This window comes from Entelurus aequoreus, linkage group LG25 (assembly GCF_033978785.1).
Source record: "Entelurus aequoreus isolate RoL-2023_Sb linkage group LG25, RoL_Eaeq_v1.1, whole genome shotgun sequence".
Taxonomy (NCBI): domain Eukaryota; kingdom Metazoa; phylum Chordata; class Actinopteri; order Syngnathiformes; family Syngnathidae; genus Entelurus; species Entelurus aequoreus.
In genome coordinates this window covers 30,152,829-30,221,388 of record NC_084755.1, presented here as the reverse complement: position 1 = coordinate 30,221,388, position 68,560 = coordinate 30,152,829, and the positions used below count along the sequence as shown (strand labels likewise).

The following is a 68,560-nucleotide window of genomic DNA, read 5'->3' as shown; positions in this document are numbered from 1 at the left end:
CCAAATTCATCGGAAGGAAATTGTAACATTGGTGACCCCAGAGACGCAGAGGCAGCAGTCGGTAAGTAAAACAGTATTTAATGAACAAAGGAAAAAAAGAGTGCAGCTAGGAAGTGCACTCAAGGAAGTGTTAAAAAAAAACAACATTTAATACGCCTTCTAATCCGGTGCGCTTTTTGTATGAAAATACTGTAGACCTGAGTAGATCCGCTCATCGGCAGTGCGCCTTATAATCCGGTGCACCCTATGGTCTGAAAAATACAGTGTGCTTTTGAACAGTAGACAATCCAAAGAGCAACCTTTTTTAAAAAATTAAATAGCCTGAGCTCAGTGGAAATGTGGTAAATTCCTGGGCAACCCAATGAAAGCACCCAGTGAAAACCTATTCATTTTTTTAATGTTTTTATTTTTTTTTATAAATGGCTTTGATGATAATGTAAATGAGGGATTTTTAATCACTGCTATGTTGGAATTATTATTAATATTGATACTGTAATTAATATTATTCATTTTTCTTTGACTACTTTTGGATTGTTTTGTGCCTCCTCACAATTTCTCTGTTGATGGATATTCTGAATGTTGCTATGGGTTTTGGAATTGTACATGTATTATTATCGTATTGTGTATTATTTTGTTGGACTGATTAATTAAAAAAAAAACTCACAATGTGCAAAAAGACACAGACTTACGTAACATACGTTACTACTGCAACATAATGCAACGTCCACCATTAATAATGTCAAGTAATGTTCACTTTCAGTCCAAGTTGCAACTTTATCCGTATGAAAATTGTCAGTATCGGCCACAGTAATAAAGGCAATAAAGGGACAGTCCATCTTTTTTTTTTTATATATATATTTGTTCCCTGGGTCAAATATTATAGACACAGCTGATTGTTGCTCAAAGTAAACTATATTGCCAAAAGTATTTGGCCACCTGACTTGACTTGACTCTCATATGAACTAGAAGTGCCATCCCATTCCTAACCCATAGGGTTCAATATGATGTGGGCTGTCCACAAGGTTGCGGAGTGTGTTTATAGGAATTTTCCACCATTCTTCCAAAAGCGCATTGGTGAGGTCACACACTGATGTTGGTGGAGAAGGCCTGGCTCTCAGTCTCCGTTCTAATTCATCCCAAAGGTGTTCTCTCGGGTTCAGGTCAGGACTCTGTGCAGGCCAGTCAAGTTCATCCACACCAGACTCTGTCATCCATGTCTTTATGGACCTTGCTTTGTGCACTGGTGCACAGTCATGTTGGAAGAGGAAGGGGCCCGCTCCAAACTGTTCCCACAAGGTTGGGAGCATGGAATTGTCCAAAATGTTTTGGTATCCTGAAGCATTCAAAGTTAATTTCACTGGAACTAAGGGGCCAAGCCCAACTCCTGAAAAACAACCCCACACCATAATTCCTCCTCCACCAAATGTCACACTCGGCACAATGCAGTCCGAAATGTAGCGTTCTCCTGGCAACCTCCAAACCCAGACTGGTCCATCAGATTGCCAGATGGAAAAGCGTGATTCATCAGTCCAGAGAAGGCGTTTCCACTGCTCTAGAGTCCAGTGGCAATGTGCTTTACACCACTGCATCCCACGCTTTGCATTGGACTTGGTGATGTATGGCTTAGATGCAGCTGCTCGGCCATGGAAAACCATTCCATGAAGCTCTCTGCGTACTGTACGTGGGCTAATTGGAAGCTCACATGAAGTTTGGAGCTCTGTAGCAACTGACTGTGCAGAAAGTATTTGCACTATGCGCTTCAGCATCCACTGACCCCTCTCTGTCAGTTTACGTGGCCTACCACTAGGTGGCTGAGTTGCTGTTGTTCCCAAACTCTTCCATTTTCTTTTAATAAAGCCGACAGTTGACTTTGGAATATTTAGGAGCGAGGAAATTTCCCGACTGGATTTGTTGCACAGGTGTGCATCCTATGACAGTTCCACGCTGGAAATCACTGAGAGCGGCCCATTCTTTCACAAAAGTTTGTAGAAACAGTCTCCATGCCTAAGTGCTTGATTTTATACACCTGTGGCCGGGCCAAGTGATTAGGACACCTGATTCTGATCATTTGGATGGGTGGCCAAATACTTTTGGCAATGTCTAGAGTATGTTCATCTGCTCTTTGTGGGTCGGCTCCCCTCAATCCGTTTGCCTTTTTAACCCCGTAGACTCACTAATACCCTCAATCCCCCACTCACCCTCCATGTTAGACCCCATCGTCCCTTTCCCCCTGAGATCCCCCCACCTTCTACACACACACACACACACACACACACACACACACACACACACACACACACACACACACAAACACACACACATTCTTGTAATTTTATAGACCTCCGAAAAATGCATACCTCTGTAGGACCACCCTTTGTAGATATATAAAGATTTGTATTTACAACATTAATAATATATACATACTATGCGAATATAAAAAAGGTAAGCTTTTAGGTCATTATTATTTTTTGGAATTTTTTGGGGGGTAATTTTTTTTTTAATCTTCATTATTTACTTCAAGTTATTACAGTATGTCTCTATATACATATGTATTTATTTTTAATTAATTTTCTTACACACATTTGTTATTACATATGTTGGCCAGAGGGGGAGCACTTAAAATTTTTACAAACACTTGTTATTTCATATGTTGACCGGGAGGGGGAGCACTTTTAAAACCGACACACGGTCAATTTGAAAAATCCCTTCTTTTTGGGACCACCCTAATTTTGATAGATTTCACCACCAGGGGTGCAAATGAGACATTCTCTATTAGATGCAATGGTTTTTCCGTATTGGGACCATGATTTATGTCCTAACTTGTTCACCGGTCCTCATATGGAAGGTACTTTTCCTTGGTGATGTCTCAAGAAGGGTAGAAATACAAGAACACACACACGCACACACACACACACACACACACACACACACACACCACCTGTCTCCACACTGTCTGCCTAGAGTTGGGTCTAATGCGCCGCTTAATGGTCCTCTAACCCCCCCGTTTTACTCTCAGATTACAGCCCTTGCATCGACAAACACACATACCAGTCTTGCGCGCTCAAAACGGGCGCTAATGGCCTCAAGCGCGAGCGTTTCGCCGTGGATTAAGATTAGCGATCCCATTGGCGCACACTCAGTCAGGCACGCACATCGGAAGCAATCGCTAATGCATTTTTGGCGGTGACGGTAAAAACTCTTTGAGCCTGCTCTCCTTCATAAATCACATAAATGTGTTTGCCCCGGTTTTCGTCTACCACCTTTGTTAACCTAGGGTCCAAAATTGCACCTAACAAATTCCTATCATTCCACGAAATCCCCAAAAAATCCCAAGCGTTGCTGATTCTTTTCAAAGGCGTACAACTGCAAAATAAGTCACCATGGGGCCAAAGAAAGTGTCATGATCCGTAGTCCGGATCATGTTTTGTGTTTTCTGTTTGTTTTGGACTCCTTTAGTTCCTGTTTGTGCACCTCCTGAGTTTGTTACCATGGCTACTTATTATTTGCACCTGCCTCTTGTATTCGGGACGCTCACCTGTTGCTCATCAAGAGACATTATTTAAAGGCCTACTGACATGAGATGTTCTTATTCAAACGGGGATAGCAGGTCCATTCTATGTGTCATACTTGATCATTTCGCGATATTGCCGTATTTTTGCTGAAAGGATTTAGTAGAGAACAACGACGATAAAGTTTGCAACTTTTGGTCGCTGATAAAAAAGCCTTGCCTGTACCGGAAGTAGCGTGACGTCACAGGTTGTGGAGCTCCTCACATCTGCACATTGTTTACAATCATGGCCACCAGCAGCGAGAGTGATTCGGACCGAGAAAGCGACGATTACCCCATTAATTTGAGCGAGGATGAAAGATTCGTGGATGAGGAAAGTGAGAGTGAAGGACTAGAGGGCAGTGGAAGCGATTCAGATAGGGAAGATGCTGTGAGAGGCGGGTGGGACCTGATATTCAGCTGGGAATGACTAAAACAGTAAATAAACACAAGACATATATATACTCTACTAGCCACAACACAACCAGGCTTATATTTAATATGCCACAAATTAATCCGCATAACAAACACCTCCCCCCTCCCGTCCATATAACCCGCCAATACAAATCAAACACCCGCACAACACACTCAATCCCACAGCCCAAAGTACCGTTCACTTCCGCAAAGTTTATACAGCACATATATTTCCCCAAAGTTACGTACGTGACATGCACATAGCGGCACGCACGGACGGGCAAGCGATCAAATGTTTGGAAGCCACAGCTGCGTACTCACGGTACCGCGTCTGCGTATCCAACTCAAAGTCCTCCTGGTAAGAGTCTCTGTTGTCCCAGTTCTCCACAGGCCAATGGTAAAGCTTGACTGTCATCGTTCGGAATGTAAACAATGAAACACCGGCTACGATGTAGCCGCTACGTGTTTGTGTTGCTGCAGCCGGCCGCTAATACACCACTTCCCACCTACAGCTTTCTTCTTTGCAGCCTCCATTGTTCATTAAACAAATTGCAAAAGATTCACCAACACAGATGTCCAGAATACTGTGGAATTTTGCGATGAAAACAGACGACTTAATAGCTGGCCACAATGCTGTCCTAAAATATCCGCTACAATCCGTGACGTCACGCGCAAACGTCATCATACCGAGACATTTTTAGCAGGATATTTCACGGGAAATTTAAAATTGCACTTTACTAATCTAACCCGGCCGTATTGGCATTTGTTGCAATGTTAAGATTTCATCATTGATATATAAACTATTAGACTGCGTGGTCGGTAGTAGTGGGTTTCAGTAGGCCTTTAAGCCTGCCTTTGCCAGTCAGTCGGTCTGGCTTCTTTGTTTGCTTCATGCTCGCGTCACGCAAGTTTTGCTTGTCACCTAGCCTATGCTAAGTTTAGTTTCTAGTGCGATTGGCACCTTGTTCCGTTGGTTGGTTTTCTGTTTTTGTACCTCTTTGAGTGTTTTTTGAGAATGAAATGATGTTCCTACCTGCAAGTCCTGTCCGGAGTCGTCCGTTTGCATCCCGGGAAAACGAACCGCGCAGTAAGCCGCAACCAAACCGTGACAGAAAGTTGCAAGTGACAGCACTTTGGTCAAGAAGATGAGGCGTGATGACACTTTTGGACTTTTTTTTCCAGCCCTTTGAGGCATTTGTTATAAAGGGCTGTATAAATGAATGTTGATTGATTGATTGACAGTTGACTTTGGAATATTATATTTAGGAGCGAAGAAATTTCCAGACTGGATTTGTTGCACAGGTGGCATCCTATGACAGTTCCACGCTGGAAATCACTGAGAGTGGCCTATTCTTTCACAAAAGTTTGTAGAAACAGTCTCCATGCCTAAGTGTTTGATTTTATACAGCTGTGGCCGGGCCAAGTGATTAGGACACCTGATTCTCATCATTTGGATGGGTGGCCAAATACTTTTGGCAATATAGAGTATGTTCATCTCCTCAATCCCTTTGCCTTTTTAACCCCGTAGACTCACTAATGCCCTCAATCCCCCACTCGCCCTCCATGTTAGACCCCATCGTCCCTTTCCCCCTGAGATACAGATTTACTTTACAAAAGAGAAGTGTGCGATACTTCTCTTGTTGCCTTATTTGTATTTTACTGGAGGACAGCAAAGACTTATGAGACATCTCACAGGAAAAGCGTCCACAAGGTGAACAAGGTCTCCCTCCCCTCCTCAAAAAAACAACAACAATCAGCCAGGGCTCAACTTAAATAGTCGTGATTACAAATGAAAACATGTGCGCTGGCCCACAATGTAAAGCTGCATGCAGGGACAAGAAAACAGGAAGTGGAGACTACAAAATAAGAGCGCAAGACAGAACTTAAACACTAAACATGGAAAACGCCAGCAAACTCATACAAGTCATGACATTTTCTTTCTAAATAAAACAAACAAACAGTAAAAACACATTATTTAGGGGATTTATATAGCTATGCTAACACATGTTAATTGTATGCTTGAAATGTCCAAAAATGTATTTGACTTTATTAAATGGATTTATATTATTATTTGGTGCAGCCGGGCTGGAGCAGGAGGGGATAGAAAGCGAAAAAAAGGAAGACAGAGGGGGAAATTGCGGGGACAAGAAGGGGATAAGACAAAGAGACAACAACAACAAACACAACCACAACAATAACAACAACAACAGAACAGCATCAGCGAATAGGATATGTACAAATATGATAGTAAAAGTGATAGCAAAGAAGCAGTTAGTGAAATAAATATTAATAACACAGAAATGTCAATGAGCGTTATTACACTACAAATGGAGCAATACAAATACCGATAGAAATAGCACTATAGTCTGTGGAACGCCATCCCTGACCACCTGAGGGCACCACAGACTGTGGATGCTTTTAAAAAAGGCTTAAAAGCCCTTCTTTTTTTAAAAAAAAAAAAGCCTTTTTTTAGATATATGCATACTAGTTATAGCTATTTGGCTATTCTAGTTTTTATTTGTATTTATTTATTTATTATCTTTTTATTTTATTTTTTTAATACAGTGTAGCACTCTGAGATTGTTTACTCAATATAAAGTGCTTTTTACAAATAAAATCTGTTATTATTATTATTATTATTATTATTGATAATGAATAATAACAATAATTACCTCTATTATCAACAACACAATTGTTTCAAATGCAACACTGCATATATGTAATGATAACTGGAAATACAAAAGAGAGCAGATAAATGGAGGGGAAGACAGAGAAGCGAACTGTATTAACCTTGTAGATTGTTATGAAATAATTTGATTTCAATTTGATTTTAAAAGTATTCTACCTCCCCACTGCTCGAACTCTCCTGACCCAAAATGTCTTCCTAACAATGTGGCATGAAACGTACGCTGACTCCTGGAGATTAGCAGGTTGATCCACACGGTGTCATGAAAGGGTTAATCCTCCACAGCGACTGCTCATTTCCTCCAGTGCCACTCGGCTGTGCCCAGATGGAGCTGTCAGGGAACTCAAATGTTTTTAACAGGTCTGTGCCAGCTTCAGATGGCCTTCAGAGCTTTCTGCGGCGACGCAAATTTGAGTTATTGGCCGATATATATATATATATTTTTATTTTTTTTCTTCTTCTTCCCCCGTCCTTGAAAAGCATGAGCCTTTTTGCCCTCATCTCGGCTGTCTTGAAGCGACAGAGTCGTAAAACACAATTTAGTACTCGGCTTATCTCACCCAAAGGCAATTTACAAAGTGGGATTAGGCAAGGTTAATAATTAAATATATTGAATAAATACAATTAAACATTAAAAAAAAAAAAGTACATATATTAAATGTGTCATGTCTGTGATCAGGTTTTTGTTTGGCTATGTTCTGTTTGGGTTTTGGACTCTTTTTAGTTCCTGTTTGTGCACTCTTGTTTGTTTTGTTTCCATGACAACTTATTAGTTTCACTTGTTTCACGTCTTGGACTCGCGCACCTGTGTTAATCATGTCAATACTATTTAAGCCTGTCATTTTCAGTTGGTCGTCCTGGCGACATTATGTCACGACGTGGACTGTGGGGGGTTTGTTTTCCCGAGATGCAAGAGAAATTGGAGTGGACATGGCGTGAGGGTAAGGACATGATTTATTCTATTACTCAAAAAGGAATAAACAAAAAGCGCGCACAAGGCGGAGATACAACTTGACTAATGAAAACAAAAAAACTAGCACTTGGGCAAAAACTATGGACATGAAACAAAACACTTACTTTGACATGGCATGAAGAGAGCAGAGGTAATGTTAGAGCAGAGCATGAATAATGTCAATGTCGCCAGGACGACCAACTGAAAATGACAGGCTTGAATAGTATTGACATGATTAACACAGGTGTGCGAGTCCAAGACGTGAAACAGGTGAAACTAATAAGTTGTCATGGAAACAAAACATACAAGAGTGCACAAACAGGAACTAAAAAGAGTCCAAAACCCAAACAGAACATAGCCAAATAAAAACATGATCACAGACATGACAAAATGACTAAAAATTGTGCTTTTACATGATAAAATATATTCTAAAAATAGATACAATAATAATAATAATAATAATAATAATTATTCTTAGTTTAGCCAACAATATTAATTATTGCAATTGACTGGTCTAACATAACCAGAAATCATGATCATAATTAAAGATAAAAGTATTTTTTAAAATTTACTTTCCCTAAATATCTAAAAGTATTCATATTCTCTTCATGTCATATCATGTTCCTTCCAGTGCTGTTGTTTTTAGTTTAAAGAGTTTTTATCCAATCAGAATTCAGCTATCTTATGTTGCCATGCTGTACCAAATCTGCCAGGGGCCTTCAGAATCAACAATGCGGGCATCTGTGCACTGTAAGTGAATGGGCACATACAATTGATAGATAATTTCTGTCAGGTTCAAACACTGATGACATCTATTAAACAAGACAAGAAGCAAAGAATCAAACAGAGACAGAATTACATTTGGCTCAATTTGAGGAGAAACGTGTGGTCTGTACTCTTGGACAGTCTCCAGCACGCTCTGGCGAAAGATTGTACGCCTCCTCCTTTATTTGGACTTTCCCTGACCACATGGCAACAGCTGCTTCCAAAGGGACGTGGGTCGTAAACAGCGTTGCCTGTGGTTACAGAACAGTTCACAGAAAAGGATGTAAAACAGTTCAAAGAAAGGTTCGTAAAAGACTTCAAAAAAGAGGTTCGTAAAAGAGTTCAAAAAAGTGGTGTCTGGAACTTGGGCAGATTCTGCCTTCTCTCCGCTTTGTAGTCCTTGGGTTGGAACAATATCTTTTTGTTGATTAAATGAAAGAAAACAGAACACCTTCATGTTGCTTCCCCCCCCCTACACAGTGGAGTTTTACAAGCCTTCTTCTTTGTAGGTTCAAAGACATGTTTTTGCTTCTCACTGGGAACTCATTGAAACACCAAATTTTTGTGATAACTTAGATAAAATTATTCTAACAATTGCCATAGCCAATCAGATCACGAGTTGTTGTCAGTAAGGCCTTCGAGCTGGCCTTACGCTGTGATTGGATACTCACTTGGGAGTCCCAAGTGAGTATCCAATCACAAGTTGCGAAAACAGGAAGTGGCACCGGAGCCATACGAGCCATAGAAAGCCACAGAAAACTCACCGCTACTCACAAAGAAAGGAGAGCAAAATGTTGATTAGGTGGCAGATTAATATTTGCAAAGCCATTTTCAAGAAGGAGATTTAAGAGAAACTACATCTTGTGAGACGAGGTCGGCCGACACCGGAAGTTGTCCCGGCGGTGAAATGGTTTGCCCGCGACTTTCACACGAATCAACCGACTACGACCAACTACCGACTACGATGGTACCACTGGCTTATACGATATATCCAATATATGTATATTAGGGCTGTGAATCTTTGGGTGTCCCACGATTCGATTCAATATCGATTCTTGGGGTCACGTTTCGATTCAAAATCTTTTTTTTTTTTTTCAATTCAACACGATTCTCGATTCAAAAACGATTTTTTTCCCGATTCAAAACGATTTTCTATTCATTCAATACGTAGGATTTCAGCAGGATCTACCCCAGTCTGCTGACATGCAAGCAGAGTAGTAGATTTTTGTAAAAAGCTTTTATAATTGTAAAGGACAATGTTTTATCAACTGATTGCAATAATGTACATTTGTTTTAACTATTAAATGAACCAAAAATATGACTTATTTTATCTTTGTGAAAATATTGGACACAGTGTGTTGTCATGCTTATGAGATGCGATGCAAGTGTAAGCCACTGTGACACTATTGTTCTTTTTTTTTAAATTTTTTATAAATGTCTAATGATAATGTCAATGAGGGATTTTTAATCACTGCTATGTTGAAATTGTAACTAATATTGATACTGTTGTTGATAATATTCATTTTTGTTTCACTACTTTTGGTTTGTTCTGTGTCGTGTTTGTGTCTCCTCTCAATTGCTCTGTGTATTGCAGTTCTGGGTGTTTTGGAATTGGATTGCATTGTTATGGTATTGCTGTGTATTGTTTTGTTGGATTGATTAATTAAAAATAAATACAATTTTAAAAAATTAAAAATAAAAATAGATTTTTTTTAAATGAGAATCGATTCTGAATCGCACAACGTGAGGATCGCGATTCAAATTCTAATCGATTTTTTCCCACACCCCTAATGTATATATTAGGGTTGTACACTATACCGGTGTTAGTATAGTGCCGCAATACTAATGAATCATATACCATACCGCCTCTAAAAATTTCCAGTCTGAATGTAAACAAACGCCATGGGTGGATCTACGCCTAACTGTAAATGGCAGAAAATTTTGTTCATGAGAAAAATGCAGTTCTGTCGTGTTACGTTATTTTTGTGCCTTTATTTTGAAGAGCCCACTCTTATTCTGTTACTTCCTTTATTGCTGATGTTTGACTTCCTGCTGCCGTTCCATCTGACTTCAACAGCATACTCACGTTACTCCAGGACTGGTAAAACATGCTGACTAAGATATATTTGTCATATTCTGTGTGAACATTTGTGAGAGGTTATTTTATTGTGCCTCCTGTTTGTGTTTTTTGTATGTCACATTTAAGGAGAGTCACTACGAGCTGTGTGTGGAAGCTAAGCTAACTAGCTGAGCAAACTTAGCGCCCTTGGAAGCGGAAGGAGGTAGGAGGAGACTAATGGTTTTATTTATTGTAAAACAAGTGGTTCATTTCATTTAAAACAAACGGGAAAATGTCATTTTTTATATTTACTAAAAAAGATTTGTTTATAGGTTTAAAAATGTAAATATGATTTATGCATTGTTTGTGGAAATATGGTACGATGGCATTTGTATTTTCTGTCCATCTTCATAGTTTACAGTGTAAACTATAAAGATGGACAGAAAATACAAATCACAAATTATCTCCTCAAAATTGTGAGGAGATAATTAGACTTGCACCAGTTGAAGCTCTCTGCGTCTTGTGTCATTAATCCAAGTGGGCCGCTACATCCACTATAATGATACCAAATACAAGAGCGTATCAAGTCGATACTACTATGATTACATTAATATTTTTTAGAATCACCAAATATTTTTTTGTGTTTTTCAAATGTATATTATGTTTATAAACTCAGGAAATATGTCCCTGGACACATGAGAACTTTGAATATGACCAATGTGTGATCCTGTAACTACTTGGTATCGGATTGATACCCAAATTTGTGGTATCATCCAAAACTAATGTAAAGTATCCAAACAACAGAAGAATAACTGATAATTACATTTTAACAGAAGCGTAGATAGAAAATGTTGAAAGAGAAAGTAAGCAGATATTAACAGTAAATGAACAAGAGGATTAATAATCCATTTTTACAGCTTGTCCTTTGTAATGTTGACAAAATAATAGAATGACAAATGGCACAATATGTTACTGCATACGTCAGCAGACTAATTAGGAGCCTTTGTTTGTTTACTTCCTACTAAAAGACAAGTTGTCTCGTATGTTCACTATTTTATTTAAGGACAAACTTGCAATAAGAAGCATATGTTTAATGTACCCTAAGATTTTTTGTTGAAATGAAGCCAATAATGCAATTTTTTATGGTCCCCTTTATTTAGAAAAGTATCGAAAAGTACCTAAACGTATCGAAATATGTTTTGGTACCGGTACCAAAATATTGGTATCGGGGCAACACTAATATATAAATATATATATATATATATATATATATATATATATATATATATATATATATATATATATATATATATATATATATATATATATATATATATATATATATATATATATATATATACATCGAATAGGTGCTAATTGTGAGTTCAAATATTTTATTTCTTAATTTTTTCATGTTTCATTTGTATTATACAATCCTTTTAATTTTGACAGTGCCACGTAAGATATGTTTTAATTGCTGCAGCAGATTTATTGAATGTTAAATGCGCCGAAAAATAGACCGTTTTGTACACTGTTGAGGTGTTTGAATGCTCAGTAGTGTGCAAGTGGGTTTCTGTACAGTATCTCCTGCTGTGTCCGTGTGCTGACATGAATTACGGTATTTTGAGAGGTGAAGTGGGACTAAGTAGGACATCACTGAAGGCCTAGGTGAGAAACGCACAGCCCGCCACTGCTGCCTACAATGACCATATTTGGAATTGATGTATTTCTCACAGTGTCAACTAAAATGAAGAAATTCATTTTGGACGCAGCTCTTGATGAAATGCCTTTGTGTCCCTCGGAAATAATACATGAATGGACAATACAATTATCTGGAAAATACTTGTTTTTATTAAGCAGAGTGTGCAGGATATGGATATGTAAATAAAAACAGAATACAATGATTTGCAAATCCTTTTCAACTCATATTCAATTGAATAACTGCAAAGACAAGATATTTAATGTTCCAACTGAGAAACGTAAAAAATTTTTGCAAATCATTAACTTAAAATTGAACGGCAGCAACACATTGCAAAAAAGTTGGCACAGGGGCATTTTTACCACTGTGTTACATGGCCTTTCCTTTTAACAACACTCTGTAAACGTTTGGGAACTGGGGAGGACAATTTTTGAAGCTTTTCAGGTGGAATTCTTTCCCATTCTTGCTTGATGTACAGCTTAAGTTGTTCAACAGTCCGGGGGTCTCCGTTGTGGTATTTTAGGCTTCATAATGCGCCACACATTTTCAATGGGAGACAGGTCTGGACTACAGGCAGGCCAGTCTAGTACCCACACTCTTTTACTATGAAGCCACGCTGTTGTATCACGTGGCTTGGCATTGTCTTGCTGAAATAAGCAGGGGCGTCCATGATAACGTTGCTTGGATGGCAACATATGTTGCTCCAAAACCTGTATGTACCTTTCAGCATTAATGATGCCTTCACAAATGTGTAAGTTACCCATGTCTTGGGCACTAATACACCCCCATACCATCACAGATGCTAGCTTTTCAACGTTGCGCCTATAACATGGTTCTTTTCCTCTTTGTTCCGGTGGACACGACGTCCACAGTTTCCAAAAACAATTTGAAATGTGGACTCGTCAGACCACAGAACACTTTTCCACTTTGTATCAGTCCATCTTAGATCAGCTCGGGCCCAGCGAAGCCGGCGGTGTTTCTGGGTGTTGTTGATAAATGACTTTCGCTTTGCATTGTAGAGTTTTAACTTGCCCTTACAGATGTAGCGACAAACTGTAGTTACTCACAGTGGTTTTCTGAAGTGTTCCTGAGCCCATGTGGTGATATCCTTCACACACCGATGTCGCTTTTTGATGCAGTACCACCTGAGGGATCGAAGGTCACGGGCATTGCTGCTTACGTGCAGTGATTTCTCCAGATTCTCTGAACCTTTTGATGATATTATGGACCGTAGATGGTGAAATCACTAAATTCCTTGCAATAGCTCGTTGAGAAATGTTGTTCTTAAACTGTTGGACATTTTGCTCACGCATTTGTTCACAAAGTGGTGACCCTCGCCCCATCCTTGTTTATGAATGACTGAACATTTCATGGAAGCTGCTTTTATACCCAATCATGGCATCCACCTGTTCCCAATTTGCCTGTTCACCTGTGGGATGTTCCAAATAAGTGTTTGATGAGCATTCCTCAACTTTCTCAGTCTTTTTTGCCACTTGTGCCAGCTTTTTTTGAAACATGTTGCATGCATCAAATCCCAAATGAGCTAATATTTGCAAAAAATAACAAAGTTTACCAGTTCGAACATTAAATATCTTGTCTTTGCAGTCTATTCTATTAAATATAGGTTGAAAAGGATTTGCAATTCATCGTATTCTGTTTTTATTTACCATTTACACAACGTGCCAACTTCACTGGTTTTGGGGTTTGTATATCGTGATACATATCTTTATCGCAGGAGACTGCGATATATATTGCAATTTAGAGTTTTAGCCGTATCACCTATCCTTAGTGCAGAAATAAAATGCACATATGATTTTTCAGTGAGTTTTAGCAGTAGAGGAATGTTGGCTTTCAAACTGTGATCAATTTTGTTTTATGGAGTTATTTATGTCATATGCTGGTCTTGGACCGCTCGCTTGAGTCACATTTAAGTGCAGGCGGTTTGAAGAGGCTTCTATTTTTAGCATGACGTTCTATCGGCGATGTGGATGTAAGACAAGTGTGGATCAAGCGTGGCGTAGCGGTTACCATAGCAACAGCAAATGCAAACACGCTGCTCCCTGTACTGCGGTCCGGCGGTTTCCAAACGCTAACCAATCGCATGCTTTCCAGGTCCAAGTGTGGATAATATACACTGACATCACTCTTGTCATAACCCCTTATTAATAAGTATTTTTGCTTGGTCGGTTCCCCAGTGGCCACGTTTAGCTTGGTGATTGTTCAAATGGTTCCAAACTACATCACCGCTGGTCCCAGCATTAACGCGAGATCAATCAACTTCAATCCTGTAACTACTTGGTATCGGATCGATACCCAAATTTGTGGTATCATCCAAAACTAATGTAAAGTATCAAACAATAGAAGAACAAGTGATTATTACATTTTAACAGAAGTGTAGATAAAACATGTTAAAAGAGAAAGTAAGCCGATATTAACAAATAGATTAATAATTAATTTTCTACCACTTGTCCTTCATAATGTTGACAAAATAATAGAATGACAAATGACACAATATGTTACTGCATACGTCTGTAGACTAATTAGGAGCCTTTGTTTGTTTACTTACTACTAAAAGACAAGTTGTCTAGTATGTTCACTATTTTATTTAAGGACTTAACTGCAATAATAAACATATGTTTAATGTACCTTAAGATTTTTTGTTAAAATAAAGCCAATAATGCAATTTTTTTGTGGTCCCCTTTGTTTAGAAAAGTACCGGAAAGTGTCGAAATAATTTTAGTACCGGTACCGGTACCAAATTATTGGTATCGTTACAACACTAATTTGGACTGTAAGAAATAAAAACCAACCGATCTCACTCATGGATGATCGATATCGGAATCGGCAGCAGAATACCCTGAGCGGAACATCCCCAGTTTTTGACATTTCAAGCATACAATTAACACATTTTAACATAGCTATATAAACCCTCTAAATCAGGGGTCCCCAAACTACAACCCGCGGGCCGGATCCGCTATTTCACGTCTTTATTTGTAACTGTGTGAAAGGACGTGTTTGTGCTACAAAGCATCCAGAATCCGTCCCAAGTTTAAAAAAAAAAGTATTATATTTTTTCTAATCCATTTTCTACCGTTTGTTATTCTCAGTGTCTCCTCGCCGCTTAGGCAAATAATATTTTCTAAAAATGCATTTTCCCATCGATACGCAACATCATCACGCTCTGAATATGTATATATACACACAGCGCGGCCCCCAGCCAAATTTTTTTAACCCAATGTGGCCCCCGAGTCAAAAAGTTTGGGGACCCCTGCCCTAAATAATATGTTCTTTTTTTTTATTTACAAAGAAAATGTCATGACTCGTTTGAGTTTGTTGGCATTTTCCATGTTTAGTGTTTGGGTTCTGTCCTGCGTTCTTATTTTCTAGTCTCCACTTCCTGTTTTCTTGTCCCCGCAGCAGTTTTACACTGTGGCCCAGCACACATGTTTTCATTTGTAATCACAAACAGAATCAGAAATACTTTATTAATCCCCGAGGGGAAATTAAGATTTTTCAGCACAATCCCATTCAAGAGCAGACAAACATTATAGGGGGACAGAACAGGATCGCTGACGGGTCTGCCAACTTCCGGCGCTCCTTACAAAAAAGGAGGGGGGGAGAGAAAAAAAAAATCAGTCTAAGCCTGGGCCCTGGAGAGGGGGTCCAGACTGAACCCAAGGGAAAAAAACTCATAGCCATAGTACACATAAGCATGTGTGTAAGAGGGAAACATCAAGCATCAAAAAACACAAAGGACATTAAATACATTAAAAGAGAAGAGCTGATGCAACAAGCCATTTCTACATACCAGTGGCGTGCAGTCACTAGAGGCAGGGGAGGCGGGGCCTCACCTGCCATCATGGAAAGAAAAAAAATGTAAAAAGAAAAAAAATTAATTAAATTGTTATATGTATCCAGTGATTATACTAAAGTTATTTTCCATTTAACTTCACCAGTTTTAGATTATTTTTATTTTTATTTTCACATTTGCCGTTCAAATACTGAGAAGAGACGGTGCGGTGATCAGCAGCCAGTTGAGGCACGTCACCGCGTTGTGCCTCAACATGGATTGTGCACAATGACTCGGCTAACTGCTGAGCTGCTGTGCAGTGAGACTGTATTGCTATATGAATTATATCAGCTAACTAAACTATGGCATTGTTTAGTTAGCTGAGGTATATAATGTACAGTGTATTTTGTCAAAAACTGTATGTGTGTAACGTATTTCTTGTGCTGAGCATTCATAAAACTGCTGCAAAAAACGTACTGTCTGAGGCTCGCTGTAATCCGGCCTCCTAGTGGTAGAGGGCGGTAGTGATCCCAGACATCATTCCTCGCCGCAGAAGATAAAAATAAAAAAAAATAAAAAGTTTGCAAGTCAGCGATATTTTATTTCCTCTCGCCTGGACTTTTATTAAAAACATGGAGGATTACATATGTAAAATAAAACAGTTTTCTAAACTGGACTTTCAATCGAAGCAGGAGGTAATAATTAAAGGTATACCAACGCCGGAGCTAAAAGGTTTGCTTTTGACTTCGGGACAGAAGACCCGTTCTTTTCAAACGTCGTGGTACACACGCAAAGGCTGGCTGTGTGGATGTCCGACTCCAGCAAGAAAGGTAAGACCATAATAATGTTTTTTTTATTAAATGTGCTTTTTTGTGTGCTACAGTTGTGTAAAGAATGCTGGTATGAGCTTTTAAACATAACCCGTTAACTGCTGCCAATCACATTTAGGGTTCATATGTTTGTAAATCTGACTGTGATGATGCAGTGCCTCACCAGACATTAACCTCACCGCACGCCACTGCTACATACAGCTACAAAAATAAAACAACAACAACAACAACAAAAAACATCTAATCACGTCTATTTAAGTTTAGCCCTGGCTGCTAGTTTTTTCGGGAGGGGACCTTGTTCACTTTGTGGACGCGTTTCCTGCAAGATGTCTCGTAAGTCTTTGCGGTCCTCCAGCATTCTGTTTTGGTTACTTTTGTAGCCTGTTTAGCTTTTGTGTGTGCGCATAGCTTCCCTTCTGCTGGAGCACTTCCTTGTGGCTCTTGTCTCTACCTGCAAGCTGTCTCCTGGCCGTCATGCGACGTTATCGTCCATTCAGCAATATCATTTTATAATTTAATAACTGCTCGATGACCTACGGGACTGATTAAAACCAATGAAATTGACACAGTCATGTAGGAAATCTATTATTGTAATATATCTCCTATATGAAAAAACTTAATTCAATAAGCATTTTCGTTTGTTTTGATCAATTCCGGACGTGCAAAAAATAGTTGTCTATAGATTGCGGTTTTACTAGGGTTGTCTTGGTACCGGTACTAAAATGTATTTCGATACTTTTCCAAATAACGGGGACCACAAAAAAATGGCATGATTGGCTTTATTTTAACAAAAAATCTTTGTGTACATTAAACATATGTTTGTTATTGCAATCGAAGAAAAACAATTTTCTTAATTAAAACATACTAGACAACTTGTCTTTTAGTAGTAAATAAACAAACAAAGACTCCTAATTAGTCTGCTGACGTATGCAGTAACATATTGTGTCATTTATCATTCTATTATTTTGTCAAAATTATAAAGGACAAGCTGTACAAATTGATTCTTATTCTACTTGTTCATTTACTGTTAATATCTGCTTATTTTCTGTTTTAACATGTTCTATCTACACTTCTGTTAAAATGTAATAATCACCTATTCTTCTGTTGTTTGATACTTTACATTAAGTTTTGGATGATACCACAAATGTAGGTATCGATCCGATACCAAGTAGTTACAGGATCATACATTGGTCATATTCAAAGTCCTCATGTGTCCATTCTCCCTTTTCTGTCTACACACTGTGTCTGCTTGTGAGTACTCTGTGATTGTGCGCTGCCGAACATGCTCCTCTGCTCGTAAAACCAGCAATGTCACGACCTGACGACGACGCGCCGTCATACCTTCCATCCTTTCATCCATTTACTACCACTTGTCCCGTTCGGGGTCGCGGGGGGTGCTGGAGCCTATCTCAGCTGCATTTGGGCGGAAGGCAGGGTACACCCTGGACAAGTCGCCACCTCATCACAGGGCCAACACAGATAGACAGACAACATTCACACTCACATTCACACACTAGGGCCAATTTAGTGTTGCCAATCAACCTATCCCCAGGTGCATGTCTTTGGAGGTGGGAGGAAGCCGGAGTACCCGGAGGGAACCCACGCAGTCACAGGGAGAACATGCAAACACCACACAGAAAGATCCCGAACCCAGGATTGAACCCAGAACCTTCGTATTGTGAGGCACACGCACTAACCCCTGTTCCACCATGCTGCCCCGCCGTCATACCTATAAAAAATATATATATATATATATATGGCAAATGGGTACTTTTCAAATGGAGTATAGTACAGTTTTTGATTTATTAGTACCGCGATACTATACTAATAGCGGTATACCGTACAACCCTAGGTTCTACTGTATATTGCAGAAAAGTTGGTACAAATTATAGACGTGTGCTGTTGGTTCAATGTCGCACACAATAATATAAATGTGGAGGGCTCATAATGGGCCCTGCGATGAGGTGGCGACTTGTCCAGGGTGTACCCCGCCTTCCGCCCGATTGTAGCTGAGATAGGCTCCAGCACCTCCCGCGACCCCGAAGGGAATAAGCGGTAGAAAATGGATGAATGGGAGGGCTCATAATGTTAGTACGCGCAAAAAACACATTTAAATAGTACACAATTGTAGTACACAGTCTTAGCAGAGGGGTTGCACATCATTTCTTAGTTTGGTATTTGGATCATAGTAGATTAGGCCCTCTATGTATTAGACAGTGCCTGTGCAAAATAACACATTAGCAATGCATGAACACAGCCAAAAGTGATAATTGTACTGACAACAAGGCATGCTGGGAAACGCTTTCTATTTTGATGCATGCACAGACTTGCCAACTCTACTGGATTGTGCGGGAGACTCCCAGAATTGACCCTTGTCTGCAATTACAAACCTCTCAGATTCTGCTGTTTTTGTGTGCATGCTGTATAAAATATCGTCGCTTTTATGTGGATGTCGAAAGGATGGTGAGGAGATGGTTCATCAGCAAACAATTAATTAAAAAATTGATTGCTGATGGCTCTTTCGCATAAAACGAAGTGGCTGGGGAGGGGAAAGTCTGGGCTTCCCTGCTTAGGCTGCTTCCCCCGCGACCCGACGTGGGAAAAGTGGAAGAAAATGGATGGATGGATGGACGAGCCACACAGCCGCCCCAGCGTGCACACAAAGCGGCACTCTTCCATTGAAGCTCGCCCTCTGTTTCCTCTCCCCGTCACAACGCATTTATGGACTCTCAGAGTGTCGGTAAGCAGAAACGAACAAACACAAATGCAGATATTTTTAAAGGTTGCTCGACTCAAATTAAGACCGTCTCGGACTATAACTATACATGCTGTCAGAAATACGAAAGGGCTTGTTCCACCTGGTTAGTGGCAAACATAGCTTCGAACACTTCACTCGACACAGACGTCATAATGTCATCAAAGCTCACTTTTAAGCATTTACATAGGCAATAGAAGAACAGTCCATCCATTTTCTACCGCTTATCCCCTTTGGGGTCGCGCGGGGCGCTGGAGCCTATCTCAGCTACAATCGGGCGGAAGGCGGGGTACACCCTGGACAAGTCATTAGTTGTAAAAGCTAGCTACGGTAAGAGATAAGCTAACTTCTACGTCAGCATGAATCGCGTTTGAGTTTGTAATACACAACACAACACAATGCCATAGGACACCAATCTGTACTGACTGAAAAACATGAACAATCAATTTACAGTATCTGTAAAGTATTATTTCATGTTTTGTTTGTAACATGTACACAGCTAGCCAGACAGAGTATGTACTGGAGTTGTAATAACACGCAGGACGTGCTGCGTTTATCATGAACAATATTAGAGTGACTTACTTGATGGACAGTTTAAACAGGAACGTTTTTCCCGGTTGATTTGGGTAAGCACTCCATTTATGTCCAAATAGCTTGGCTCCAAGTTCCACATTTATATGCCGACATCGCTCTCTCGGCTTCCGTCTGCGCCAACGTTTTACTCCTCTTCTTCTAGAAGCAGTAGTTCATCCTCAATATATTCAGATGAAAAAAGATAGGGTTGTGAATCCTCATTTGTACAAAAGTAGTTGTCTTCGTTGTTTGTTACTGAATCTGCCATGATTAGAAAACACTTGTTTGTTTCCGGAAGTAGGAACAAATATTTGTTGCCGAAAGTCGAAAGTGCGCTGCTATGGAAACGGAAATAAATGTGCTGAGGAAATCAGTCCAGAAAATGCTTAAAATGATCAAAATAAGGTAAATATTGTATATATTACATATTATTATGAAGGTGTCTGTTACTACATTATATATACTTGCAGTGTGTAGATTGTACATATTACATATTGTTATGAAGGTGTCTGTTACTACATTATATATATACTTGCAGTGTGTATATTGTACATATTACATATTGTTATGAAGGTATCTGTTACTACATTATATATATACTTGCAGTGTGTATATTGTACACCTTACATATTGTTATGAAGGTGTCTGTTACTACATCATATATATACTTGCAGTGTGTATATTGTACACCTTACATATTGTTATGAAGGTGTCTGTTGCTACATTACATATATACTTGCAGTGTGTATATTGTACATATTACATATTGTTATGAAGGTGTCTGTTACTACATTATATATATACTTGCAGTGTGTATATTGTACATATTACATATTGTTATGAAGGTGTCTGTTACTACATTATATATATACTTGCAGTGTGTATATTGTACATATTACATATTGTTATGAAGGTGTCTGTTACTATATTATATATATACTTGCAGTGTGTATATTGTACATATTACATGTTGTTATGAAGGTGTCTGTTACTACATTACATATATACTTGCAGTGTGTATATTGTACATATTGTTATGAAGGTGTATGTTACTACAACATATATATATACTGTACTTGCAGTGTGTACAGTATATAAAACGTTGATGGAGGGTTTTGAAGGCTACAACAGTGACGCCCATTAGCCACATTTTTCAAACGTTTTTAATCATCTTAAAAACCCTACAAAATAAAATAAATGTGTGTTATTGCCTCTAATAATGATTGTGAACGATAGGGAACATTCTGAAAAAAATAGCAGTTCCCCTTTAAATAAATGTCCAAGATGTCAAGACAATGTCAACTTAGTTTAAACCAGAATGCCAGCACTGCTGAAAGAGTCATCAGCAGCCAGAAACGTGGATGAAAAAGTACTTATCCCAAAATAGATTTTACAACCTAACATGGCTGCAGGTCAGGAGCACAGAGAAGAAGTTGTGTATATACGGCCCCCAGCTGTATATGGAGAGGGGATCAAAGGATGTGGTTCTATGAGCCTCATTGATGCGTCTCAGCCATGGACTGAGTTCAACGTGGCCTCGACACCTTTTGCCTTACAAGGAAATGCACCACTTCATTTATCGGATTCTGCTTATTTAATACACTTTTGTCATCCTAAGGAAACATGTGCCGTACCATGCTGAGAACTGGGGTCCACAGCAGTGGACCATGAACCAAAAACAACTGTTTACCAGGATAATATGCATATACACTGTATTGCCAAAAGTATTTGGCCACCCATCCAAATGATCAGAATCAGGTGTCCTAATCAATAAGTGTAAGTAAATAAATAAATCACTTGGTGTATAAAATCAAACACTTAGGCATGGAGACTGTTTCTGTGTTCCCCGCAGTGTTCCGAACACTGCGGGGAACACAGAGGACGTAAGTTTCCCGTGATTGAGCTGTGTGCCTCGACTTCCCACCGGGTTCTGGACTGCCACCCTCGATCCTCGACCCCTGCTTGGACACGGACCTCGTCGCCTCTCTCCAGCCCCTGACCTCTCGCTTGCCCACGGACTGTCTTTTTGCCTTGCCCCTCTGGCCTGACGAAGCATTCATCCAACACGCACAAACAACAAACTCTGGTAACATTTACATTGTTAATTCTACACATCGTCTTGCACCATTCACGTATAGTAGCATACACACCCCAACTCATCATCATCATCAGTTTCAATATGCCGTTTGAACTAATCCCTGCCGTTGTGTCGTCTCCTTCCCCCGCCGTAGGTAACAATTGAAGTGACAAAACATGCCATCCAAACAATACCCCGTTTGTTGACAAGAAGATATGACAGCCACGGAAGCACATTCAATCTCTTTATTAACCACAGGCAACACTATCGGGTGAAAGGATTCAAAAGAGCGGGCTAACGGCTAAAATCAACAAACGCAAAACCCTCGATGACGTCACTTAGCCACAGGCCACGCACACTGTGCTTTACACTGCAAATGCCAGACATTTGAAGGTTTTTTTAATTACTTTCCCCCTGTAATTAATTACATTTATTCAAGAGAAATTATTTTAGTAATTCAATTACTTTTTTGGTAAAGTAACGAGTAGAGATGTCCGATAATGGCTTTTTTGCCGATATCCGATATTCCGATATTGTCCAACTCTTAATTACCGATTCCGATATCAACCGATACCGATATATACAGTCGTGGAATTAACACATTATTATGCCTAATTTTGTTCTGATGCCCCACCGGATGCATTAAACAATGTAACTTTACCATGAATTGATTAACGTGGACCCCGACTTAAACAAGTTGAAAAACGTTTTCTGGTGTTACCATTTAGTGGTCAATTGTACGGAATATGTACTGTACTGTGCAATCTACTAATACAAGTTCCAATCAATCAATCAAAAACAAGGTTTTCCAAAATAAGAGAACAACTTCAACTCCAGTTATGGAAAAAAGTGCCAACATGGCACTGCCATATTTATTATTGAAGTCACAAAGTGCATTGTTTTTTTTAACATGCCTCAAAACAGCAGCTTGGAATTTGGGACATGCTCTCCCTGAGATAATCCTAATACCCACTACAACTATGGGAAATACTATACTTTGACTTTCACAAAGTGCATTATTTAAAAAAATGTTTAAACATGCCCCAAAACAACAGCTACAAAAACAATGAAGGCACACAGCTTCAGTCCAGAGTATACTAGAGCATACTTGCCAACATTGAGACCTCCGAATTCGGGAGATGGGTGGAGGGGGGGGGGGGGTGTATATTGTAGCGTCCCGGAAGAGTTAGTGCTGCAAGGGGTTCTGGGTATTTGTTCTGTTGTGTTTATGTTGTGTTACGGTGCGGATGTTCTCCCGAAATGTGTTTGTCATTCTTGTTTTGTGTGGGTTCACAGTGTGGCGTATATTTGTAACAGTGTTAAAGTTGTTTATACGACTACCCTCCATGTGACCTGTATGGCTGTTGATCAAGTATGCCTTGCATTCACTAGGCCGGCACGCTGTTTGTATGAAGGAAAAGCGGACTAGACGACAGGTTGTAGAGGACGCTTAAGGCAGTGCCTTTAAGGCACACCCCCAATAATGTGGAAATCGGGAAAATGGTTGCCCCGCAAGATTTTCGGGGGGGGCACTGAAATTCGGGAGTCTCCCGGGAAAATCGGGAGGTTGAAACCGATACCGATAATTTCCGATATTACATTCTAAAGCATTTATAGGCCGATAAGACATCTCTAGTAACGAGTAACTATAATTAATTACTTTTCAAAAGTAATTTTCAGTGAAAAGTGCCAGTGAGAGCAATACAGGACCCCACAGGCCATGACGGAGGTGTCATTCAACTACTTGTAAGTCCACGTAACGTCCCAAAACTTATGAAAATATTTGATGAAGGCTGAAAATTGACTCAGCTTCAAAGAAATGCTTCCTAAAATGACTCCTTTTCCGCGTCCTTCCCCTGCTCTCTTGACTTCCCACGTCGGGAGACTCGGGTCACTCGGGGGGCCAAACTTCATTTTCCACAAACGAGGACAGAAAAAAAGCTCCTGACGCGCTCGTTAGCTTGACGGGACACGCGGGCGTATAGCTCACCTTGACACGCACCTGTTTGGCGGCGCTAATTAGCGAGGACTCTCCCACGTGCATATATGTGCGTGGCCGCACGCATGGTTGAGTTATGGCGTGTGTGGCCCACTTAGGACGGGATAAGGGAGGAGACTGCAGGCCTGATGGGGAGGCAGGGGTCAGAGAGGACAGATATAGATAGAAGTGGGAAAAGCAGAGGGAGCGAGGGAGAGTCGACGACGCTCGGGTTGTTAACCACTGAAGCACCTCGGTCCCGCGTGAGTTTGGTGGGTTTTTTTCCCTCCGCCGCGTCATTACCGGCTGTCGTCCTCTCGCGGGACCTCCTGTTTATCCAGCGCGGCCTTTGAGCTGTCACCGCAGGAGTCGTGCCTTTGTCGTCACCGTGGCAACCAACAGACGCAACGAATCTGCCTCTTTGCACTTGATGTGTTCAGCAAATTGGAAAATCGCAACACCTGCACAACTTTATGAGGAACTCATTTCAACTTTTCAAAACAGGGGATTATTATTGTTATTTTTGAACATTTATCGATTGGATTTATGTACAGAGCAGGCGTGTCACACTGGTTTTCATTGAGGGTCACATCGCAGTTATGGTTGCCCTCAGAGGGAAGCTTTTAACAGTGAATAATATACAGTATGAATATAAATGTGTATATATAAAACATGTGTATAATTGTCTCTTTTTTTTGTACGTACACTGTATCAATTAATCATCAATCAATCAATGTTTACTTATATAGCCCTAAATCACAAGTGTCTCAAAGGACTGCACAAGTCACAACGACATCCTCGGCTCAAATCCCACATCAGGGCAAGCAAAAACTCAACCCAATGGGATGACAATGAGAAACCTCGGAGGGGACGTCGAGTGGATTTAGCATAATAGTGTGAGAGTCCAGTCCATAGTGGATCTAACATAATAGTGAGAGTCCAGTCCATAGTGGACCTAACATAATAGTGTGAGAGTCCAGTCCATAGTGGATCTACAAATGTAACATAATAGTGTGAGAGTCCAGTCCATAGTGGATCTAACATAATAGTGTGAGAGTCCAGTCCATAGTGGATCTAACATGATAGTGTGAGAGTCCAGTCCATAGTGGAACTAACATAATAGTGAGAGTCCAGTCCATAGTGGATCTAACATAGTAGTGTGAGAGTCCAGTCCATAGTGGATCTACAAATGTAACATAATAGTGTGAGAGTCCAGTCCATAGTGGATCTAACATAATAGTGAGAGTCCAGTCCATAGTGGATCTAACATAATAGTGTGAGAGTCCAGTCCATAGTGGATCTAACATGATAGTGTGAGAGTCCAGTCCATAGTGGATCTAACATAAAAGTGAGAGTCCAGTCCATAGTGGATCTAACATAATAGTGAGAGTCCAGTCCATAGTGGATCTAACATAGTAGTGTGAGAGTCCAGTCCATAGTGGATCTACAAATGTAACATAATAGTGTGAGAGTCCAGTCCATAGTGGATCTAACATAATAGTGAGAGTCCAGTCCATAGTGGATCTAACATAATAGTGTGAGAGTCCAGTCCATAGTGGATCTAACATAATAGTGAGAGTCCAGTCCATAGTGGATCTAACATAATAGTTTGATAGTCCAGTCCATAGTGGATCTAACATAATAGTGTGAGAGTCCAGTCCATAGTGGATCTACAAATGTAACATAATAGTGTGAGAGTCCAGTCCATAGTGGATCTAACATAATAGTGTGAGAGTCCAGTCCATAGTGGATCTAACATGATAGTGTGAGAGTCCAGTCCATAGTGGATCTAACATAATAGTGTGAGAGTCCAGTCCATAGTGGATCTAACATAATAGTGAGAGTCCAGTCCATAGTGGAACTAACATAATAGTGTGATAGTCCAGTCCATAGTGGGGCCAGCAGGAGATCATCTTGAGTGGAGACAGGTCAGCAGCGCAGAGATGTCCCTAACTGATGCACAGATGAGTGGTCCACCCTGGGTCCAGACTTTGGACAGCTAGCGCATCAGCTGTGGACACCGAATCTGTGCCCCCCTGTTAGAATAATCATGTATATATACAGTATTATCACACAACTTTAGTATGCTTAAAGTCTGTTGCTATAGTTATTAGCTATTGTGCTCAAGTTAGACTTTTGTATCTGTGCAAGGACAAAACTTCTTGTCTGAGGGGTGGCCTTGTTTTAGCCCGCTAACAGCCAAGGACTTCAAGGACCTCAACGAAGATAAGACGACAGCACGCAGACGAAGCAGAGACAACAAGGACCTCAACGCAGATAAGACGACTGCACGCGGACGAAGCAGAGACAAGGCGAAATCACAAGGCCCCAGCACATTCCGTCACGTATTGTGCGTACTGGACCTGCTTTGCATGATATATGTGACCACTCCTTGTAGAGGCGGCCTCAGTGATGTTGACTGTGGAACTCCTGAATAAATAGAGGGACGAGGGAGCTGTACCTTAGAGCGTAGGGCGAGACTGTGGCGAAGTGTGCAGCTCCATGCGTTCCCCTCATGAGCTAAATTGAACTCTGTTTCTGCATGGTTCCTTGCTTCTTGTCTGATTAATAGATGTCATCAGTGTTTGAACCTGACACCCCCCTCTCCACGAAGGAAGCAGAAAAGAGACGGCAGATCAACTGGTCTAAAAGGTGGGTCTATTTAAAGGCTATAGTATACAAATGAGTTTTAAGATGGGACTTAAATGCTTCTACTGTACAAAACCAAATATTTTGTACTGTATAAAACTGGCAGCTCAATCGCCACAATTTTACCGTAATATTTGCAGGGGTTTTTGTAAAAAAATAAATAAATATGCCAATATCTTAATTTCCCCTCGGGGATTAATAAAGTACTTCTGATTCTGATTCTGATATGATTCATTAGTACCGCGATACTATACTAGTACCGGTATACCGTACAACCCTAATTCGATGACCTTGACAAATTCCATGTCAAAAGTATCGGTGCCAGTATCAAAACTGCAATACAAGCCCTGTATTTATGTTATGTTATGTTATGTTATCCGGATCAATACCAAAAGTTGCGGTATCGCCCACACTGTCTGTACAGCGGTGTGAAACTGCACTGCGTCATTCTGAGAGTTGTTTTTAATGTTTACGATCCCTCATTAAGCTTGAACCTGCTGTCCAAAGCCTCACATCTGGCAGGAGGTTCAAATCTATAAAACCTCTAGTCGGCCTTATCAATAAGGCCCACGCCTCCCTTTTGCTCTATCCTTCCTTTTTATATGACTCCAGCACAAAACCAGTAGCAGTGATGGCAAAGCAGGGAACTACGATAACAACCATAGAACCACACGGATTCCATTCAGCCTTTGGTGACACAATTGTCCAATCAGCGGACAGCAGCTGCACCCTCGTGGGCGTAACACACCAAGAAGGTAACATTGCGCAATGTATTCTGTACTGGACCACTTGATTGATTGACACTTTTATTAGTAGATTGCACAGTTCAGTACATATTCCGTACAATTGACCACTAAATGGTAACACCCGAATAAGTTTTTCAACTTGTTCAAGTCGGGGTCCACGTAATCAATTCATGGCAAACAATAGTAAACATCATAATTCATTGTTTGAACTAGAGCAGGGGTCGGCAACCCAAAATGTTGAAAGAGCCATATTGGACCAAAAATTTAAAAATACAACTGTTTTGAGCCGCAAAAAAATAAAAGCCTTATATAAGTGTTATAATGAAGGCAACACATGATAATATATTAGGTATATTAGCCAACTATCAAAGGCTGATGCAAATTCTGCGTTGACAGAAATATTGTATTTAAATTTTTATTCTACACATTTTTGCAACATTGGAAATCATTAGTAAAATGGAGACTTCTCACAGGATGAGATAACTTATGGAAATTATTGACTTAGAACGGCCAAAAGGTATAGATGTGTGTGTCCAAGTTTAAAGAAACGGCAGGCTGTCTTCTTCTAATGGATTTATTACAATCTTTGCAAGCTGGGTAATGTTTGCTGTGGTCTGGAACAACATGGCACACAAACAGAAATGCAGCCAATATTACATACAGATCATGTGTCATGAGACATGCAAATATAAATTAAATACACAGAGGACATAAGTAAAGGAAAGTAAATGAGCGCAAATATACCTACAAATGAGGCATAATGATGCAATATATGCATACAGCTAGCCTAAATAGCATGTTAGCATCGATTAGCTTGCAGTCATGCACTGACCAGATATGCCTGATTAGCACTCCAGCAAATCAATAAAATCAACAAAGCACACCTTTGTGCATTCACGCACAGCATAAAACGTTTGGTGGACAAAATGAGAAAAAGAAGGAGTGGCATAAAACACGTTTTTCTGTGGCAGCATCGGAGAAAGTTGTACATGTAAACAAACTACGATGAGTTCAAGGAGCGCTGAAATTAGTAGGACAAAACGGTGCTTCAGTGAAGCATGTTTGATATAAACAGTGGGATTTCTAACAATTAAGGTTTGTGTCATGTTTGTCCTCCTACAGAAACCAGATTTAAACCAAAAATATATTTTTTTCTTCATCTTTTTCCATTTTCACACATCTCTGAAAGACGTCCAAGGAGCCACTAGGGCGGCGCTAAAGAGCCGCGGCTTGCTGACCCCGAACTAGAGCGTCGTTGTCTCAGTAAAGGTTATTTATCACTGCTCCCGTACTGGTTCTCATTAGATTAGCAAGAAATGGGTATGGTTTACTTAAGTAACTTTTTGGATAAAGTGTATTTGTCAGTAGTTTTAATGCAACATGCTTTTTTTTTAAAGAAAGGTCGCTACTTTTACTTGATTACCGTATTTTTCGGGCTATCAGGCGCACTTAAAATCCTTTCATTTTCTCAAAACTCGACAGTGCGCCTTATAACCCGGTGCACCTAATGTACGCAATCATTTTGATTGTGCTTACCGGCCTCGAAGCAAGTTTATTTGCTACTTGGTGAAATGATAAGTGTGACCAGTAGATGGCAGTCACACATAAGCGATACGTGCAGACTGCAATATGACTCAAGTAAACAACATTAAAATGTTATACTGTATGTTCCATTGAAAATATAGAACATTACACACGGTGGTCAAAAATCTATCAAAATGTTTTAGTACGACTTTGACTATGAAGCCGCACCGCTTGATAGATCAATCAATCAATCAATGTTTATTTATATAGCCCTAAATCACAAGTGTCTCAAAGGGCTGCACAAGCCACAACGACATCCTCGGTACAGAGCCCACATACGGGCAAGGAAAAACTCACCCCAGTGGGACGTCAATGTGAATGACTTTGAGAAACCTTGGAGAGGACCGCATATGTGGGTAACCCCGGATTGTACTGTGCTTCAACATACGAGTATTATTATGGTGTGTGTATAAGGTAAGACATATTATCTGGCGTTTTGTTTCGCAATATTATGCAAAAGCAACTTTTCTAGTTCACACTCCGTTTCCTTTGTTTATATTCTATTGTTTGATTATTATATATATATGGTGAATATATATAATAAATCTATAGAGCTACATGCTCCCTGGTGTCTGTTGCCGTCACCTCCCCTCCTAACCATAACATTTATATCATTATGTTTATTTATGATCCATTATTAGCTGCATCCATTTGGCTTGTTAGAGAGTCTTCTGTCACATGACTCTGTTTCACCAAACCAACGCAAGCCCTCGTAATGTTTGACTCCTGTCCACCAATCAAACGGAGCCGGGCAGTCACATGACAAGCGACATGACGTCAGGCGAGGCAATGTTTACTCGGATAAAACTAGGATAGAGAACATTTATATTATGCTCTGTCATCTCTGTTCGTAGAAATGTTCACAGTTCAGCCTACAAGACTTCCACTGACAACCGGAAAAAATATGTTGCGGTATTGTTTTAGCTAACGTTGTGCTATCATTAGCCCTGTTATAGCATCATAAGACAGTGTAAAATGTGCTTAACTTCTAGTACATTCCTAGTAGAGTGTCTTTGTTTCTAAAAACACCCATACAGGTCGAACTGAGATGCTAACGTTAGAATGCTAACAGTCAGAAAGCGTCAAGTACCAAGTTATATGACTTGAGGGGTACGGCTGCAAAGTACGCTAATGTATGCATGCTAGTGTTAGTGTCACTTGGTGGTTTTCGCAGCTTACTGCGGGGTCGTTCTCCCAGGAATGCAGACGGACTACTCCGGACAAGGCGTGCAGGTAAAAATATGATTTATTCCTCACAAAATCAAAGGAGTACAAAACAGAAAGCGAGCCGACAGAACAACGTGCCTGATCGCACTCGAAGCTAAACTAACACTTAGCATAAACCATGGATATGTAAATATGCCTCTGATTAGTGCTCGGGTAGCAGGTGAGCGGCCGAACACTAATCAGAGACAGGTGAACATAATGAGCAACCATGACAACCAAAACAAACTCAGGAGGTGCACAAAAAAGAACTAAAGGAGTCCAAAACTAACAGAAAACACATCCGGACCAAGGATCATGACAGTTAGCATGCTTCAGGTGCCAAATTATATGACTTAGGTGTTCGACTGCAAAATTGGCTAAAAAGGTTAGCATGATAATTTTAGCATGTGTCAAGAACCAAGTTATGACTCCGCTAAAAAGTGTAAAATTTTCTTTAAAAAGTTAACATTGACGAGCATTTTGACTTTGGAACCGTTCTAGTCGGTCGAGAGATGTGGGATATGTTGATGTTTGTATATTGCGCATTCATTTTAAATGGGGAACAATTCCTGGTAATTCCGTGAAAACACGGAGTTTTCGTAACCCGGGAATATGTCGGTTGGGAAATATGTTGACAGCATGTAGATGCTGAAGAGTGCAAGGCCAAGAACCGAACCCTGTGGAACTCCGCACGTTACCTTAACATACTCCGAGGTCACATTGTTATGGGAGACGCACTGCATCCTGTCAGTAAGATAGGAGTTAAACCAAGAAAAGGCTAAGTCTGACATACCAATACGTGATTTGATACGTTCTATTAAAATGTTATGATTGACGGTATCGAAAGCAGCGCTACGATCAAGAAGCAGCAACATGGATGACGCATCAGCATCCATGGTTAACAATAGGTCATTAGCCATTTTTGTGAGGGCTGTCTCCGTAGAGTGATTTTCCCTGAAACCGGACTGAAAGGGTTCACAGAGATTGTCAGACGCTCTAATTGTTCGTTTAGCTGCTGTGCAACAATTTTTTTCGAGGATTTTCGAGATAAAGGGAAGGTGGGACACCGGCAGGTAGTTTACCATGAGGTCAGGATCGAGGTTAGGTCTTTTGAGCAGAGGATAAATAACCGCTTTTTTGAATGCTAAGGGAACAGTGCCACAGGAAAGTGATAAGTTTATAATATTTAGCACTGATGGTCCTAATATTACAAACAGAAGAGACGCTACTTTTACTCAGTTACATTAAGCATTCACACAAAAGGAAATCAAATATCTCAAGGGGGTTAGATTGAATTTTACACTGATTTCCTTTGTTGCCTATAACACAAAGCTAAGTTGTAAATGTTTTGTTCAGATAGTTCAGCTGTATATCGATTGACCAACATTGTCTTGGTTTTAGTATTTTTAATGTACAATATGCATCCTTCATTTTCCCAGTATGAAAATGTGCACACCTGGGCAGCTGGGCACCAGCTGTCTTGTCAGGAGAGTTTTCTGATGAGATGTTTGGCAGATAGCTGGACCCTAAATACCAAGAGTAGTTATCCCGGTCTATTAGTCACGGAGCCCTTCTGGCGAGGAGACAGTTTATGGGTACTCGAGGCAAAAACAAAAAAACAGTTTGTCTGACGCCAACAATATTTATAACGTGGGCCACCCTTCTGGCTCAGATGCTAGAATTTGAGGATTCTAGCCTGAACACATGATCACTGCCTTCATTTAAACAGTTCTCAGCTCACTCACTGCACCTCGGGCACTTTGAACGTTAAATATAGTCTTGCACTTTGAAAAAGAGCAAGATTGTTCCGCTTCTACCAGGGGATCGGCCCAAACATCTGCACAGACAAAGTTTCTTTATTACTCTCTAGTAGGGCTGTACCGATTAACCGGCCACCAATCAGTATCGGCCAGTTTTTTTGAAAAAGTATGTGTTTGCCATTTTAACGCCGATAACAAACACCGTATTTCAGTGCATCTAAAAGCTAATTATGTGTCTCCGTAGTCCATACACAGCATTTCTGCATGTTTTAGTGTTTTAAGTATTACGGGTGTCAAAAAAAAAAAAATAGAATGAATTGGTATTCTTGATCGATTATAAAAAAAAATTAGATTTTTTATTTATTTATTTATTTATTTATTTTTTACCTGTCCTGTCGAGCCACTCGGGCAAATCATATAGTTGATATAGATCAGGGGTGTCAAACTCATTTCCATTGAGGGCCACATCGCAGTAATGGCTGCTTTCAGAGGGCCACTTTTTTAAAATTAATTTAAGATTAATAACCTGTGATTAATCATGATTATTCTAAAAGCATATGCATAACAATTAAAATATTTTGGTTTATGTATAACTTGCTTTAAAATCATAAATAAAGGTGACAAGCAGATATTTAACTATTTGTTTTTAGCTCACAAAAATAGTTTTGTTATACAGTATATAATAATATAATTGGCATGATCAGAAAATATTAAAGTTTAAATAATGCATTTTTTTTCTGTCAAAATTGAACAAACGAATGCATTTAGTAAAAAAAAATGTAAAAGAAGTATTTTATTTAAACCCATTTTTTCCAGGCTTTTGCGGGCCACATAAAATGATGTGGCGGGCCAGAACTGGCCCCCAGGCCTTGAGTTTGATATCTATGATGTAGATTATCATACTTACTTTACAAAAGAGAAGTGTTGGATACTTCTGCCCAATTTGTATTTGACTTTATTAAATGTTTTGGTGATTTTATTAAACAAAACATTTTTCACAGCTGTTTATGGAATGTAGTTAATCAAAGAACTGGCTCCCAATGTTTTCCAAAAGTATTGATTCTGAATCGAGAATCGTTTTGAATCGAGAATTGATTCTGAATCGAATCTTTACCCCCAAGAATCAAATCAAATCGTGTGGTTAAAGTTAAAAGTTAAAGTTAAAAAGTTAAAGTGCCAATGGTTGTCACACACACACTAGGTGTGGCGAAATTATTCTCTTCATTTGACCCATCACCCTTGATCACCCCCTGGGAGGTGAGGGGAGCAGTGAGCAGCAGCGGTGGCCGCGCCTGGGAATAATTTTTGGTGATTCAACCCCCAATTCCAGCCCTTGATGCTGAGTGCCAAGCAGGGAGGTAATGGGTGCCATTTTTATAGTCTTTGGTATGACGCCCAGAGATTCACAGCCCTATTACTGTTATGTTCGTGTTTGAAGGATGAGGCTGTTGATAGCAAGTAGCTTAACTTTTAATGCTTACGTTCTCAACAACATACATGTGTCTTTTATGCCGTCTTGTTCTACCACCTTATGTGGCACGGTAAGCAGCATACTAACCAGTACTGCCCCCCTAGTGGTCATACCTGTAATAACATCTGATCCTAACATCCCCCTTTTTCTAAGACAAAATGTATTGACCTAACTAATCACGTTAGCTGGGTCAGTTATTTTAACAAATTCTCATTTAGTCTACCTCTGACACATATGTGCGGTATGAACAATTTCAAATTGCATAGGCTATCTCAAATCTGAGCCAATACTATTAATAACACTTTCACAACAATCAATATACATTTTGTTCAACATATTTAACATGCATATTGACTTTTCTTTGTTTACAAGTTCAGTCTATCAGGCCTTTTGATTTCTCTTGTGGACCTTCTTAACTCAGGTTCATTTGGAGTAGGTGTGTTACAGTCCATAACAGGTGTGGGTATTACCTGAGATTCACCACAAGTTACACTGAGCTCACCAACAGTCCCTTGAGGAGTCTTTAACAGACTGCGACGATTGCGTCTGAGGATTTGTCCATCATCAGTTCTCACCGTGTACGATCTTGGAGCAACTTCTTGCAGGACTGTTGCTTTTGTACTCCATCCATCAGTATCCTCAATCCTGACTGTGTTGTTGGTAGTCAGTGGAGGAAGACGCTTGGTTGTTTTGTCATAAAATGACTTTTGCATCATCTTCTGTTGTCGTAGTTTATGTTCAATCTTTGAGGGATTATTTTGCTTTATTATATTGTTTGAATGACTCGGCAAGGTTGTTCGTAGCTTCCTCTTCATCAGCAGTTCAGCTGGTGATAGTCCGCACTGAAGAGGTGATGCTCTGTAGCTCAATAAAGCCAGATACGGATCCGAGTCACTGTCAGCTGCTTTCTTTAGGAGTTGCTTTAGAATGTGAACTCCTTTTTCCGCTTGCCCGTTTGATTGTGCATAATGTGGGCTTGACGTCACATGCTGGAAATCATATTGCACTGCAAACTTCTGCCATTCTTTGCTGCTGAAGCATGGGCCGTTGTCGCTTACTACAGTGTGTGGAATGCCATGCCTGGCGAATATAGATTTAGCATGTGTTATTACACAAGTTGACGTTAAGCCTGCTAGTAGCGCCATTTCAGGGAAGTTTGAGTAGTAATCTACTACCACTAAATAGTCTTTACCTCAGATGAAACAAGTCCATTCCTACTTTGTGCCATGGTGCGGTTGGCACCTCAGCAACCACCATAGGCTCTTTGCTCTGCTTGTTCCTGTGTTTCTGGCATGTTTCACATTTATTTGTGAGTGTTTCAATGTCTTTGTTCAGTCCGGGCCAGAAAACTGACTCTCTCGCCCTCCTTTTGCATTTTTCAATGCCGAGATGGCCTTCATGTATCCTGTGCAAAATGTCCATTCTCAAAGCCTGTGGAATCACAATCCTGCCCTTTTTCAACAGCAGTCCATCCACAGTACTGAGCTCACCTCTGACGTGATAAAATAGTGGACATGAGCCAGCCGGCCATCCCTCATCCATGTTCCTCATGACATGTTGTAGCTCAGCATCCGTTGCTGTAGCCTCAGCTATTTGTCTTGACTTTGTGTCTGACACAGGCAGTGTAGCAGACACCATGTTTACATGACACATGTATGTCCTCATCTGTTGCACTCACACTGTCGCCTGTAGTTGCTCTGGATAGGGCATCAGCAAGGATTAGGTGTTTACCTGGAGTATATATCAGTTCAAAATCATACCTTTGCATTTTCATCATCAACCGTTGAATCCGCGGTGACATTTCATTCAGATTCTTTTTGATGATGGCAACCAGCGGTCGGTGATCCGTTTCAACTGTGAAGGATGGCAGGCCGTACACATAGCTATGAAACCGCTCCAAACCATATGCCAGTCCCAAACATTCTTTTTCGATCTGAGCGTACCGACATTCCGATTTTGTCAGAGCCTGAGAAACAGCTACCACATCCAAGGAAGGCAGCAGGCGTGCAAATTAACCTTTCTTTGCATAGGCTACCGGTTTCCAGTGCTCACCCTCAGCCTGGAGTAGAACGGCACCAATACCATCTTTGGAAGTATCGGTTGACACTTTTATCCTCTTTGTGTGGTCATAAAATGACAACACAGGTGCTGTAGTCAGTGTGTTCTTGAGTTTTTGCCACTCAGGCTCATGTTTCACTGTCCATTTAAAATCACAGTCCCTGTGCAGAAGCTCTCGTATGCAAGATGTCTTTGCTGTCAAATTGGGAATGAATTTACCTATAAAATTGACCATCCCCATGATGCTTAGCACACCGGTTTTGTCTGTGGGCCTTGGCATGTTCTGTATTGCACGTATTTTTTCTTGATCTGGTTGGACACCACGTGCAGACAGCTTGTCTCCAAGGAAAAGGATCTCCTGAACACCAAACTCACATTTACTCTTGTTTAGTTTTAGTCCATACTTTTTTATGCGTTCCATAACTCTGTTTAGTCTCTCATTGTGCTCTTGGGCTGTGGATCCCCATATGATGATGTCATCAATGTAGACTCGAACTCCATCCAAGCCCTCGATGATCTGCTCCATCGCTCTGTGAAATATTTCAGGTGCTGACTTTATTCCAAAAGGCAGTCTGAGAAAGCAGTGTCTGCCAAAGGGCGTATTAAAGGTACAGTACATTGTGCTGCTTTCACTCAGTTTCAGCTGCCAGAAACCTTGTGAGGCGTCAAGCTTTGTGAAGTAGCTGGCACCTGACTTTTCACTGATGATCTCTTCACGTGTCGGTATTTGATAATGTTCACGCTTAATGCTCTCATTTAGATCTTTAGGGTCCATACATATTCTCAACTCACCATTCTTTTTCTTTGTGATGACCATTGAGTTGACCCAGTCTGTAGGCTCATTAACCTTTTTGATCACCCCAAGCATGATCATTCTGTCGAGTTCTTTCTTTAGGCTGTCTTTCAGTGGGGCTGGAACTCTGCGTGCTGCATGCACAACTGGTTGGGCATCTTCTTTCAATTGTATTTTATATGTGAAGGGCAAAACACCAATACCCTTGAAAACATCTGAAAAGTTCTAAACAATTGTTTCCATAGAGTCATTTGTTGGGATAATGCTATACACTCTTTTCACAAGTGCTAGTTCTTCACAGGCTCTGTCACCCAGAAGTGATTCACGTCCCTCATTCACAACAAAGAAGCATAGGTGGTGCACTTTTCCTTTAACTGTGACACTCAACCTGCATGTGCCCAAACATTTAATTGGTTGTCCATTGTAGTCTTTAAGTCCAGATTCTTTTCTTTTTATTTGTGGCTTGTTTTTCATTGCCTTTACATCACACATGCTTATGAGATTTGCTTTTGCACCCGTGTCCAATCTCATGGTGACTACAGTCCCATTTATCATTAGAGGAGCTATCCATGTATCTTCTTCATTGTCTGGTTTACTTATTTGTTCACTTTCCAAATTTACCATGCCAACAAAGAACGTGTCACTGAGATCAGGCTCATCTACTATGTTTACAGTTTTTCCTTTCTTCCCCTCTTTCCATTTGGAGAAGCACTGTTTAGCAAAATGATTCTTGCCTTGGCAACTTGAGCATTGCTTACCAAACGCTGGACATTGTCGGGGCTTGTGCTTTGTGCCGCAGCGCTTGCAGCTTATCATCACGTCCTCCGACTGCCGTGCAGGCCGGGTCTGTGTGCGCTGTCTCCGCTGGTACGACACTGCTCCTACCGCTGTCGCTCTGCGCCGAGGCGACTGCAGACATCTCGCTGAACGTCCTCACGTGCTTTTGGGACAGCTCACTCGCCTGGCAGATCTTAATGGCTCCCGCCAGCGTCCACTCCATCTCTCGTAGTAGCCTCTCTCTGACCTTTTTATCCTCCACGCCGAAGACTATCTGGTCCCGGATCATGGAGTCCTTCAGCGTCGCGAAGTTGCAGGACTGCGCCTTTAGCCGCGAGTCCGTCAGGAAGCTATCAAATGGCTCATGCTGCCGCTGCGTACGGGACCGAAACACGTACCTCTCGTACGTCTCGTTCTTCTTCGGAGAACAGTGAGCGTCAAATTTGCTAAGCACTACATCCAACTTTCCATTATCGTCAGGAGTGTCAAACACAAACGTGTTAAATACTTCTATGGCCTGTGGCCCTGCTATTGTTAGCAGCAGCGCTACCTTTCTCGCCTCCGGCTTTGTCTCGTGTCCCATAGCCGCAATGTACAGGTGAAACTGCTGTTTGAAGGTGCGCCAGTTCTCGTCGACATTCCCCGTTAGTTTCAAACTCTCCGGTGATTTTAAATCCATGTCGTCAAGTCGAGTTTACTCCTGGTACCATGTCATGTTCGTGTTTGGAGGATGAGGCTGTTGATAGCAAGTAGCTTAACTTTTAATGCTTACGTTCTCAACAACATACATGTGTCTTTTATGCCGTCTTGTTCTACCACCTTATGTGGCACGGTAAGCAGCATACTAACCAGTACTGGCCCCTAGTGGTCATACCTGTAATAACATCTGATCATAACAATTACGTATCATTATCACGTATTACTATCACTGAAGGATGAGGCTAAATACGTTACACACGGAGAGCAAGTCAGGAGCAGACATGCTAAAAGTGCATTTTCTGTTTTTGCTTTAAGCTTTCCGTCTTGGCGCTTCGATGTTTTCCTTGGTCTGCCGGTACTTTTCCATGTTGTTTTTACTTGCTCCGAATTTTTAACATCTTTTGCAAAATTTCACGATGATTTACCCTCTTGGAGGAGTTTCATAATCCTCCTGTTACTCTCCTTTGTTTCAATGGACGTCTCTCATTTCGGAGCCATGATTCATGACAATCCACCTGGTGCAACAGCTCTCCAAGGTGCGACCACTCATTTTCAAATGCAGACTAATCCTTTAATCACAAGTGTCTCAAAGGGCTGCACAAGCCACGACAACATCCTCGGCTCAGATCCCACATCAGGGCAAGAAAAAACCAGTGGATCAAGTTAATAATGTGAGAGTCCAGTCCATAGTGGGGCTAGGAGGGGATCATCTTGAATCTTGAATCTTCACACGCTAGGTGTTCATTTAGCTGCTGTGCAACAATTTTTTGAGGATTTTCGAGATAAAGGGAAGGTGAGACACTGGCCGTTAGTTTACCATGAAGTCAGGATCGAGGTTAGGTCTTTTGAGCAGAGGATGAATAACCGCTTTTTTGAATGCTCAGCAAGCAGTGCCACAGGAAATTGATAAGTTTATAATATTTAGCACTGATATTACAAACAGTTCCTTGATAGGTTTCCCAGGAAGTGGGTCAAGTAAACATGTTGTTTGTTTTGACCAAATTTACACGTCGCAGGAGTTCCTCCAATGTTATTTCATCAAAAAAAGAGACTATTTTGGAGGGCAATATCCGTCTTACATACATTTATATCTGCGTTATTAGAACCCAGTTGGAGCTGGGACGCGTTATCTTTAATCTCCTTTCAAAAAGTCCCCATAATTTACAGTCACGTCAAGTATGGTGAACAATTTTAGATTTTGGGGTTTCCAAAATGTTTTGGTGTTAGGGTCAGGGCATCGGAGAAGCATCATGCGTGCTGGCCGACTCCTATAGAACCCCGCGGTGCAAAAAGAGCGAGGGCTCGTTCAACGCTGCTCGTGACTTCAATTCATTTATTTTTTTTATGCAAAATAACAAAATGAACATAACAAACAGTGACATCTGCAAACCGTCCTGAACATGGACGGCGTGCGCCACGATGGCAATGTTCAGAGGAATATACCTTTACGTTTTTATCAGTGACAGAGCAGGAAGGGTCTAGGAATAAACGGAGGATCCAAAGCGCCCCGTACATTCATTAATGGACATATTTCATGCGCGTCTGCACACAAGACAGGGAGGAGAGGCCCTGCCAAGAAATATTCTAAAGAGGTGACTTTAACTCCTGTTGGTAAATGCCAGATTTGCTCTCTTTCGTATGCGGCAAAACAGATTTTTTGGCTGTGATGAAAGCGGCATCTACATGCTTTTCAGAGAGGACTACAGCGTGTGGACATGACAAAAGCCTGCAGGAAGCAGGACACGCATGCGCACATTCCAGCTTTTTACAGCAAGGAGGTCTGTTTGGAGCCATATGCCCATGAATGCAGCATGTCTCAATAAAACATGATGTCCCGCTTTTAAATCTTTAATACTTCTGTCCTCCAGAATCAACCCACATGGACACACATTTAGGTCACTATGAAGAATGTCTTTGTCTCCCTTTTAAGTCACGTTTCCCCCCCTCAGTCTTCTTTGATTGCATTTATCTATTTTTAATAAATGACTCAACACTCGTTGTGCCGACCACACCTTCATTTTTCTTCCCTTGTCTTCTTTTTTCCACATTTTCCTCAACTTGTGCGATGTGTTTGCCTCACACGCATTTGCAAACGGCTAAAATGATGCACAAAGCACCCAAGAATGTGCAAAAAATCTTCTCAAGAAAAGAGGAAAAATACAAAACCCAAAACCAGTGAAGTTGGCACGTTGTGTCATTCGTAAATAAAAACAACACAATGATTTGGAAATATTTTTCAACTTATATTCAATTGAATAGACTGCAAAGACAAGATATTTAATGTTCCAACTGAGAAACGTAATTTTTTTTTGTGCAAATAATCATTAAATTAGATTGCAAAAAAGTTGGCACACGGGCATTTTTACCACTGTGTTACATGGCCTTTCCTTTTAACAACACTCAGTAAACGTTAGGGAACTGAGGAGACACATTTTTGAAGCTTTTCAGGTGGAATTCTTTCCCATTCTTGCTTGATGTACAGCTTTAAGTTGTTCAACAGTCCGGGGGTCTCCATTGTGGTATTTTAGGCTTCATAATGCGCCACACATTTTCAGTGGGAGACAGGTCTGGACTACAGACAGGCCAGTCTAGTACCCGCACTCTTTTACTATGAAGCCACGCTGTTGTAACATGTGCAGAATGTTTGCTTGGCATCGTCTTGCTGAAATAAGCAGGGGCGTCCATGAAAAAGACGTTGCTTGGATGGCAACATATGTTGCTCCAAAACCTGTATGTACCTTTCAGCATTAATGGTGCCTTCACAGATGTGTAAGTTACCCATGCCTTGGGCACTAATACACCCCAATACCATCACAGATGCTGGCTTTTCAACTTTGCGCCTATAACAATCTGGATGGTTCTTTTCCTCATTGGTCCGGAGGACACAATGTCCACTGTTTCCAAAACAATTTAAAATGTGGACTCGTCAGACCACAGAACACTTTTCCACTTTGCATCAGTCCATCTTAGATGAGCACGGGCCCAGCGAAGCCGGCGGCGTTTCTGGGTGTTGTTGATAAATGGCTTTGGCTTTGCATAGTAGAGTTTTAACTTGCACTTACAGATGTAGCGACCAACTGTAGTTACTGACAGTAGTTTTCTGAAGTGTTCCTGAGCCCATGTGGTGATATCCTTTACACACTGATGTTGCTTTTTGATGCAGTACCACCTGAGGGATCGAAGGTCACAGACATTGCCGCTTACGTGCAGTGATTTCTCCAGATTCTCTGAACCTTTTGATGATATTACTAAATTCCTTGCAATAGCTTGTTGAATAATGTTGTTCTTAAACTGTTCCACAATATGCTCACGCATTTGTTGACAAAGTGGTGACCCTCGCCCCATCCTTGTTTGTGAATGACTGAGCATTTCATGGAATCTACTTTTATACCCAATCATGGCACCCACCTGTTCCCAATTAGCCTGTTCACCTATGGAATGTTCCAAATAAGTGTTTGATGAGCATTCCTCAACTTTCTCAGTCTTTTTTGCCACTTGTGCCAGCTTTTTTGAAACATGTTGCAGGCATCAAATTCCAAATGAGCGAATATTTGCAAAAAAATAACAAAGTTTACCAGTTCCAACATTAAGTATCTTGTCTTTGCAGTCTATTCATTTGAATATAGGTTGAAAAGGATTTGCAAATCATTGTATTCTGTTTTTAATAACGATTCACAGGTTTTGGGTTTTGTATAACCTTTGGGAAGAATTGATCTGAAAACCTGCGTATGCACGTACAACACTTAAAACCATTAGTATGCGGAATTAAATTATGGAATGGATTAAGCAAAGAAGTCAAAACAAATACTAACATGCTCCAGTTTCAGAAAGTGTTCAAACTCAAAGTGTTTACAAAGTACAAGCAAGAACAACTGTTGTATTTAATATTCATTGATGTAAATTGTGTTACAAAATGAAAACAGGAAGTGATCAATTGCGTTCGTAATTGCTATGAAATGGAAAAGGTGTTGAATAAGTTTTGCTTCTTCCTATTCCTTCTCAGACATGTTGCAAGGAGGAACATGCGAAATATGCGATGCATCATATTGTAACTATGTTCAAAATAAAATAATAATAAACCACACACTTTACTGCTTGTACTTTCATTCGAAAGAAAAGTATTAGCACAGTATCATATATATTATCCATCCATCCATTTTCTACCGCTTATTCCCTTATTATATATATATATATATATTATTATATAACATACATCCATAAACGTGGATGCATATGCAAAAGTGCATTATATTTATCTGTACAGTAATATATTTATATCTGCACCTTATTGCTCTTTTATCCTGCACTACAACGAGCTAATGCAACTCAATTTCGTTTTTATCTGTACTGTAAAGTTCTAATTTGAATGACAATAAAAGGAAGTCTAAGTCTATTATGGCTTATCTGGGTTTGCAACTTTATGATTGATATTTTGAGATATTATTTTCGAAAAATGGTGGTGGGGAATATTAAATAAGTCTGACAAAAGAGAGAGTTCATTAAGTCAACTTTTTTTCGAGCCAGGTCATTTTAAAAAATGATAAAAGTGAGTATTTTTTCTCTCCCATGTTTTGTTCACGTCTCCCTATCTGTCTAGCTATTCAACTCTGCCACCTGCTGGTCATTTAAGATATAGCAGAAATAAAATGGAAGTTTTTTTTTTTGTATTAAAATATACTACTACTGATATAATAATACTATATTATAATAATAATAATAGAAATAAGCACTGGGAAGAAAGCATAACGCTAAGCAAGAATCAGAAGTGAATAAAGCCAAATCACGCACTTACACTTCAATATATGTACACTGCATACTTAGATTCTGAGGGCGCGAATTTTGACAGTGTATTTCAGTCCCAAAAATAATTACTGTCATTGCATATCCGGAAATGACAATTGCAATATTTATCCGCTTTATATCTCTTCTTTTTTAATTGTGTAGCCAAAATGACGATAATTGAGTGTGGTTAGGGTGCATCGCTGCATCATATGAGTGCAACATCCGGGTACTAGAGGCTACTAGACTGGTGGTTCTGCGCATAGACATCTTATAAGGGTACGCAGCATCGACCGCTGACGAGACGCGGGGCCGCCATCTTGGAGTGGTGATCCGCTCCACTCAGTGCAATTCATTTGGCAGGAGCAATGAACTGCCAGCGCATTTAATTAATCTTACCTCACTGAATACCACTGATTTTTACGCGGTTTTTTGTCATACGTGTAGCTATGACAAAGGACACATGTTTTGACTTGTTTTATTATTCATTGCTTAACAGTAATAGAATATTCTTATGTGATATAAGTGACCAGATGTCCGAGATCAAAACTGGGAATATAATCCCAGAGAAGGGGAAAAAAACAGTCAGCTATTTTTAAATTGAAGAAACAATATGATTAGGTTATATATAAATGCGTATATCTTACATAAACAATGTATGAATACATTAGATATCCCTATATATCTTAGATATATAGGGACCTATAGACTGTATCTCTGTTGTTGCAGCAGCAGAGAGTTTATTCTGTCTTGACACTTTGTATTGATATGTTGTATTACATTCTTCCCTTAAATGATAATGTTTACAGTGATTGTTTTATATGTATTTTTTATTTATGTCGCTTTGGATAAAAGCGTCTGCCAAATAATTAAACATAAACATATATAAACACCTGAAAGTATTTATATCAGCTAAAACCACCAATCTGTTTCACTGAATTCAGAATAAAACCAAATTCTGTCTTACCCAACAATGTTAGTATTTGAATATTGTTACTTGAAGACCTATTCCTGGTTACAATTATACTGTTAAGAAAGTTTTGTCTTATACTTTGCCTAAAATGAGAATGCATCATAATCAGTGGCGGGTGGTGAATTTTGAATTTTGAATAATCTTTATCTTTATCATTTATTTCAACTTTATGTTATTGAAGTTTGACATTTTTAAATGTAATTAATTTCATTGACAAGCAATTCTATTATGGTCATACTCTTGTTTGCTAGCGGCTACGATTTCAGTACTATTGAAGATCTTTGCTCCTTCTCAACTCTGTGGTAATATTCTTTTCACAAAATACAACCAATAGTACATTAATGTTAAATCTTACTTGTGAAAAGTAATCCCCCGATTCCTATTTTCAACAGTCCGCTCATTTGAGCAGGAAAACGCTGAACACCAGCCCGGCATCTTTGGAGGGCAGAGTAAAACAACTTGCACTGAGCCTAGTCTATAAAATCCACTACACCTCCCTGATACCGAAGTACATGTCAAACTACTTCCATAACGTAAATGACCGACATAACCACAACACCAGGGGTAGCTCCACAAACCACGTTAGACCCAGATTCCGATCTAACAAAGGTCTTAAGTTATTCTTCTTCTATGCCACATCAATATGGAATGCACTCCCAACAGGTGTAAAAGAAAGGGCATCTCTATCCTCCTTCAAACCCGCACTAAAAGAACACCTCCAGGCAACTTCAACCCTTGACTAACAACATATGAAATACTTTTGGTGAATTCTAGCTGTAAATATACTCCTCCCCTCTTAACCACGCCCCCGCCCCACCCCCTACCACGCCCCCACCCCCCATCTCCCGAATTCGGAGGTTTCAAGGTTGGCAAGTATGATTATGATGATAGTATATATTTGTACCATGAATCGATTTAAGTGGACCATGACTTAAACAAGTTGAAAAACTTATTCGGGTGTTACCATTTAGTGGTCAATTGGAAAGGAGCCAGCTTAGGTGGTTCGGGCATCTCGTGCGGATGCCTCACGAGCGTCTCCCTAGGGAGGTCCTCGTTACACGTCCCACTGGGAGGAGACCCCGCGGCAGGCCAAGGACCAGATGGGGGGATTACATCTCCTCTCTGGCCTGGGAACGCTTCGGGATTCCCCAGGAGGAAGTCGCTAATGTTGCTCTGGAGAGGGAAGTCTGGGGGTCTTTGCTGGAACTGTTGTCCCCGCGACCCGATTCCGGATAAGCGGTTGAAGATGGATGGATGGATGGATGGATGTACTGTACTGTACAATCTACTAATAAAAGTCTCAATCAATCAATCAAACTCATCACCACTTCAAGATGGCGGCCGAATTTCTCACGTAACAGCAGCCAATGCTGCGTCTACTTATAAGATGTCTATGGTTCTGCGCACTGCTAAGTGCGGAAGTGTGTGTTTTGGAACACTTAGTGACACATCCGGGTTTTTACCTCATGGTATAAAAATGAGATAAAACGAGAGATGCCTAACGGTACACGTTAATTATTTGTATAGTTATATATGTATAAATAAAACATATATTAATTTTAACTATTACATGACAGAATTACGTGATTTTATTAACTGGATTCGATTTTTTTTACTACATGCCCAATGTGATGACGTAATGGTAATAATCGAAAGGTATCCATATGTTTATCCCATATTGAATGTGGAATAAAACTAGAGATGTCCGATATTATCGGCTGATAACTTAAAAATGTAATATCGGAAATTATCGGTATCGTTTTTTATTATCGGTATCGTTTTTTTTTTGTTTTTTTTTTAATTAAATCAACATAAAAAACACAAGATACACTTATAATTAGTACACCAACCCAAAAAACCTCCCTCCCCCATTCACACTCATTCACACAAAAGAGTTGTTTCTTTCTGTTATTAATATTCTGGTTCCTACATTATATATCAATATATATCAATACAGTCTGCAAGGGATACAGTCCGTAAGCACACATGATTGTGTGTGCTGCTGGTCCACTAATAGTACTAACCTTCAACAGTTAATTTTACTCATTTTCATGAATTACTAGTTTCTATGTAACTGTTTTTATATTGTTTTACTTTGTTTTTATTCAAGAAAATGTTTTTAATTTATTTATCTTATTCTATGTTATTAATTTTTTTAAAAAGGACCTTATTTTCACCATACCTGGTTGTCCAAATTAGGCATAATAATGTGTTAATTCCACGACTGTATATATCGGTATCGGTTGATATCGGTATCGGTAATTAAGAGTTGGACAATATCGGAATATCGGATATCGGCAAAAAAAAGCCATTATCGGACATCCCTAGTGAAAAGTAATCCCCCGATTCCTATTTTCAACAGTCCGCTCATTTGAGCAGGAAAACGCTGAACACCAGCCCGGCATCTTTGTTTTCTACCTGTCAACTGTCAGTTTAGGCTGCTCGCCGGCTCCTCATCACCACTTCAAGATGGCGGCCGAATTTCTCGCGTACTTATAAGATGTCTATGGTTCTGCGCACTGCTAAGTGCGGAAGTGTGCGTTTTGGAACACTTAGTGACACATCCGGGTTTTTACCTCATGGTATAAAAATGAGATAAAAGGAGAGATGCCTAATTATTTGTATAGTTATATATGTATGAATAAAACGTATATTAAGTTTAACTATTACATGGGATAAATACGTGATTTTATTAACCGGATTCGATTTTTTTACTAGATGCCCAATGTGATGACGTAATGGTAATAATCGAAAGGTATCCATATGTTTATCCCATATTGAATGTGTAATAAAACTATTACAGCCACAAAACTAGACCCCGGGACGACTTCGCCGCCCAAGTCGCGCAGCAGCGAACGAGATCCCGCACTCTCCCAGCGGGGCTTCCTCTCGCCGCACCGCCAGCCTGTCTCACCAAAGATGGCGATTTGCTGAGTGCTCATGGAGACGCACATTTGGCGGCTAGCTTTTATCCCGCCCGTAACCTCCACTTTTTAAAACAAATTAACCGACGCTCAACCCTCGGAAACAACACGCGGTTTCCAACCATGAAGATCATACTCAAAACACTGCAACAGCAGACCATTCAAATTGAGATAGACGCCGAACAAACGGTGAGTAGCCCGAGCGAGCTAACTTGCTAACGTTAGCGAGCTAACTTTGCTAACATTAGCAGGCTAACTTTAGCCGACAGCGCTCGCTGTGGAAATACCGATAAAACACCCCGTACTTTGTGTTTGTTTATATCAAATGTCACATTTGACAAGTTTTAATGGGTATCCTCGCTCTCTGTGTGTTTAAAACCCCTCCCGCATGGGATTGGGCTGGTAACACCGCGAAACCTTATTTGTTAGCTTTAGCTACCTAGCTCGCCCAAAGAAGCAATAAAAAGTATCTGCAGCGTAGTCATTTAGAGCGCCTTCTGTGAGTGTGTAATGTTTGTTGTCATACACGCGTGTCTGACGTGGTTTATTAAATACAATAGTTTGTGATATATATTCTTTATAGCATGCAATGACGCTGCTAATTGCCATTGGGCGAATTGGTGTAGCGACATTGGAAAGTAGCAGGCTAAATCTGTTAGCATGGTCAGAGCCCAGATATGCAGCCTTGACAGGGCCATGAGGCTGTTTTAAGTTACTTACACAACTTCCCACTCATGGTACATATGTGTACAGCTGCTCTAATGGACTTTGGAGTGTTACTTTCAAAGTCAAAATTGAAGTATTGCTAGAAATAGGGCTGGGCGATATTGCCTTTTTTTTAATATCTCGATATTTTTAGGCCATATCGCGATACATGATATATATCTCGCTTTTTTGCGTTAGCCTTGAATGAACACTTGATACATATAATCACAGCAGTATGATGATTCTATGTGTCTACATTAAAACATTCTTCTTCATACTGCATTAATATATGCTAATTTTAAACTTTCATGCAGAGAGGGAAATCACAACTAAGTCAATTTAGCAAAACTATTTATTTAACAGTTATTAAGCAGTGGCACAAACATTCATGTCATTTCCAAAACAGAAAGTGCAAGATTGTCAGAGACATTTTAAAACAAGCTAGTGGTGCACTTTTTTGTGCATGACGTCACTAAGATGACTTATCAAAACAACACTAAATTAAAGTACACTTTTTGTACAGAACGCCACTACAATAGTTTAAAAACATGATGTCACACAAGATATTTCAATAAGTGTCAAATAAAAATGAGCTGCATAGTAGGAAATCAAATAGTGTACGTCCTTCGCTATGTGGTAGGTTCCTGCGAACATTATCTCCTTTTTTCGTGGACTCTTTTTTTTCATACGGTGTTGATGTGGAAATGTTTGCCTATGCATTTTGATGGTGTGGCACCGAACAAAGATGTTGACATGCAGAGTAAGCACTCTTGATTCTCTAGCGGGTGACTTTTCAAATGATGCTACTAATTAGCAGTAATGCTACTTTTTGTAGAAACGCTTTTGCCCCACACTTGACAAATTACGGTTGTCTATTCGACATATTCCCACTTGAAGCCAAACCACCGCCAGACGATGGACCCCCTGCTGTTTTTTTTGGGAATTAATTCTTCCTTCATTTGTTACCAGATTCGCACCTTCTTTCTCTCGTATTACCACTCGCACCACAGCTAACGTTACCCATGCTGCTACCGCTCTGCTCTGCGAGGGCGTATACATATGTGACGTATGACGTGACAATATGTGACGTGTGTAGAAGGTGCGCTTGCTATCTGTGAGAAGGAGAGACAAGGAGTGGGGAGAGCCTGTCGTGTAATGCCAGCAGCTAAAAGCAACTGCGTGAGAACTTATACTCTAATATCACGATATAGTCATTTTCTATATCGCACAGAGACAAACCCGCGATATATCGCGTATATCGATATATCGCGTATATCGATATATCGCCCAGCCCTACATGGACCCCGACTTAAACAAGTTGAAAAACTTATTCGGGTGTTACCATTTAGTGGTCAATTGTACGGAATATGTACTGTACTGTGCAATCTACTAATAACAGTTTTAATTAATCAATCAATCAATAGGGATGATGTTCGAAAACCGGTTCTCCCAATGCTTCGATAAGAAAAGAACCGATTCCATGGATTCAAATCCCTTTTTGAGAACCGGTTCCCGTTATCGAAGCCACTATACCAGGGGTCGGCAACTCAAAATGTTGAAAGAACCATATTGGACCAAAAATACAAAAACAAATCTGTCTGGAGCCGCAAAAAATTTAAAGCCATATTACATACAGATAGTGTGTCATGAGATATAAATTTAATTAAAATTACTTAAAGGAAACTAAATGACCTCAAATATACCTACAAATGAGGCATAATGATGCAATATGTACATATAGCTAGCCTAAATAGCATGTTAGCATCGATTAGCTTGCAGTCATGCAGTGACCAAATATGCCTGATTAGCACTCCACACAAGTCAATAACATCAACAAAACTCACCTTTGTGGATTCATGCACAACGTTAAAATGTTTGGTGGACAAAATGAAACAGAAAAAGAAGTGGCATAAAACACGTCCTAGAAAGTCGGAGAAAGTTATACATGTAAACAAACTACGGTGACTTCAAGGACCGCCAATATTAGTAGGACAAAACGGTGCTCGCCGAATACTCGAATCAGTGAAGCATGTTTAATATAAACAGTGTGCTTTATAACAATTAGGGAGGTTTGTGTCATGTTTGTGCTCCTACAGAAACCATATTAAAACGAAAAATATATTTTTTTCCCCTCATCTTTTTCCATTTTTCATACATTTTTGAAAAAGCTCCAGAGAGCCACTTGGGCGGCGCTAAAGAGCCGCATGCGGCTCTAGAGCCGCGGGTTGCCCACCCCTGCACTATACCGTATTTTCACGACCATAGGACGCACCGTATTAAAAGGCGTCGTGTCAGTTACTAGTGCTATTTCTGTATTTAACGCATAAATAAGACGCAGCGTATTTTTGGGCGCAGGCATGGTTAAACATACGCTAGCTTAAAACATACGCTAGCATGCATGGACGCTGTTTTAAAAAGGCAGCAGGCGCAAAGCTGAGTTCGGTTGTACTTTATTGAAGTATTTATCAATGTACTCACATTATTTTTTGATCAATCCTCATCCACAAATCCATCAAGGTCCTCATCTTCTGTGTCCGAAATGAACAGCTGGGCAAGTTCATCAAACACGCCAGATTCCCACTCGTCATTTTCAAAGTCAGTCTCGTTGTCCATTAGCATAGCAAGCTAGCACAACAGTAAAAACCGACTTCTCTTTCCCCGTTGTGCGTATCGATTCGCTACCGTGCTGGTCCCCTTCTTCTCCACAGTGTGCTTCACCGGGATGTCGAAAGTGAGCGGCACCTCGTCCATGTTGGTGATGTGTTTGTCGGCAATTTTTTTTTATTTACAACGGACATAGCAGCACTATATGCTCACTGGGGGGGTGCCTTTAACGTCCTCTCTCACCTGAAACCTTCACCCTTTAACGGCCGCATGCTGTCCTCAGTCACGTCTGCATGCTGTCCTCAGTCACGTCCGCTTTTCCTCAATATAAACAGCGTGCCGGGCCAGTCACATAACATCTATGACTTTTAAAACTCAGTGCACACACAACAACCTATCTGGATTCGATAAGGAATTGGTTCGATAAGGAATCAGTTTGATAAGAGGATTCGACAATGGCATCGACATCTGTAATTTCTTAACGAACATCATCCCTATCAATCAATCAATCAAAACATGGTTTGTCGTGATCACAATATGCGGGAGGCAACGTGTAGGTAAAAAGGTATCTAACACTTAAACCAAAAACAAATAAAAAGCAATTGCCGCTAAGAAAAGGCATTGAAGCTTAGGGATGGCTATGCAAAACGAAACGAAAACTGAACTGGCTGCAAAGTAAACAAAAACAGAATGCTGGACGACAGCAAAGACTTACAGCGTATGGAGCAGACGGCGTCCACAAAGTACATCCGTACAATCAACAAGTTCCCCACAAATAGTCTTGATTGCGAAAACAAAGCAGGTGCGGGGAATAGCATTAAAGGAAGACATGAAACTGCTACAGGAAAATACCATCAAAAGAGGAAAAGCCACCAAAATAGGAGTGCAAGACAAGAACTAAAACACTACACAGGAAAACAGCAAAAAACTCAAAATAAGTCAGGGCATGATGTGACAGGTCGTGACAGTACACCTACTTTGAGACAAGAGCTATGGTGATGCATGCTTGGTTATGGTTTGAATTCGTATCCAACAATTGCGAGAACGACTTTTTATTGTCAATATCAGCTGCTGAGTTTAATTTTTCAAGGATTTCTGCTCATTGTGTGCCTCGGGATTTTTTCAATGACAAAATGTGCCTTGGCTCAGAAAAGGTTGAAAAACACTGATGTAGTGGACAGTATTGTGTAACAGACTGAGACTAGGACTGATGTGAGACATGGCCAGAGGTCATATTTTCCACATAGCTGAGCCGTGCATTCCCAAGGATTACAAATGTCTACGCTCTGGCTCTTGCATGTCATCATTGGTCACGGAGCTGTGTGTGTCTGTCTTTTGTCAGGTAAAAGCCTTAAAAGAGAAGATAGAAGCGGAGAGGGGAAAAGACAACTTTCCCGTGTCTGGACAGAAGCTGATATATGCTGGGAAGATTCTTCAAGATGACACGCAAATTAAGGACTATAAAATTGATGAGAAGAATTTTGTCGTGGTGATGGTGTCCAAGGTGAGATCATTTAACGTACAGTGTTCCCTCGATTATCACGGGGGTTACGTTCCCTAAGACGTTCCCTAAATTCACCTACCTGTGGTAGGTGAATTACCGCATAATCGGGACGTCATATGAATATTATATCCATTTAAACTTCTTATAAGCCCTTCACACACTTATAAACACTTGATCTGATCTTAATACAACTAACACACTCGATAACATACATCATTTTTAAATTACAACTTAAATAAGTACTTAAATCTCAATGTACTAAATGGAGCTTTAAAATCTGCAACACACTTCATTAGATACACCTGCACAATCAGAATACAATTAAGATTGTTTTTAAACATATAATACCACCATACATTTTAGTAGGGACATCCTTGATACAGGGAGAAACCTGAAAAGCCATGACCAAAAAAACAATTAATTTGTCGACTTTAAGACAGCACAATTTATGTACAATGTAAACAATAACAAGTTATATTGTGTATATTCAGGGATTGTTTCAAAAACAATACTGTGTCTATAATTTTCGAAAGAAAAGTGTTTAAAAAAACATATGTGAGAATGAGTGCAATGTTGTCTTTTGTTGGGATTAATGTATGGAATATATTGGACCAAGAGTTAAAAGACTGCAAAACTTTAATTCAAATTAAAATTATTTTGAAGATGTCAATTATAAAAAAAAATGTATGAATGAATTCCAAGGATGTAAAATTAACATGATAGAACTTTTTCATATTTTATTTATTTTATTTTTGTGATTAGTGGAAAACAAAAAAACTATTTTTTTCTCCTTTAGTTTTGTAAATACACTGGGATAGGTAAAATAAGCTTCAGCTTCTGACTATGTACAGTACAGGCCAAAAGTTTGGACACACCTTCTCATTAAGTGCATTTTCTTTATTTTCATGACTATTGTAGATTGTCACTGAAGGCATCAAAACTATGAATGAACACATGTGGAGTTATGTACTTAACAAAAAAATGTGAACTAACTGAAAACATGTTTTATATTCTAGTTTCTTCAAAATAACCACTCTTTGCTCTGATTACTGTTTTGCACAGTCTTGGCATTCTCTCGATGAGCTTCAAGAGACACGTGAAATGACACTTCACAGGTGTCATAGTTTTGATGCCTTCAGTGACAATCTACATGAAAATAAAAAAAACGCATTGAATGAGAAGGTGTGTCCAAGCTTTTGGCCTGTACTGTATATCAAAAAAAGTATTCTCTTTACCTGTCAAATTTTAAATGTCTGATTAATGAAACTTGATATGGCCTAAAAATTAAATCCTGGATTTTTTCACAAAAAATTTGAGTTACGTTTTTCCCGATTTTTTTCCCCTACTTAAAAAAAACCCATTAAATGCAAATGACAGAGATAATTCAAAACACGTTTTTATTTTATTTGATTCAAAATCTAGTAGTTGGAAATGACATTGCATACACTGCTTTATACTCTTGGCAATTATCTAATTTATATAAAGTTGTTCTTTTTAGACTAGATATAAATTGTACTTTTTATGGAATAATGTTCAAAGAAATAAATTAAGGGCTTCCCTTGGGAAGCAATACTTCGGCTTGAATTGAATACTTTTGTTAAGAAAAATGTGGCATTGCACATTTTGCATGTAAATAATCTCCAACATTTAAATAAAAAAAGTGCAAATTTCAAACTTCTGTATTGAATGAGATACTTCTTTAAATAAAAATGTCATATTAAACATTGTATCCAAATAAATAATGAAGTAAGACATTGAGAGGACTATACATTTTGGTGGTGTGCAGAGCAACTGCTTTAGTGATCGCTCTTTGAATTGTGCTTCTTTCTCATCATACATACCTGGTGTAAATGATTCCAAATAGTAAGGTGATTTTTAGACAGTGGTTAGTTTGTTTTTGCGTCTTGTTTGCCTCGTAAATAGTTGTATTTCCCGCACTCAGCTGTAGTAAAGTAGCAAGAGGGGGGAAAAAATCAATTTTTAAATTGTCTGCAACCCACAACTGGAATATAGCAATAACATCAATATATTACCCAGGTCTACACTTTGGTAAACCTCTGCTCTTATGCCACACACATTCCAATGACATTGACGTATAATTAGTCTAATTGGCTCTGACGCATGTGAGAGAAAAAACATGATGAGCAAAACAAATGTGTTTAGTAATACAAATTAAACTTTCTTTTTGCTCTTTTTTGTGGCTTTTTTGATGTCATAAGCCTGTGAGTGCTTTTTAGATGGGTAAGACCAGAAAATGGCAATTAAGAGCAGACTGACCGTAACTTAGATACAAGCTGGCTCATTGGATTCCACACTTTCTCCTTTTTCTATTGTGGATCACGGATTTGTATTTTAAACCATCTCGGATACTATATCCTCTTGAAAATGAGAGTCGAGAACGTGAAATGGACATTCACAGTGACTTTTATCTCCACGACAATACATCGGTGAAGCACTTTAGCTACGGAGCTAACGTGATAGCATCGTGCTTAAATGCAGATAGAAACAAAAGAAATAAACCCCTGACTGGAAGGATAGTCAGAAAATCAACAATACTATTGAACCATGGACCTGTAAATACACGGTTAATGCTTTCCAGCTTGGCGAAGCTTAACAATGCTGTTGCTAACGACGCCATTGAAGCTAACTTAGCAACGGGACCTCACAGAGCTATTATAAAAACATTAGCGCTCCACCTACGCCAGCCAGCCCTCATCTGCTCATCAACACCCGTGCTCACCTGTGTTCCAGCGATCGACGGAAGGACGAAGGACTTCACCCGATCATCCGTGCGGTCGGCGGCTAGCGTCGGCTAGCGCGCCTGCTATCCAAGTCAAAGTCCTCCTGGTTGTGTTGCTACAGCCAGCCGCTAATACACCGATCCCACCTACAACTTTCTTCTTTGCAGTCTTCATTGTTCATTAAACAAATTGCAAAAGATTCACCAACACAGATGTCCAGAATACTGTGGAATTTTGAGATGAAAACAGAGCTTTTTTGTATTGGATTCAATGGTATCCGAATACTTCCGCATACGTCATCATACATAGACGTTTTCAACCGGAAGTTTAGCGGGAAATTTAAAATGTCACTTTATAAGTTAACCCGGCCGTATTGGCATGTGTTGCAATGTTAAGATTTCATCATTGATGTATAAACTATCAGACTGTGTGGTCGGTAGTAGTGGGTTTCAGTAGGCCTTTAACAATAATCAAATAATATTGTGCAGCTAATCACTAGCTGGCAACTGGCGCTTTAATCGCTAACTGGCAACAAATGCGTTAATAGCTAGCTGGTAACTTGAGCACAAATCACCATCTGGCAACAGGCACGCTAATCGCTAGCCGACATCTAGCGCGCTACTTGTCAGCTGGCAACTACAACGTTAATTGTTTACAACTATGATGTTATAGATGGCATCAAAGCGCCAATCGCTAGCTGACAACCAACGCGTCATTCGCTATCTGACAGCTGAAGCGTTAATCGCTAGCAGATAACTTGCACGCTGATCGCTAGCTGGCAACTTGAGACCTAATTGCTACCTGACAACTAACAAGTCAATCGCTAGTTGACAACTAGAGCGACAATCGCTAGCTGGCAACTAAAGCCAATCATTAGCTGGCAAGTAGAGCGTTAAATGTTAGCTGGCAACTAGAACGCTAACCGCTAGCTGGCAAATGAAGCGCTAATCGCTAGCTAACAACTAGATCATTAATCACTAGCTGACAACTAAATTGCTAATTGCTATCCATCTTAAATTTTGATATAAAAATAATATAAATATTTATTTGTGTTATGTTATTTGTCCACCTTCAACTATAAGACAAGTGTGTTGGCTCAGTGTTCATGTGTATTTAAAGACATCTACATTTGTCAAAAAATTGCGGGGGGAATATAAAAACGTAATTTGAAAAAATCCAACAACAATTTCACGGCCCCCCTGCAGTACCTCTGCAAATCCCCTAGGTGTTGTGGAACCCTGGTTAAAGACCTCTGCTCTAGAGGGTTCTGAAATATGTAAAATTATAATATACAGGTATAGTTGCAAATATGTTGTAGGAAACAAGAGTACAATGCCATCTACTGTACAGGGTTGTAATTACAAGCTGCATATTCACATGCGGTCCCATTATAATATGTTCTGGGTTCCCCCCATATGTAGTGATGTTGGTGGCTTGCTATGGCATAATAATGGCTGCCACACCTTCAAAATGATTTTTTTTAATGTAAAAACAAATTGAAGTAATAAAATGTATTGTAGCGTCCAGAAGAAGCCACACAAAGTCCACCGTTTATTTTTTTCAACTTTTATTGTTAATCTTATGCTAACTAACCAATTCAACACATATTCCCCGCTTTTTAGTCCATCACTCCCAGACACACAACAACACTTGCTCATTCTCCACCAATCCCCTTTCAGTGGGATCTCAGGCTCGCTGCAGTGACAGAAGTAAAGAGTCTCTAAACCCAAGTACAGTCTCCAGCAACACCAGAAAAGACGCTAGATTTGTTTTTGATGAATAAAAATTCACTGAAAGGATAAAAAACATCTCTAAAATTTAAATTGTACAATAAGCAGCAACATTTGAAAAATAGAGCAAAATGATATATTATAAAGAAAAAATATTAATACTACTAATTAACACATTTGTGTTTAAATTAACTCTGTATGACATTTGTTTCTTTTAAAGAAAATATATGCATCATTGCATATTATGCAAATTATATGATGAAGTCCTATTGACCACGCCCCCCAGCCCCGCCCACACATCTACAGGTATAATGGCAGTCTGGGGAAACCCCTGGTGTTTATAAGCAAGGCTACACAAACCGGCAAATCTAATTGTGGCTGTCCAATCTTTGCAATATGCACCAGACACCATTCACAGTGTAAAGGCAAATACGGTAATTACATTTTAAAACTGGTTGATGATCAGTTTTTTTGATAAACTGTGCTTTTTTTGGCCATTTGCTATCGTGGCATCTCTTACAAATTCAAACTACCGAAGAGAAAAAAACCACATGCTTGGGATAGTGTGACCAAATAATGATGCAAGTATTCATGCACTCTCACCAAGTAAGTTTTATTTTGCTAGTTTAAACTTCTTTCATTTAGTCACTGTTTCACATGCTCAAGACAGGAGGTGCTCCTCGTGCAAGTGGATGATAAGTGGGTCAACGTCACAGAAGAAGAAACAGCAGCCTTAATATGCTGGATATCTTAAACCATTGGCATTGTTTAAATCAAATATGTGGACTCACTGCCTTTTAAAATGTTAAGGACTTCCCAATATTTAAGTTTTTTGTTTTTGTTTCACCCTATAAACACAGACGTTACTTATTTTTAAAAAGAGTACAGGGGTCTAGCCACAAAGTCGCTAAATTAGCAACAGTGAGCCCTCCTGCTGTGTCTTTGTATACAGTGGCAGACCAAGTGCATTATGTGTTATTAGCAACAACAAACATGTCGCCCCAAATCTGTATGTGACACAACAAATAATCAAAGCAATACAAGATGTGTAATCGAGTTTATTGTTGCACCTCTAATCTCATCAGATTGTGTGTAGGTGAAGCTAATGTTGAGCCTAGATGAATGTGAAAATATGACGTTTGTAATCTTACAATAAACTGTTTTGGTTTAAACCTGAACAAAGGTTAAGCCTGCAGCTGCGGCCGCGGAGCCTCTTGCTTCGGAAGCCCCCAAACTCCCTGCCCAGGATGCTGGTTCAACGTCAACATCTGTCCCGGCCTCAACCCCACCATCAGCTCCAGCCTCGACTCCCGCAGCTATCCTCACACCTCCCGAGGAGACCAAGGAGGAGCCAAGTCCTACAGCAACAGAAACCCAACAACCAGCCAGGTAGATTATGTCATTACAATTGTATTTTGTTGCAGTCCGACATTTTAAGATGAGTTTGAAAAATATTTTAGTGCAGTGATTTTTCCAACTACTGTTCCTTTACTGTGATTGGGGTTTGACTTTCTATGAACGGGGTGCTAAGTAATGTTGACTAAATGATTTCAGCAATGTTACTTTCAAGCTTCTGTGGACTTTTCATATTGAAAGTGTGTGTGATCATTGTGCCTGTTTGCTTATTAAATGTGTAACTCTTCATTCTTTATAGCATAGGTGTCAAACTCAAGGCCCGGGGGCCAGATCTGGCCTGCCACAGCATTTTATGTGGCCTGCGAAAGCATGGAAAAATGTCAATAAAATACTACTTTTTTTTCTTTTTCTTTTAACTAAATGCATTCGTTCTTACAATTTTTACAGGAAAAAAATGCATATATTTTAAACTTTAATATTATCTAATCATGCCAAATATATTATTTTATACTGTATTACAAAATATTTTTTCGAACATAAAAATAATTATGATATCAAACGTATGTAAAAAAAATCTAATACTCATATGCATCAAAAATAAAACTTCTGATTCTGAAAAAAAATGGTTCAATATCATGAGGTGACTATAAATTTGATATTAGTGCTGTCAAATGTTTTTTTAAGCAAATGCATCACAGTTGAATTTTGATTAATCATGAATTATCACAGGTCATTGTATGCATAGTTTAAATTAATAAAAAAAAAAAACTCATTGAGAAGGCAGCCATTACTGCGATATGGCCCTTAATGAAAACAAGTTTGATACCCTTGCTTTTTAGTTTAAGCAGGCAAAGGTTCTCCAAAGTGCTGCCCGGGGTAAATTTTGGTCCTGGAGCTAGTTTTGTTTTGGCTTTCGACTTGTTCCGATTTAATTCATTCTGAGGATTCTGATTCATTAATAATGAAGTATAATACTTTATAATGAGGTCTATTAGACACAACTGTAACAAGTATTTTGTTACCTATTGCACAGGGGTCAGTGCATGTGCCTCACAATACGAAGGTCCTGAGTTTAATCCCGGGCACGGGGTCTTTCTGTGTGGAGTTTGTTTTTCAGGGTATACCCCGCTTTCCGCCCGATTGCAGCTGAGATAGGCTCCAGCACCCCGAAAGGGACAAGCGGTAGAAAATGGATGGATACACAAAAGCTAAAATAACAGATTTTCAAATATCATAGCATTGCATTGGTTTTAGAATATTTCATGTACAAAATGTTTCAAAGTGGCCCCAGCAGTTGTTTAATTTATTTCTCAGTATGTGGCCATCGGTGAAAAATATTTGACACCCTTGGTTTGTTACAATTCATCCTACTAAATTGTATTCATTCCTTTTTCATCTACATGTATCCAAATGACATATTTTGTCTTCATACCAGTACTATGCTCCTCCCTTTTTGTCTAGGGTCATTTTTAAAGTGTAACTGCTGATACATTCTATAAAGTTAATTATTTTCTTTCTAACTTTTTTGTTGTGTAGTTCCAGTGGAGGTGGCCAGGGTTTGGACGCATCATCTGCATTAGGTATGTCATCACTCAGTCACCACCAACCTTACAAACATCACATAGAGAAGTAACATCTTTGTTTTTTAGAGTGAATAAATCACTTTTTGGTATAATTTTGCAAGTTTATGAATGCTATATTTTCTTTAAACGTGAGCAACGATTGGATGCTTGGCCAGCTCAACTGGTTTAGTTAAAATAGTTCCTTTTGTTGATGCTCTGTCACTGTAACTTTGTTGATGCACATCTGGTCATATAGCCCATATAGTGTGGCCTGATTTTCAAATGAGTAGATGCTCATGTTTTGGATAAAAAACAAGCCGAACAAATAAGTGTCACAACTAGGTCTGGGCTGATAACAAATTTGGTTGGACGATATTTTGCTGATAAAAGACATTATTGTCAACAATATTTTAAGACCACATAAGCTGCACATAATAATACATTATATTAATGCAAGTATACCCTTTCAAATGCAATAAACTTGTATTTCTCGTATATTTTATAGGACTGTCAAACGATTAAAAGTTTTGTTTGTTCATAATAAACTCAAAATTAACCACGATTAATTGCTGATAAGTATGATTTTTTGTGAGAACGTGTATCCAAGACAGATAATTTTCAAGTTTATATTACCATGACTGGACACTTGGTTTGCTTTAATGAAAAAGGACATGAACATGCTTTTAATGAGAATTTAATAAAAATTCCTGCAGTGTGTTGTCTTGCCAAATTTTGTATTTTGTGGGAATACAGAATTTGTATTCCTGCTGTAGGAGCACTTGTATTCAGAGGAGGAGTACACCAGTTTCACTCACTAATAACACAAAATGTGGTTTGTTACGATCATGGTTTGGATGTCAAAGATGTTTGGTAATGTAAACTGTGATATTTCTATCTGAACACATGCTTCTGATATTCTGTACAATACATGTTATACAAGTTAATGGTATTCATATCTTTGCATGACAATGTTTTAACCTTCTCCATTTATTATTAAAGTGTAATATTCAGCCTGATAAACATTCTGTAATTGAGGACTATCAATTAGAGCATGTTATAAAAGAATATACACTTGATTCCAATTTGCCAGAAAACATTTATTTAGGTAGAACATTACAAAACATTCTTGACAAAGCATGATCGTAATGTAAGACGATTTTTCATTTTGTTATGGTAGTAAGACCGGATGTAACGCGTTATCGTGTTCACTTTGACAGCCCTAATAATTTAACATTGTAATTGAAGAATACACTTTTCAATATCCTAATTAAATACAGTTCATTTTTCAGTACTTTTTTTAATCTTTTCTTTTTTTTAATCTTAATTTGTTAATGTTTTAGAATGTTTTTTTCAAAAATGCATATTGAGTGATCACTTTGCTTCACTTCTGGTTTATGCAATGTCACGTATTTGATCGCTTCTTGTTGAAAACACCCTCTTTCAACTCGACACTGTCGAATGTAGACTGATCACATTTTTGCAAAAACAGCTGGCCTTTATGTTTACTGTGATTACTGTATCTTAGTTGTTTAGACAGTAATGTGTTTAAAGGCCTACTGAAACCCACTACTACCGACCACGCAGTCTGATAGTTTATATATCAATGATGAAATCTTAATGGCCTACTGAAATGAATTTTTTTTATTTAAACGGGGATAGCAGATCTATTCTATGTGTCATACTTGATCATTTCGCGATATTGCCATATTTTTGCTGAAAGGATTTAGTATAGAACAACGACGATAAAGATTGCAACTTTTGGTATCTGATAAAAAAAAGGCTTGCCCCTACCGGAAGTAGCGTGACGTAGTCAGTTGAACATATACGCAAAGTTCCCTATTGTTTACAATGATGGCCGCATGAAGTGAGAGAGATTCGGACCGAGAAAGCGACAATTTCCCCATTAATTTGAGCGAGGATGAAAGATTTGTGGATGAGTAAAGTGCAAGTGAAGGACTAGTGGAGAGTTGAAGCTATTCAGATAGGGAAGATGCTGTGAAAGCCGGGGGTGACCTGATATTCAGCTGGGAATGACTACAACAGTAAATAAACACAAGACATATATATACTCTATTAGCCACAACACAACCAGGCTTATATTTAATATGCCACAAATTAATCCTGCATAAAAACACCTACGTGTTTGTTATGCTAGCTCCTCTGCTAGCTCCTAGCTCCATAGAACACGCCAATACAATTCAAACACCTGATCAACACACACAATCACTCAGCCCAAAAGACCGTTCACCTAACCCAAGGTTCATAAAGCTTATATATTTTTAAAAAGTTACGTACGTGACGCGCACATACGGTCAAGCTATCAAATGTTTAGCAGCCAAGGCTGCGTACTCACGGTACCTGATATTCAGCTGGGAATGACTACAACAGTAAATAAACACAAGACATATATATACTCTATTAGCCACAACACAACCAGGCTTATATTTAATATGCCACGAATTAATCCTGCATAAAAACACCTGCGTGTTTGTTATGCTAGCTCCTAGCTCCTATGCTAGCTCCTAGCTCCATAGAACACGCCAATACAATTCAAACACCTGATCAACACACACAATCACTCAGCCCAAAAGACCGTTCACCTAACCCAAGGTTCATAAAGCTCATATATTTTTAAAAAGTTACGTACGTGACGCGCACGTACGGTCAAGCTATCAAATGTTTAGCAGCCAAGGCTGCATACTCACGGTACCTGGTATTCAGCTGGGGATGACTAAAACAGTAAATAAACACAAGACATATATTTACTCTATTAGCCACAACACAACCAGGCTTATATTTAATATGACACACATTAATCCTGCATAAAAACACCTACGTCTTTGTTATGCTAACTCCTAGCTCCTATGCTAGCTCCTAGCTCCATAGAACACGCCAATACAATTCAAACACCTGATCAACACACACAATCACTCAGCCCAAAAGACCGTTCACCTAACCCAAGGTTCATAAAGCTTATATATTTAAAAAAAGTTACGTACATACGCAAAAAAAAGTTGCGCACATACGGTCAAGCGATCAAATGTTTAGAAGCCAAAGCTGCATACTCACAGTAGCACGTCTGCGTCTTTGTCATCCAAATCAAAGTAATCCTGGTAAGAGTCTGTGTTGTCCCAGTTCTCTACAGGCGTCTGTGTATCGAAGTCAAAAGTCCTCCTGGTTAGAGTCTCTGTTATCCGAGTTCTTCCATCTTGACTGCATCTTTCGGGAATGTAAACAAAGAAGCGCCGGCTGTGTACTGTTGTTGCTGACTACGTTCGAAAAATACGTCCATTTCGCACCGACAACTTTCTTCTTTGCTTGCTCAGCTTCTTTCTCCATAATTCAATGAACATGATTGCAACAGATTCACGAACACAGATGTCCAGAATACTTTGGAATTATGAAATGAAAACAGAGCTTTTTCGTATTGGCTTCAATGTGGAAGGCATACCCGTGTTCCCCGGGCTACGTCACGCGCATACGTCATCCTCAGAGGCGTTTCGAACCGGAAGTTTAGCGGCAAATTTAATATGTCACTTTATAAGTTAACCCGGCCGTATTGGCATGTGTTATAATGTTAAGATTTCATCATTGATATATAAACTATCAGACTGCGTGGTCGGTAGTAGTGGGTTTCAGTAGGCCTTTAACATTGCAACACATGCCAATACGGCCGGGTTAACTTATAAAGTGCAATTTTAAATTTCCCGCTAAACTTCCGGTTGAAAAACTCCTTTGGATATGACGTATGCGCGTGACGTAGCCAGTAGAACAGAGGTAAGGCTCCCCCATTGAGGCCAATACAAAAAGTTTTGTTTTCATTTCATAATTCCACAGTATTCTGGACATCTGTATTGGTGAATCTTTTGCAATTTGTTTAATGAACAATGGAGATTGCAAAGAAGAAAGTTGTAGGTGGGATCGGTGTATTAGCGGCTGGCTGTAGCAACACAAGGAGGACTTACTTGGATAGCAGACGCGCTAGCCGATGCTAGCCACTAACCGATGCTATCCGCCAACCGCATCTGTGATCGGGTGAAGTCCTTCGTCGCGCCGTCGATCGCTGGAACGCAGGTGAGCACGGGTGTTGATGAGCAGATGAGGGCTGGCTGGCGTAGGTAGAGCGCTAATGTTTTTATCATAGCTCTGTGAGGTCCAGTTGCTAAGTTGGCTTCAGCGTCGTTAGCAACAGCATTGTTAAGCTTTGCCAGGCTGAGAATTATTAACCGTGTAGTTACATGTCCATGGTTTAATAGTATTGTTGATCTTCTGTCTATCCTTCCAGTCAGGGATTTATTTATTTTGTTTCTATCTGCATTTGAGCCAGATGCTATCACGTTAGCTCAGTAGCTAAAGAGCTTCGCCGATGTATTGTCGTGGAGATAAAGGTCACTGTGAATGTCCATTTCGCGTTCTCGACTCTCATTTTCAAGAGGATATAGTATCCGAGGTGGTTTAAAATACAAATCCGTGATCCACAATAGAAAAAGGAGAGAATGTGGAATCCAATGAGCCAGCTTGTACCTAAGTTACGGTCAGAGCGAAAAAAGATATGTCTTTCACTGCATTCTAGTCCGTCACTCTAACGTTCCTCATCCACGAATCTTTCATCCTCGCTCAAATTAATGGGGTAATCGTCGCTTTCTTGGTCCGAATCGCTCTATCTGCGTTGAAAACAATAGGAAAATATGAGGAAGTGAACAACTGACTACGTCACGCTACTTCCGGTTGAGGCAAGGCTTTTTTTTATCAGAGACCAAAAGTTGCGAACTTTATCGTCGTTGTTCTATACTAAATCCTTTCAGCAAAAATATGGCAATATCGCAAAATGATCAAGTATGACACATAGAATGGATCTGCTATCCCCGTTTAAATACAAAAATTTAATTTCAGTAGGCCTTTAAACAAGTGTTGTTTCTTAATGGGGAAAGATGTTGTCTTTTGTTTTCATATAGCATTTAAGCTAGCTAGCGAGCAAACGTTAGTCGGTCCATAATTTTACCACTTTGTCAATCATTTTAATTTGATACGATAACACCAACCCTTAGGAGTTTTACAGCGGTTATCATTATTAGTTTATGTGCATGCAGTACAAATGCCCCCAACTGCTGAAACAGATGCAAAGAGCTTGTAAACACACATGCACATAGTGATTAATCTAGCCTGGCGAAGTTATCAAGTTAATTCTTATTTATCGTTTGATTAATTGACTTATCAAGTATCAGCTTAGGTCTAGTCCCAACCATATATACAATGTGGCTTATATATTTTATGCCATATACTGCAACTGCTGTTTTACAGGCCACAGAGCAATAAATCCTACCTATATTTAAGCTGTAAGAAAAGCTGTCTCTATTGTGCAGTCCTGATTAGGAACAGAGATTCCACCCAGGCCACCTCATAGATTGTGCACATGCCTTTATGTCATGTTGCTATTTCAGGCCACTGTGTATGTATGTGACGTGGAATATAAATATATCTTTAAGTACTCCATCTGTTTCTCCCAAAAAGTCTGAAAGATTCAGATCCTCATGTTAACACTAGGGAAGTTCCGATCAAGGTTTTATGTTGCCGATTCCGATACAATCATCCATGAGTGAGGTCGGTCGATACCAATACCGATCACATGTTTTAACTGCACAATTTTCAATATTTTTATGGTGAATGCTATTGACAGTTTGACAATATCAACACATTCTTTAAACTACTTCCTTATTGTTTTTACATACAATTGTTTGAACAAAACAAAGTCAGTCGTACAAAATAATTAAACAAAAGCAGAAACTACTATCGACTACTCATTTAAGTCCTTTGGCTTTTGCACTCAAAGCCCTCCTGTGTCCAGGGAATTATTCTCTGAGTTTGTAGGCATGAACTACAACAACAATAAAAATGATTTTGAGAAAATAAAAATATCAATCAAATCACTGTGTATACTGATTCTACCCTTAATATCGACACCACCAATTTATTAATGAATGCAATCCTCCTTTTACGTGTGACTGTGACAATGCTGGCACACTAACACTTAATGTTTTCCTCTGTCGAGACTCTAATTAAACTACTTGTCAATTTCCAGTAATAACTACTTACTTTCTGCTGTAATGTCGTTCCATCGACACTTTTTAAACTATACTACACATTTACTTCCTGGTGTTTTTTAAAGCGGAGTATGCCTGCACCTGGCTTTGTTACCTTGTGTAACCTGTTAAGCCCCATCCTCCAGTGATATAGTAGGTGAAAATGATACTAATAAATGTAGTTTATTTGCAGTAATTGAGGTGATTATTATTAGTTTGGGCGAGACGCTGCACACTGTGTATGGAGACACATAATTAGCTACTAGCCGCTTGTCAGCCAGAGTGGATCAGCATTCATGATGAACAATAAAAGGCATTATTCGGCAATAACCAATCACATACTTTTTCACAAAAATCGTCCGATCGATAGGTACTTCCCTGGTTAACACCTTTTGATTTAAGTCTTGAAGTAAAAGTAGCATGTCGTTGACCACGCTAAAAGTTATTCAAGAAGGTACAACTGAAATCTCCTGGTGTTGCATACACAGCTAAATTTGAAAATGTTTTTTTTTTTTTCCAGTGACTGGAGCAGAGTATGAAGCAATGTTAACCGAGATCATGTCTATGGGTTATGAGAGGGAGAGAGTGGTAGCAGCACTACGGGCCAGCTTCAACAACCCTCATAGAGCTGTGGAGTACCTTCTTACTGTGAGTCTTTCTCTTGCGCTCTGACTCACACACAGTACAACTATGCTCATCATCAACATGTAAGAAGGTTATGTTTTTCTTCAGCCTGGGTGTGTTCCTTGGCAACCTCTTGGCTGCAAGAGATTTGTTTTCCTCTTCTGCCGTCCCACTCCCATGTTCTTTATAGAGATCGGCCGATATGATTTTTTCAGGGTTCGATATGGATTATTAGTAGTGAAGGAGGCCGATAACCGATATTTGGAACAAATATTCATTTACAGTAAAAATCAATCAATCAAAGTTTATTTATGTAGCCCTTAATCACAAGTGTCTCAAAGGGCTGCACAAGCCACAATGACATCCTCGGCTCAGATCTCACATCAGGGCAAGAAAAAACTCAACCCAATGGGCTACAATGAGAAACCTTAGAGGGGATAGCAAGTGACATATTGGCGTTAAGATTTTGAATAATACTAGAATAATTACAATTTTAAATAATGCTATTACAAACTGCAACACTGAACTTAGTTTAAATGCCTGAAGCTTGTTAATTTAAAAACAAGTACAAAATTAAATAAAAACAGGGCAGGGGGTATTTTGGCACAGTAGCATCTCTTACACAATTAAATAAAACATTAAACAAATAAATAGCTCCCTGAAGTGTGGTATCCCTAAATAATTTGTATCCCTGCCACACAGATAGGCTGGAGTTACGTCCCTCCCTAATAACATCAACTGTGACTGATAAAATGATTTAAAATTCACAAGTGATGGTTAGCAGGCTAATCACTTAGAAATATTACACTTTCTTACAAAATGGAAAAAGTTATTAAGACGTTGTCATTAGGACTGGGCGATATGACTAAAAAATGTATCACGATATAAGTGTTTCATATCAGTCGATATCGATAATTATTGATAAAAAAACAAAAAACTATTCTTAATAAAGACCAGGAGAAAAAAGGCTGAATTTAAATACTTTTATTTTAAATATAACCTTTAACCTTTAGAACGAGGTCAGCATTATGAAAAACAGTCAGATAAATGAAAATACTGGTCGATGTGCAAATATTGACATTAAATAAATGCTTAATCCAACAAAATGTGCAAAGTATTGTAATTAAGAAATTAGTAGTGTACAACTCAGGCTTTAAAGCCATATTGGTAACAATATACAGTATGCAAATAAATAACAGTCACATTAAGCAAGCAGAAACAAACATGTCTTACAGAATATTGTAAACATCGGAATAAACTTGCGTCTGAACATCTGTGACAAAACAAACCTGTAGTCATTTATGGAAAAATCAAACCAACTTCAGTATCTCCTTTTCCACGGATTCCCTGCACATTGTGTAAAGCTTAGGAATAGCTGTCTTGGAAAAGTGCTTTCGGCCAGGTAGAACATAACGGGGGTCGAGCACGTGTATGAGATTCTTGTACCCAGACTTCTCAACTATGCTGAGCGCTAGCATGTCCTTCGCTAATTGATACACCACTGCATCCGTTATTTCTTTATAACGTTTTGAATTTTTGTCGTATGGCACTGCTGCCGAGTAATACTGTCTGCGGCAACAACAGACCACCATCGAGACGATGGTGGTCTGTTGTTTCCGCTTCGGTGCTGTTCCACTTGCACCGGCTGATGTAGATGGTTGTGGCTGTTTGATACTGCTGTACTCCAGCGGGTGAGAGCGGCTCAGGTGCTAAAATAAGTTTGTCGTGTTCCCAGACTTGGTCGGGACGACGGCCTTGCAAAGTTTGCAGACGGTATTACTCTGATTCGTATCGGATTTTTAAAAAATCCAAAATACTGCCAAACTGGTGACGTGACGTTTCCTTTTTTATTTACAATTTCCTCTCGTGCTGCCGCACTCATATTCCCGTTTCGTTTCACTCCTCGTCGTCAGCTAGCCGTTGTTGCTTTTTTTTTTTTTTTTTCCTGTTAGCATTTCCCAGAATGCCTTGCGGTTCAGGCTCGGCCGTGATAGGTCTGCCTACACCCCCCAGAATGCCGTGCGGTTCCGGCTCTGCCTTTCTTCCTATTTTTTTCTAACAGAACTCAGTGAAATTATCGAACGTTCTATCGACCCCATTTTCTATTGATATTGATCACATGTGTATCGCGATATATATTGTTATTGTTTTATCGCCCAGCCCTAATTGTCATGCAGTGATATAAAGTAGAAAACGTAATGTAAAGCATTATTTAGGTAGAAATATCATACATTATATTATTAACATCTTTATCAAGGCATGATTGTAACAGTCCACATTTTGTATTATTATGCATTGTTAGGCAGTCTACACGCTTGCACACACACACATATATACATATATATATATATATATAGCAGCATAGGTATACAAAATAATTCAGGGATACTAATCACGCATGACAAACTGCTTTGCTGTTTTGCAGCTTCTCATGTGGCACACACTATTCTCTATCATCTTTGTATGTATCTGCAGTAAAACTAGACTGCATTTACTTTGAGTTTTTTAATCTTTTTCAGTCACACAAACATGTTTGTACTCTAACAGACTGTTTCCATTTCGATATTTTCGGCAGCTTTGTTTCAAGTTATTCACAGAGACGTCTCTGAGCGAGCAGAGCTGCCGCTGATGTTAAGTTTTTATGCTATTCTGCTCATAGTAACGTTACTTGTAGTTGTGACAAGTAGAGGAATGCAATGTTTATTACAATTTCGGGAGAGTTTTCTCTGTTTACCTCAGCACATCCGTACATCCACCAGAGCACTTTTCTCCTTGCCATGTGTTTGAAAGTCCTGCCAAAGACTTAGCTTCTGATATCCTCTGCCTCTTACCCTTGTGTGGTTTGCATAACCAATCAGATGGTAACGTGGGCGGGACAATGTTGTAGACAGAGGCGCTGTTGTATCAAAGCTAAAATAAGCAATTTTAAATGAGCCCTTTGGATTAAAAAAGGCAGACGCTTGTTCGATGAGTTCTTAGATTTGAAATGATAGTCATGGTGATAAGAGGTAATAATTAAAACTCACCGCAATTCACAGTTCAGTTTATACACATCAGGCTGATGATGTATGGATGAGTGGTATAGTATATCTACACTTATACCATGCGAA

General features: G+C 39.5%; 1 protein-coding gene and 1 long non-coding RNA gene across 2 annotated transcripts in view; both read left to right on the top strand.

Annotated features, from left to right (window-relative positions):
• The first annotated feature begins 27,471 nt into the window (after nt 1-27,471).
• On the top strand, nt 27,472-39,764 carry LOC133642242 (uncharacterized). The gene is made up of 3 exons (XR_009824484.1): nt 27,472-27,529; nt 39,563-39,646; nt 39,737-39,764. It is a non-coding gene; the product is annotated as an uncharacterized LOC133642242 (long non-coding RNA).
• A 6,697-nt stretch (nt 39,765-46,461) lies between these two features.
• LOC133642233 (UV excision repair protein RAD23 homolog A-like) overlaps nt 46,462-68,560 on the top strand; it is a 28,065-nt gene continuing 5,966 nt past the window's right edge. Inside the window, exons 1-5 of the mRNA XM_062036322.1 lie at nt 46,462-46,733; nt 51,196-51,357; nt 57,012-57,217; nt 58,721-58,764; nt 65,347-65,474. Coding sequence (XP_061892306.1) covers nt 46,668-46,733; nt 51,196-51,357; nt 57,012-57,217; nt 58,721-58,764; nt 65,347-65,474 — 606 coding nt within the window. The 5' untranslated portion in view covers nt 46,462-46,667. The remainder of the gene's footprint in view (nt 46,734-51,195; nt 51,358-57,011; nt 57,218-58,720; nt 58,765-65,346; nt 65,475-68,560) is intronic.